Source organism: Pimephales promelas, chromosome 14 (genome assembly GCF_988280905.1).
Source record: "Pimephales promelas chromosome 14, fPimPro1.hap1.1, whole genome shotgun sequence".
Lineage (NCBI taxonomy): Eukaryota > Metazoa > Chordata > Actinopteri > Cypriniformes > Leuciscidae > Pimephales > Pimephales promelas.
In genome coordinates, this window is record NC_142782.1 from 2,350,730 (window position 1) to 2,422,818 (window position 72,089).

At 38.0% G+C, this 72,089-nt stretch overlaps 1 protein-coding gene across 2 annotated transcripts; it reads left to right on the forward strand.

Moving 5' to 3' along the window:
* The first annotated feature begins 2,328 nt into the window (after positions 1-2,328).
* fkbp15b (FKBP prolyl isomerase family member 15b) lies at positions 2,329-39,895 on the forward strand. 2 transcript variants are annotated; one of them, XM_039674639.2, is made up of 30 exons: positions 2,329-2,538; positions 5,879-5,985; positions 6,425-6,503; positions 9,423-9,492; positions 9,577-9,651; positions 9,727-9,825; positions 10,286-10,435; positions 11,997-12,065; positions 12,137-12,280; positions 13,867-13,988; positions 14,645-14,693; positions 15,431-15,556; positions 17,860-17,950; positions 18,038-18,114; positions 20,150-20,192; positions 20,319-20,428; positions 20,509-20,607; positions 20,705-20,799; positions 21,867-21,969; positions 23,642-23,674; positions 25,152-25,323; positions 27,865-28,001; positions 28,089-28,244; positions 30,841-30,993; positions 31,086-31,181; positions 32,921-33,016; positions 35,523-35,630; positions 35,717-36,306; positions 37,471-37,576; positions 39,370-39,895. In XM_039674639.2, exons 1-30 carry the CDS (start codon positions 2,489-2,491, stop codon positions 39,448-39,450), a joined length of 3,486 nt encoding a protein of 1,161 aa, XP_039530573.2. In that variant the 5' UTR covers positions 2,329-2,488; the 3' UTR covers positions 39,451-39,895. The 2 variants fall into 2 exon arrangements, with proteins under 2 accessions (XP_039530573.2, XP_088975390.1); XM_089119264.1 differs by lacking the exon at positions 23,642-23,674 and having other exon boundaries at positions 2,330-2,538.
* Positions 39,896-72,089: the final 32,194 nt, after the last annotated feature.

Sequence of the window (72,089 nt, forward strand, 5' to 3'; positions counted from 1 at the left end):
GGAGGTTTTATATAAGTTTTCTATATGCATTTTATGAATTTTCATGTATTTAAGAATATTATATATTTCTCGATGAGTTTTAGTCTATAAATATTAAATATTATATTTTATATAATATGATATTTCTATATTTGTTTTCAAAGAACTGCATCCAATCTGATCGGATCTGAGAGAGTTTTTGAATATGCATTTTCATGTATTTTATATAATATTATATATTTCTTAATGAGTTTTAGGTTATAAATATTATATTTTATATAATAGAATACAAGATTATATTATATATTTTCTGAGTGTTCAAAGATTTTTAGCATATATTAACTATTCTTCTATAGCCAATAAAATATTAAATTTACATTTATTCATTTAGCAGACACTTTTATCCAAAGCGTCTCAACGGTGTTCGCCAACAGCGTCTCCGTCATAGTGAAACTGTAAGTTTTCCACACACACTTATCCAAACCAAGGTGAGAACCACGGTCAGCCAACCAGAATCAAGTATTCAACTGCCCCATAGTATAATATTACATAATGTCAAATATTTCTAAGTGAGTTTTAGCCAATACATATTAAATAGTATATTTTATATAATAGAATACAAGATTAGCCTATTATATATTTTCTGTGAGTGTTCAAACTATTTCTAGCCAATAAAATATTACACTTTAAAAATGAGGGGATGTTTCAACCCATGTTTGGGTCAAATATGGACAAACCCAACCGTAAAAATTGTATTAAAAAAATTAAACAATTTGGTTGGGTTACTCCATTTTTGACCCAAACATGGGTTGAAACAACTCATCATTTAAAGAATGTATTAACTTAGTTGGCCTGAGATATATCCAAAATGACCCCACCGCAGGCTTTTATTAATTTAGTTAGGCTACTGAATAAAATGAAAATGTGATGATTATTAAACAAAACCATAATCCCACAACTCTCTATGTTTAGTTTATTTGTTTTCTTTTTAAATGGATTTGTAAAGCAGAAACTGAATTGGACTGATATTGAATTTAATTCGTTCTTGTTATTTGTTCCAATTCAAAGCAGGCACTACGCACAAACAATGCTCTTTTAAACACTTACCTCATTTGCTAAAAAAATAATAATAATAATAATAAAAAAAAATCACAGTTCATACTCGCAGTCGTTTACGGACGTGTGTTATGTCTCTCTGGTCTCTCTCTGCTTGTGCAAAGTTTGGTTGCCTAGCAGCAGCAGGTCACGGGGCTACTTTCACTTTCCGCGCTCTAATGCAAATCGGATTGCATTAACTATTTAAATAATTTAGTTATTTAAATTACTTAAATATACTATGGTATTTGATATGAAAACCAAACTTAATACAAGCTGTAATACAAATTAAGAAGATTCGCTCAGGTTCATCCATTATGACGTACGCAGATTTCCGCCAATCAAACATGGTAATTTCTCATGAAAATATAAATAATAAGATAAAATATTACAACATAAATGATAATTAAAGTACAATTATTACAAATAGGCCTACATGGATATTATACAAACATAAATCATAAAATTGTTTATATATTATAATTTTATTATAAATTATAATATTATAGCCTATTAGCCTATTCACTGATTATTTTAGATTTTCCAAATTAGCTTTTTTTGCGCTGTTTTTTAATTCGAGTTTTTAACATTTAACGGGTATATAAAGATATATTTTTTTAGAGAAAAAAAATACAAAAAACACACAATCCAATAAATAAAATAAAAACTTTTTTGTAATGCTTGAAGAAGAAAAACAAACAAACAAACAAACAAACATTAACAACAATTATCATCATTATCATAACATAATACAACAATACTCCATAGTCGCTCGGTATTTCAGTCCAGATTAATTCTATTATATTTATTTATTTATATTTATTTATTTATATTTTTTTCACTTCAGAGTTCCTTTGTGTGTGTGTGTGTGTGTGTGTGTGTGTGTGTGTGTGTGTGTGTGTGTGTGTGTGTGTGTGTGTGTGTGTGTGTGTGTGTGTAACTATTTTAACAAACGTAAAACACACAAAAAAAACATGTAAACTTTCAGACAATAAACATGTTATGGTTCAAAAGTTACCAAGAAAAATAATATAAAGAAACCTTATTTATCTATTGAAATTAATTGTCAGTCCAGATTAACAAAAAACAACAACTTTGATTTTTTTTAAATTTTTTTTATTATTTTTTTTTTATTGCAAATGAAAACAACAGTATACAAAGTATACAAAGCATACAACATTAATATTACCCTTGCCAGGGGGTTACAACAACTTTGATTTGAGTAAGTAGAAGTGCTGAGTGACGTAAGCGCGCGTGATCATGTGGCGGGTCAGCTGACATCAGCAGAACCAGGAAGCGACTTGGAAAGGATTTTTATATGTTAATATTTACTCACCGCATGCAGGCGATCATTACTTCATATCTGTAACATAAGTAGCGTTAGCGACGCGCGGTGTGAAGATCAGCCACAGGCATGTTTGCAACAGACGACGAGGACGGAGACTTTCTGTCTCCCACTGGAGGGTGAGTGAATTCCTGACGGACAAAGACACAATCATGCAGGCGAAAGTCTCCAGGGAAACACAAGTCACCTTATTTATCTAAATAAAGCTTATTTAGATGTTTAGACCGGACAACGGGAAACAACGGTGCAATAGAAACCGAAAGTGAAGTGTCACTCATTGGCTATTAATATAGCAAATATATTGCAGCTTTCTTATGGATGACAGGAACTTTTTGGGCGACTAAAGTACATTAACAGACTAGTGAACCGTTAGTTGTGTTAATAAAACAACGAGCAACTACTTAAACATTCATCACTTGAATGTTACTTTGTTCTGGCATGAGTTCCTTGATCACATGATGTCTGATCTGATCTGTTAACTGTCATGCTGAAGGTAGGCTAACTCTCGGTTTGGGAAGTTCAGCTTCACTAAAATCATCTCAGCTTATGAAGTTATATAGGTTATATTGTGAACCCCCAAATCTCACAGCCCACTGAAGGACCACTAGTGGACCCAAAAACATCACTAAACACCATAAAGCATTAAACCACCCTTATTGTTTCAGTGGGATTGCATTATACAGCAAAATATCAGAACATTTGCATTTGCACATCTGCTAGTTTTCTCAGAAGTAACTTTGGTTTATTTAATGCTAGACATTCAGAGTGTTGCTTTAAATCAGGGTTTTAATATGACGCTTCCCATGTGAGGGGATTTAAATGGCACCTATATGTGGTCTTGTATAGCCTAAAGACAGTTTATACTGTGGAAATGTCAAAATATTTTTAATATTTATAATATCTTCTTTCAAGCTACATAAAAAATCTCCTCATTAAACTACTGTACAGTTAGATGTATAATGTATTTAATCATTTGTTTGTTTCAATAAGTTTGTATAGTTTATATTTTTACTTTTTAATTTTAGTCTTTTTTATTATTTATACATTTCCCCACAGCGCTCATGACCCCCTTTCAGTTTCAAACCTTTTAAGTGTCTTAATAAATATTAGATTTAAAGGTGCCCTAGAATGTGAAATTGAATTAATTTTGGCATGGTTAAATAACAAGAGTTCAGTACATGGACATGACATACAGTGAGTCTCAAACACCATTGTTTTGCCCTTCTTACTTAAATCTCGTTTTTGAAAAACAGGCGATTCTCCACATAACACAGACTGAATTAGAGAGTGCAGAAACTGCGTTGCAATGATAAGATCTCAATCCTTGCGATCGACAGACTGTCCTCTGACTGCTGTTATGTGATGGGAATAGATCTAAATACTTCAAAAACATCTCCCGATTTGTTAATTTCGATAGCTGTAATAGTAAAAACGTTTATTTAAGAGAGTTTCACATGTAATACATAGCTCAGTGTTGTAGTCGAGACCACCTCACTCGAGTCCGAGTCGACACTGAGACCAGAGAGAGTCGAGTCCGAGTCGAGACCAGTGAGGGTTGATTACCTAATTTACTTTTATTTACTTAGAGAAATCCTTTTTTTTTTTTTTTTTTACTGAATTTACTTAGAGTTTAAAAAATATGATCAGTTTAGGGTAAAAAGGCCACATAGTAGATGGTGTTAAAAGTAATTTTATTACAATTTGTCATGCGCAGTTGCGCACTAGAAAATCACCAATCACTGGGCGTGTAAATCAATTTAAAGAAATATTTTATTAACATACATTAATAATCATGATAAATATTTTTAATTGAACTCGAGTGGACTCGGGAATAAGTCCGAGTCCTAAAAAAAAAAATGTTCGAGTACGAGTCAATTCCGAGTCCAAATGCACACGAGTCCATGACAAGACCAAGACCATTAAAATATGGTCTCGAGACCGAGTCCGTGACGAGTCCGAGTCTCGAGTACTACAACACTGACATAGCTATTTCATATGCAAGCATGTCAGCCAATCACAGCAGAGGCCGGCTAGCAGACACGCCCCTTCAAACAGAGCGTTCAAAGCAGAGGCTAAAATCAGGCTAGGAAAAATGCCTTTTATATAGAAATTATGACTATTTTTGATCTAAAAAACATACTAACATTATAAGGGCAACCCAGGAAACATTATAAAATAATAAAAAAAAAAACATTCTAGGACAACATTAATAATTTTTTTAAATACAATTTTACAATTTTTATTCTGAGATAACACACACACACCTGAAGGGGTTTATTCTGAGATGACAGCCGTCTGGATGTACATTATCCGTTTATTACACGGATATGGCCACATAAGTAAATAATTAGACACAAAATATTGATGCGAGTTGAAAAATATTATTTTATCAGCTCTTTAAACGCAAAGCTTCCGCAGAGAGAGCAGTTTCAGCGGCGAGTTCAAACTAGACGAACATTTAATAGATACGCTACACAGTCATAACACTTATTACACAGCATTTCTCCACATGAATAATTATGGAGAAAAGAGATATTGATTTCAGATATAGGTTTGGATCTCATAATCCAATTCAATTCAATTCAATATAGCTTTGTTAGCATGACTGTGTAACACAATGTTGCTAAAGCATCAACATATTATATATATATAAATAATAGAACAAACACACAGAACATATATGTATAGATCATGTCATATGTAGCATGGTAAATAAATCCAACAGTGTACAAAACAATAGTCACACGATGGCAGCAGAGCGCTTGTGTGTGAAAGTCCGCGATACTGGATGACATCATTAAAAAAAACTACTCATAATATTGATTCGACTGAGTTTTAATATTTTAGGAGCTCACCAAACGCAAAACTTCCACGATTCCTAGTAGCAAGCGTATAGCGTCGCTGACCTTGATTAGCCTGTGTTTCTGTTATGTTAATAACACACCACTGGATGGCGCCATTGACCAATCAGAGTGAAGTATTCCACTGGAGAATATGAAGCAGTTAGGAGGATTGTGGAGAGTAAAGTCAGAGAGTTAATGCCGCTCACATGCCGTCCCGGATCGGAACGGGCCGCCACAGTCACGAGGAGCTCCTGTGTGGTTGTTGAATGAAAGAGATCTCCTATTACATGCGACTGGAAAAGTGTCTCGAAGCTCACACGCACATGTGAGGAAATTATCACAATTGGTGGCCTAGCTGAGCATGGCACGACAGCAGGACAATGACTACAAGTGGAGAGAGATCCATGGGTCTGTGTGTGTGTGTGTGTGTGTGTGTTACCGTACTGATGATATCAAGCAGGTGTTCATTGATGTTAAAGTTGAATCAAAAACCATTCAAAAGCAAAATTAGATCAGGTTTATTTAGAGAATTGAGCATCGTTCGGAGACTCATGTGATCTCGCACAAGTGGAGAAGTGTAATAGTGGATTTACTTGCTGCTTTTTTGTGATTTCAGAGCAAAGTTAGCGTCTCTCTTTGGACTGGATCAGACTGCAAGCAAGGGAAATGAGTCTTTCCAGTACACGGCTCCCAAACAGCCCCGCAAGAGCTCGGCCAACTCCGGTAAGACTGCAGGAACCGAGTCGTATCATGAGGGATCAAATGTTTATTGTTTTTTTGGGGGGGAGAACTGATATTCTTAATTCAATATTGGCACAATGATGTTCTTAATTCTTAATTCAATATTAATGAACCGCAAACTCTTTTTAGACTAGACTACATTCATTTAATGCCAGGATTCATTTGGTGATGATGACGCTGGGCTTTTTTATGAATAAAGCACAATTTACAACGAGCCTAATTTACATAGGAGCGGTGAATGTAACTGACTTAAACACAATTTCAGTCCTGTGCCCGTTAAACTGGATTTGTTAAGACAATGATGTTTGCGCTGTGCAAAAGTGGCAAAAACGTGTTTAATTTCCCCATAATTGGACTGTATGAGGGGAAAAAAGTATGATGCTATTGCTTTAATGCAGATTTTTCTGACATGTTTTTACAGGACCCCCAAACCAAAAGTCAGCCCCTTCCCAGAATCCTCCTGCTGTTCTCTTTGCAACTGCAGTACATGCCTACAGATAGTAAGTTGAACAATTATTTTGTATATATATATATATATATATGAAGAGTTCAGATGCAAAAGCCTCTAAGTGCCATTTGAAATTTTCTTCTATAATGATAATTTTTATCAAGCTTGTATATTTAAGTTCAGTGATTTCACTTAAATGGCAATGATAATTACCTATTAATTGTTATTTAAGTGAAATTACTGAACTTAAATATACAAGTTTGATAAAAATCATCATTAAAGAAGAAAATTTCAAATGGCATTTAGAGGCTTTTGCATCTGAACTCTTCATATATACATATATTATGTATATTTGTTATTTAGCCTGTTAAGTGTTAGTTAACTGTCAATGCTTTTTTATTGCCCTTTTATACCTAAATAAGATACCTAAATAAACACTCAAAATGCATCCTCTGCAAACCGTTTTGAAATTGCATGAAAACAGTACTTTAAAACGTTATAGCGGGTTTATTTTTTGTCATTTCAACATATCAAATTTGGAACCCAACTCGGTTCGATTTAGTGGGTATTTTAGAGGCTAAATCATTTTGTATAAAATTAAAACATTTACTTGACAGTAATCTTTTAATACTTTTTAACTTTTTTAGGTGCTTTCACTTTTGCAACAATGAATGTTTTTAAAAGAGACCTTGAATTACATCCATTTAAAGGGATAGTTCTCTCAAAAATGAACTCTGCAATCATTTACTCCCCCACACGTCGTTCCAAACCCGTAAGGTTTTCGTTCGTCTTTGAAACGCAAATGAAGACCTTTGAATGAAATCTGAAAGTTTTCTGTCCCTCCATTGACAGCTACGCAACTACAACTTTTGACTCTTTAAAAAGTGAGTAAAGATGTTGTATCCATATTAATCGAGCCATGTTTTTTTGAAGAGACGGGGATCGCTTTATGTTATGAACAAATTTAATTTAGGCTTTTATTCACACATTCATTAAGTCACACATCAGTTCTGGTCAACAGAAGTGCATTTGAGCTTCAGCACGAGGTTTGTTCTCGTGCATTAAGTGGGCTGTTTATGTTTGCTGATCAATGTTTACATGTGAATAAAAGCTCAGGAAATGTGGACTAAACCGCTCTATCTACGGATTAGTTTTACAATCTCTTTACTAACTTTTTGAAGTGTCAAAGTGGTAGTTGCGTGTTCTGTCAATCTCTTAGATTTCACTTATATCTTCATTGGAAAGTGTGAGTTTTACGGTTTGGAATGACATGAGGATGAGTTAATGATGACAAAATTTTCATTTTTAGGTGAACTATTGGTGCGTGATATGGTAATTATGGTAAATACCAAAAGCTGACGTGGAAATGCACATGAACACCCCCTCATGTGGTATTTTCCACTGGGAAGCTCGTCGAATATTTTGATGCGCGAGTTGCCGAGATGATGAGATGACCTTTGACCTTTTCAAAATGGCGGAGAGCAACGCGACAGTCGCGAATGGTAAAAATATGTACTATTGATTGATTGATTATAGTTTATTTAGATAGGGACAGATACAGATAACATAGATACACTTTGACAGTGATCTGATGTATGTATCAATGTTTTTAGCCAAAGCTAATTTACAACATTAGTCCCTAGAAGGGCTTTTTTAGTAAAATGCAATACATGCAATACAATACACGAGCAATACAAAACAATAAGGGCTTTTTGATAAAATGCATGATCTAGAAAATATACAGCATATTATTTACCGTTTGAGTTTTGATAAATCATCTTCTAGCTGTAGCAGATGACTTAAAGGAGTAGTTCACTTTTAAAAAAAACTTTTGCTGATACCCCCATGTCATCCAAGATGTTCATGTCTTTCTTTCTGCAGTGGAAAAGAAATTAAGGTTTTTGATGAAAACATTCCAGCATTTTTCTCCATATAATGGACTTCAATGGGGACCAAACGGTTCAAGGTCCAAATGAGAGTTTCAGTGCAAACTGCAAACTGTTCAAAGGGCTTTAAACGTTTCCAGACGATGAATAAGGCTCTTATCAAGCGAAACGATCACTCATTTAAAAAATAAATAACAAAGTTTAAATTTTATAAGCTCAAATGCTCGCCTTGCTCTGTTCTGTGATGCGCGTTCGTGACTCTCCTGTTCGAACTCGTTCTTTAAAATTAAGAGTGAATCCGTTCGTTTCGTTCGTTGAATGAACCAAATGACTCGGAAAAAGATTCGTTCACGAGTTCAAACAGGAGAGTCACGAACGCGCATCACAGAACAGAGCAAATAAAACTTAAAACATTTGAGCTTATAAAACTTCAACTTTGTTATTCATTTATTAAATGAACGCTCATTTCGCTTGATAAGACCCTTATTCATCGTCTGGAATCGTTTAAAGCCCTTTGAACAGTTTGCAGTTTGCACTGAAACTCTCATTTGGACCTTGAACCGTTTGGACCCCATTGAAGTCCATTATATGGAGAAAATCCTGGAATGTTTTCATCAAAAACCTTAATTTCTTTTCGACTGAAGAAAGAAAGACATGGACATCTTGGATGACATGGGGGTGAGTAAATTATCAGCAAAAGTTTTTTTTAAAAGTGAACTACTTCTTTAAGCAATCTAAAATAGTTTTAGCTAAATAACAGGTCTGGATCTCCATCTTTTTACCACATTACGACAACAAAAGCACTTGGATGCAACACACTGGCAAATACCAGTTCACAAGTGGAAATAGCACATGAATGCACCATAGTCTTTAACTTCAGATCTCAGAAAGGGGAGGTGATATCCTAGTTAACAGATTAATTTTAAGTGTAAAGAGTAGGGGATGAAACAGATATATATACAGATCTGTAAACCAGATATCCAAAGCAAAGTACATGCTAGAATTTACATATAAAGAGTGCTGATTGTCTGGGATTTAGTTTGCAGACTGATGTAATGCAGGGATCACTGTTTTTGTGTGTTTAGTGTTAACGGCCAGTATGTGAAGCAAGGCAAGCTGGGAGCTGCGGTCCTCGGAAATCACACAACTAAAGAGGTTCGAATGATCACTTTTTTTGCACTGAGTCTTAAATGAGGACGTTTATACGTAACGCACACAAACGTCTGAACTCTTCTTTAGTACAAGATCCTGCTGTACGTCAGTCAACAGAAACCGGTGACGGCCGCCAGGATCCACAGAGGCTTCATCCTCACTGTGAGCTCTTATTCACGTCATTAACAACATGTTTGCTTCCCGGACGTTGTTTGTAATGATCTCCTTCACTTTCAGGTCCAGCCCAGTAACTACTGCACGTTTTATGATGACCAGAGACAGAACTGGTCACTGATGTTTGAATCGGAGAAAGCAGCCACAGACTTTTCTAAAGAGGTTTGTGTTTTATGGGTTCGGCTTGATGGATTGTAATAAGGCATTTCTAAGTGAGGCTATTTTTTAAATGTGGCTTTATTAAAGGTGGAAATTTTCTAAAAAAAAAACAAAAAACCTTTTCCCAAATTTGTTTAAACTGTCTATGTATTACCAATACATAATTCAGTCCAATGTTATATAACAAAGAGAAATTCAGAAATCATTCTAATATGACGATTTGAGGATTTCAACAAACATTTATGACCATTATCAATGTTGGAAACAGTTCATATCTGTGTGGAAACCTTCATGCATTGAATTTTTCTGGATTCTTTGATGAATAGAAAGTTCAAAAGAACAGCATTTATTTGAAATGGAATCTTGTGTTACATTATAAATGCCTTTAATTTTGTTTTTAGGTTTGTGTTTTATGGGTTCTTCGTCAACTGGTATTTTTTACAAAGCAATGTCATTGTTTCAGGTTTGTCTCGCTAAAGTGAACTGCGGCGGCCCGCTAGACTCTGTCCTGACCCAGGATCTTCTTCTCGGCGAGGGCCAGGCTGTGGAGAACGGAGACTCGTTGGAAGTGGCCTACACCGGCTGGCTGCTGCAAAACCACACCATCGGACAGGTAAAGCGGTGTTATTGAAGGAGTAGTTCACTTTTGAAAAAACGTTATTCTTTCTTCAGTCGAAAAAAAATTAAGGTTTTTGATGAAAACATTCCAGCATTTTTCTCCATATAATGGTCTTCAATGGGAACCAAACGGTTCAAGGTCCAAAAGACAGTTTCAGTACAAACTGCAAACTGTTCAAAGGGCTTTAAACGATTCCAGACGATGAATAAGGGTCTTATCAAGCGAAACGATCGCTCATTTGAAAAACAAAAAAACTAAGTTTAAGTTTTATAAGCTCAAATGTTCGCCTTGCTCTGTACGGTGATGCAGGTTCGTGACTCTCCTGTTCGAACTCGTTCATCAGAATGAACGAATCTTTTTCTGAGTCAATTCGTTCGTTTCGTTTGTTGAATGAACCAAATGACTCGGAAAATGATTCGATCATTTTGATGAACGAGTTCGAACAAGAGAGTCACGAACATGCATCACAGAACAGAGCAAGGCGAGCATTTGAGCTTATAAAACTTAAACTTTGTTTTTTATTTATTAAATAAGCGATCGTTAAGACCCTTATTCTTCGTCTGGAATCGTTTAAAGCCCTTTGAACAGTTTACAGTTTGCACTGAAAGTGTCATTTGGACCTTGAACCGTTTGGTTCCCATTGAAGTCCATTATATGGAGAAAATCCTGGAATGTTTTTATCAAAAACCTTAATTTCTTTTCGACTGAAGAAAGAAAGACATGGACATCTTGGATGTCATGGGGGTGAGTAAATTATCAGCAAAAGTTTTTTGAAAAGTGAACCACTCCTTTAAAGGAGTAGTTCACTTTAAAAAAAACTTTTGCGGATAATTTCGCTCTTCATTTGCATAAAGTTAAACCGATCTCAACTTTGTCGTGTCGCCAGACATCGTCGATTTCCGTCGCCGGAAATCGCCCGCTCCCCATTGAAATGAATGGTATCGTGTCGCTTTGTCGTCTGTAGTGTGAACACCGCTTACATAAGTGTACTACATTCGAAACATAATTGTAATATGACCTAAATATGATTAATATTTTGGTTAATGTAAACATGGTTTGAATGAGAATTAGAGGAAAACTAGCTTAAGTTTGGTACGGGGTACATAAAAAAAAGAGGCTTGTATGCTTGCAAAGGTTTTATTTGTTTGATCAAAAATACAGTAAAATTATGAAATATTATTACAATATTTAAAATAATAATTTTGTTTGAATATGTAATTTATTCCTGTGATATAGCTGAATTTTCAGCATCATTACTCCAGCCTTCAGTGTCATATGATCCCTCAGAAATCATTTCTGATTATGAATATTTCTGATTATTATCATTGTAAACACCATTAATTATTTCATGATTTTTTTTTTATGAATAGAAAGTAAAAAAAAGCATAACTTTGAAAGAGAAATATTTTACATGATGAATTGCTGTCACTTCTGATCAATGTAATGTGTCCTTGCAAAATAATACTATTCATTTCTTTAAAAAAAATAATACTTTATCCGTTGATCATTTTTTTTTGTCACCCAAATTCTTTCTGCATATTTTCCTCTCCTCCAGATGTTTGACTCAAATCTGAATAAAGACAAACTGCTGCGACTGAAGCTCGGGGCTGGGAAGGTGGTTAAGGTGAGAGGGACGTTGTCTCTAACGTGTGATTGTCACTCATACGGCAGTCTGAAGCGGTTCTCTCGTCTCAGGGTTGGGAGGAGGGCATGTTGAGCATGCGGAAAGGTGGAAGGCGACTGATGGTGATTCCTCCCGGTCTCGCGTACGGATCACAGGGCGTTGCCAACCGCGTGCCACCGGATAGCACGCTAGTCTTCGAAGCGGAGATCCGTCGGGTACGCCATTCTCACACTTACTTTATCATGTTTGATTAACCCTCAGGTGCTCTTCGGTCATTTCTGACCGAAAAAATTTCTGTTTTGAATTTTTAAAAATCACAGCTTCATCAGAATGTTACGAAACTTGGTGACTTCTATGGCATTATGTATGTGAACACACAAAAAAAATGAGATCATGATCTGAGCATGCTAAGTGGTCTTAAAAAAATAGTCACACTTGTGGTCTTTGGTCAAAAATGACCCCCATAGGAAATGAATGGGAAATTGACAAAAACACAAAAATTCACAAATTTTTATTTATTGTTTTCATTTTTTTAATAAAAAATCGTTTTTGAGATTGTTTCAACTATATATGCAAATCCACCAAAAAAAAAAAAAAATGTGTTCATAAACATCTGGGGAATTCACATGCTTCTCCATAGAGAGCTGTACATGCCATCTAGTGGTTACACCATGATTCTACGCTTTTTCTCTATACTGTAACCAGATGGTGCTAATTTTCTTCAAATAATATTTTTTTTTCTGAAGGTCTAGACTCTATATTAAACTAAAATACTGCATTAATAATTTTTTGAAAAAATAATAATATATATTTATAGAAAAAAATATATATTTTTCCATGGCAAAAATAGACCATAAATATTGCATAAATATTAATAAATTCAATCAAATTGTCTCAAAATACTAAATTACAAAGAATAAATATTATAGAACAAAAATAAATTGCATTGGTTTTACTGGGATGGAGGAAATTAAATTTTTAGGTGTCCGGTCACTTTTGACCGGGAAGATAACAAGTGTGACTCCGAAACGAAGAGCACCTGAGGGTTAAGTTATTTTTAAGATGATTCAGGTTTGTATGATGTGTCCCAATGTCTTAAAGAGGACCTATTCTGCCACTTTTCAAAGATTTTTGATTGTTTTGGGACTCTACTAGAACATGTTTTCATGCTTGATTGTTCAAAAACCACATTAATCTCCATTGTTACAGCACCTCTCTTCCCAGTCTGTCAGTAACTCAGCTCAGGACTGTGTTTCTCGTACAACGACGTAACTCGCTGCTTAAAGGGATATAGATCACTTTGAAATTAATTTTTGGTATGTTTTATCTTACCTCAAGGGCATCCAAGATGTAGGTGTCTTTGTTTCGACAGCATTTTCAATTTTGACATTTTTAGGTCAAACCGTTCTTGTCTGTCAGTCATATAATGGAGGTCTATGGTCACCACCTCAAAGAGCATGCACAGAGAAGTCCAAATTAAACATGATTTAATGACTCGTAAATGTAAGTACACATTGATGGCCTAAGACACGAAACGAGCGTATTTATATCGTTTTACCTCTTGTAACCACCAGTTTAACACACTACTGACTAACTCAACCAGGCCCCGCCCCTTTATTCTGCGCATGAATTATTATAATGAGGAATATTGTGATGTGTTCGTTCCCGGAAGAAACTCAAGATACAATGGAGGCGTTTAGGGAGTTCATAAACACTGAAATAGAGAACAGACTTTGCAGCATTGTAGAAATATGCAAAGGCCTGCTCTCTTCATACATGTTCTCTCTTGATGCGTGTCCAGGTTAAGTTTGCAAAGGATGGAAACTCGAGAGATTCGGCGTCTCCTGCTCCCAGTGTTGAGAGTCTGGGCTCCTCTGAGCCGAACCAGTCCCTCGGTCCTGCTCCACAAACCAGCAAACCGAGGTGAGAAGAACCCACATCTCAGACTGGCTCCTTCTTTAGGGTATTTTAAACGAAACCTCAAATTACATGTACTTAATTGACAAGAGGCTCTAAATAGATCAGTTATTGTGTGTTGCTTTTTGTTAATGTAATTTTCATTATGTGATTGTGCAGCATTACTACATCAGTTCATGTCAAATGCAATATTTACAGATTCTTCTCGCCTTTTAATAAAATGGCAAAAGACAAAAAAAAAAACGTGTAGATATCAATCAAGTCAATATTGGACATCATTGGACACAATTTTGGACATGTACTGTATTTTTAATTGTTCAAGCTGATTTTTCCTATTTTTATATTTTTGACCATCTATCATTAGACACTATTGTTCAAAAGTTTTGGTTATTTTTTATTTTTTTACAGAGGAAATACTTTTATTGAGCAAGCATGCATTAATTTGTTTTAAAAAATCATATTTCAAATAAAATGGTCAACATTACGTTTTTTTTTTTTTTTTGGCTGTATAAATAAATTAATGAAATATTTATAATATTTAATGTTTATAATATTTAATACTATTTATTATATTTAATATAATGAAAATATATTTAATATTTAATATTGAATAATATTTTATAATATTTAATTTTCAATCTGTGTTTCTTCTTTGTTTTCAGTGAACCGCCTCTTCGAGCAAAATCAAACTCCCTCAGTGAACAGCTGAGTGTAAGTTTGCTTCCTGTCAGGTGTATCACAGATTTAGTTTAGCATAGCTGGAGCTGGGGTTTAGTGGTTAGTGCACAAGACACATTGAGCTTGAAGTCTTCATATGGGAATTTCAAGTTCTTATCAAGCGTACAACAAGCGTACAATCTCCCCCCTTTCAATAAAATAGCAAAATATATAATATATAGGTATGCACAATATAAAACAAGTCAATATTGGATACATACTTTATCCAATTATTAATACTTGAATAAAATTAGAATGATTTCTGAATGATCATGTGATGTAACGATGCTGAAAATTCAGCTTTGATCACGGGAATAAATGACATGTTACTATATATTCACATAGAAAACAGCTATTTTAATTTAATATTTCACAATATTGCTCTTGTACTCTATTTTGGATCAAATAAATGCAATCTTTGTGCACATAAGAGACTAAAAAACATTTTAAAATATTACCAACCCTAAATTTTGGAGTTGTAGTGTAAGTTAATTTTTAATATTACACTTATCATTTATTAACACTGTTAAATATATAATTTAGCAAATCTCCGAATGAATATCCATAGTTCATAGTTGTCAGTTTTGTTGTTTAGGTTGAAATTAATTTGTATAGACTTTTTTTTTATAGGTAATCAGAAAAGAATTGTCGAGTAGAATTTGAATATTAATGCATCTCTAATAATAAACCTATCTTTGTGTGTTTTCTGACGTGTTTTGTAATGTCTTCAGAATCCTGATGCCACTAAAGCTAAACTGATCTCACGCATGGCCAAAATGGGCCAGCCGATGCTGCCCTTCATCGCGGGCTCATCTTCCTCTCCCTCACAGCCGGACTCCAGCGACTCCGAACTCGAGGCAAGACTGAGCGTTTCATTATAATGCTTTTACACCGTCTTCTATTCAGACACAGTGGCAAACGAAAAATATCTTAACCTTCATCCTTCCCTCACGCTCTGTAACAAAATCCTTCCCTCGCGGGTCAAAATGACCCGAAGCCCTAAAATTATATATTTTTTGTCCATGAAGCTTATTTTATTTAATTTTTTTTCGATTTTTTTTCTATTTTATAATGCATTTTTTAAATTTAATTTAGCTTTAAATGAATAGATAAATAATAAATAAATAGTAATTTAAGCATATTCCTCACATTCTTTCAACCTTAATTGAAAATTTCATGCATAACCCTTTTAATTCAGCTCAAAATATCTTACTTTGGGTGTCTTTGCTATGGATGCTTGTTTCCGCCTCTGAATAAAAATAAATAAATAAATAATTGCGACTTTTTATCTCACAATTGCGAGATATGAAGTCAGAATTGTGATACAGTCACAATTCTGAGAAATAAAGTCGCAATTGTGAGAAAAAAAAAGACAGAATTCTGACTTTTCTTCTCAAAATTGTGAGTTTACATCTCACAATTCTGACTTTAAAACACAATTGCGACTTTATATCTCGAAATTCTGACATCTTTTCTCAGAATTGTAAGGTATAAACTCGCAATTGCGAGTCATCAGGCCAATTCTAAGGGGAAAAAAAAGACTAACTTTTTTCCCCCTCAGAATAGTTTATATCTCGCAATTGCGACTTTACAACACGCATTTTCAACTTAATATCATGCATTTCTGACTTTATAACACGCAATTGCGACTTTATATCTTGCAATTCTGACTTTACAACTCGCAATTTCAACTTAATATCATGCTTTTCTGACTTTATGACACGCAATTGCGACTTTATATCTCACAATTCTGACTTTATATCTCACAATTCTGACTTTACATCTCACAATTCTGACTTTATATCTCACAATTCTGACTTTAAATCTCGCAATTCTGAATTTATATCTCGCAATTCTGACTTTATATCTCACAATTCTGACTTTATATCTCTCAATTCTGAATTTATATCTCGCAATTCTGAATTTATATCTCGCAATTCTGAATTTATATCTCGCAATTCTGACTTTATATCTCTCAATTCTGACTTTAAATCTCGCAGTTCTGACTTTATATCTCGCAATTCTGACTTTATATCACACAATTCTGACTATATCTCGCAATTCTGACTTTATATCTCACAATTCTGACTTTATATCTCAATTCTGACTTTATATCTCAATTCTGACTTTAAATCTCGCAATTCTGAATTTATATCTCGCAATTCTGACTTTATATCACACAATTCTGACTTTATATCTCAATTCTGACTTTAAATCTCTCAATTCTGACTTTATATCTCTCAATTCTGACTTTATATCTCTCAATTCTGACTTTATATCTCAATTCTGACTTTAAATCTCTCAATTCTGACTTTATATCACACAATTCTGACTTTATATCTCAATTCTGACTTTAAATCTCTCAATTCTGACTTTATATCTCTCAATTCTGACTATATCTCAATTCTGACTTTAAATCTCGCAATTCTGACTTTATATCTCGTAATTCTGACTTTATATCTCTCAATTCTGACTTTATATCTCGCAATTCTGACTTTATATCACACAATTCTGACTTTATATCTCGTAATTCTAAAAAATAAAGTCAAGAGTTGTGAGATGTAAACTGTGAGATAAAAAGTCGCAATTATCTTTTTTATTTTTCAGTGGCAGAAACAAGCTTCCAAACTTTGCCGACCTCTTGTGGAAAAAAAATAAATAAATAACTTGATATTTCATGACTCTTGCCACTCGATAGGTTTATAGCTCTATATGGAGGAACGAGGTGTTTCCGCTGGGTCCTAAAGTCAGTTCGTCAGCGTTCAGATACACACGTAGACATTATGAAATAATGTTTTGGTTTAGGTTTAGCATTTTTAGTTTGAATTTTAAGCATTTTTATTTGTGTATTGAACCATTCCACACATTCATTCCTAAGGGGGTCAAATTGATTTAGTTTGTGATTTCTTTTTTTTTTTTTCAATTTCAATCACAAAACTCCACGAATCCATTAACTTAGTTTTTGTGTATTCGTGGTTCAAGTGCGACAAAAGTCCTGGGGTCTAGGAGCCCTCCGATGAACACTCAATTTTTGAAACAAAATATTTTCCGGGTGCGATGAGCTCCAAAGCGCTCCGAGGGAAGGATGAAGGTTAATAACGATATATAAATGTGAGAGAACATATGCAAAGGTTTACAGATGATCCTGTTCCTGCTGTAGGACCCGAGTGTGTCGAGACGCAGGGATCGCAACAGTGCTCCGTCACCACAGCCCGTGCACCTCACCTCCGCCCCCCCGCCGTCAGTGCAGGGTAACACGTCATACTCTTATGAAGACCAGTGGTTAGTGCCCACAGTTATGTGCTGTTACACTGTCTTATGTGCTCTTTCCGTTCCAGCCTCGGCCCTTTTACCCGTTACGATGGCGACAGCCAATCCTCAGCCCATGATGCCGGGAGTCGTGCACGCCTTTCAGGTCGGGAATTCACTAATGCTGTGTAACTTCATCAGTCAGTCCCACCAGGGCTTTACCGGAGTTTATTTTTTTATTTTTGAGAACGCATACAGAATATTTCTACTATTGCCCCTCGAACCTTCCCGCTTCCCACACCCACCCCATTGCACTATGGGACTTTGATAGATACATTAATAAAATGGGATAAAATACAACAAATACTGAGAAAAATAAAATAAATACATAACAGTAGTATAAACAACCGAAATAGTAGCTGCAGTTTAAGTATCCAACATTTCCTTGACTATTATTAATGCTAGGGCTGTGAAACGATTAATCGCGATTAATCGCATCCAAAATAAAAGTTTGTGTTTACATAATATATGTGTGTGTGAACTGTCTATAATTATTTTGTATTTATAAACACACACACACATGTATATATATATTTTAGAAAGATGTGTTATTTATATATAAAATATTTCTGTATAGAAAAAATTATATATATATATATACAAGCAAATATTTCCTAAATATATATATGCGTGTGTGTATTTATATATATACAAAATAATTATACACAGTTCACACACATGTATAATGTAAACACAAACTTTTATTTTGGATGCGATTAATCGCGATTAATCGTTTGACAGCCCTAATCAATGCTATTTAAAATTACTGAATTTGCTGCAGATTTTTTCCGAAATATTACAGTGACGTTTGCTGCTCTTTTTTGTGTTGCTTGGCATTGAAAACCCAGCAATAATCCCAATGTCCTGTAATTAGCATTAGTGACAGTAAGAGTACAATTTAATAAATACTCACAATTCTGCTTTGTTGAAAATGCAAAAAAGAGGCCGTTTACACGATACCGTTTTCAGCTAAACCTACTGTCTATTGTTGTAATGTTGTAGTAATATATAATAGTATTTTCATTTAAAGCTGTGAATTTAATTTGCGTTCAAAATTGGAATATCGCATGAAGCATTTGTGAATAATGCAGCGTTTCCGTCTCATGTGTTCAAGAGAACAAAATCGTCACTTCCTGGGGAATTGGCATAAAATATCTGGCGGTTGGAAACATTAAACCAACATTTGAGATGCTGCGATGTGATTGGTCCGCTGGTTAGTCCAGTTATCCAATCACAGCCTCTGCTAAGGCAAAGTCACATGAGGTTTATGTTGCTCAGTAAATGTGTTTTTACAAACACGTTTCTTGCTGTTTCCATCCAGCATTTTTTTTTTTATAGCAATATCCCACAATTCACATAAAAAACATGTGGATGGAAACATAGCTATTGATTACACGCACACACGAAATATTGAAAAAGTCTCTATCTAGTAAAATGTATTAAATCTAATGGTGATTAAGGCATTATGAGGACTAATATACATTAGTATATTACCATTAGTAGTTTATTATTTCTCTGTGTTCCTCCTCATTTCTGCTTGGAGGTCTTGATTGCGGCATTTCTTTGTTGTTTAGAATCCAGTATTTCTCTAATTCTTTTATAAATTTAATCAAGAACTGTCTCGTATTCTCACACAGCGTCTTGTGTAAGTCATGTGACTTTAAATGCACAAAACCTGTTTATTTTTCAACAAAAACGAAATATTCTTTTTTCGAATCGCCTGTAAAACCACCTCATGCGAGCATAAAAACTTTTTCGCAATAAACGGGAGTTTTCGTGAAATTGACGTGTTTCCATTGTGCGTATTTTCAATTCGCAATTTGAAGGGTAGCGGAAACGCGTCTACTGGAGTTCACTGCAATACCACGGCTCTGAATTATGGACTTTTATTAACCCATATTGCTTTTTCCTCTCTCAGGTTAATGTTTTTTGCTGAAAATTACATTTTAGAAATATGACAAAAAATGCAGTCTGCCTTGATTGTACTCTAAATTCTACGATCGCGGAGGGACTGATCAGTAAGAACTTCAATAACAAGATTGATAACATAAATTGTTATTATTGTTGGTGTTTTCTAAGAATATTATTGCTCATATATTTAGTTATGATCCATATATTAAATCTGTTAATACTCTCTGCAGCCTGTGAGCCAGATGTACCCCACGCAGACCGTGCCTTACCAAGGTAAAGATCACTACAGAAACCTACCTGTACAACACTTACACACAAAACATTGCATTTATTTGTAGTTTATCAGCTTCGGATGTCAATACTAAGGTTGGGATTTTAAATGACGCCTGTCTCTTTAAGGAACTAGTGATGTCACATCCTTCTTGATGACAGAGGCTCGACAACACAACACTGAAATCCGATTGGCTGTTGGAAAAGTGGCAGACAAAATGGACCACTTGTCCTCAAAGGTTGGTTCATAATTAGCAGAAATTTAAGTAACGAAAATTTGACGCTTGAACAAGCTTTCGAGAACGCTCTACTTTTTCAGATCGATGACCTACAAAAGCAAGGCAGCGTTTCGTTGGGCTTATCGAACGTGTCGATGGAAACGGCCATGATCATGCACAACATTCAGAGAATCATACAGGTAACTTGCAGTGATTGGTCAATCGTTTTGGGTTCACGAAAACGAACCCAATCAATGGGTTCGTTTTACTCTCTGAACCCATCTCTCATTCCTCCAGGAGAACGAGTGTCTGAAGAAAGAGGTGTTTGAGAAAAGCTCACGCATAGAGGAACAGAACCGCAAGATCAGCGAGCTCATCAATCAGAACCAGAGGTCAGTCTCACGTTATATTCGGCATCTTCCCTTTTTGTCTTATATATTTAATATCTTCCATTCTTCATTAAAGCAATGTTCCTACGCTATCTCACGACCAATTCGTACGAGTGATTCAAAAGTGGCTAATTTGTACTAATTCATACGACCTCAGTCGTACGAATTTGTACGATTTGTCTAAACCCACGGGACGGTTATGTTTAGGGGCGGGGTCAGGGGTAGGTCATTCGTACGAATTCATACGAATTGGCTAATTCGTAAAATATGTACGATTTAGCACAAAAAAAACGTGTACGATATGTGTACGAAAATGTACGAAATGTACGTGTACGAAAAATATGTACGATTTAGCAAAAAAAAAACATGTACGATATGTGTACGAAAATGTACGAAATGTACGTGTATGAAAAATATGTACGATTTAGCAAAAAAAAAACTTTGTTTTTTAAACTTTTGTCTGCTTGTGTTTTTAAAAAAAACTATATAGGCTTCAAAATGTATAAATTTTGGATTATCTTATAAAGATTATCTTGATAAACAATACGTGTAAGGGTCGCAACTCTTTGTTGAACACAGATCTTATTTTTTTTTAGCTTTTTTATCGAGGGAACCCATGCGCCGCTAGCTTCCGAGTCGTCCTACAAAGTGATGTCATCACTTCAGCACTATATATATAAAATGTTGAATATAATGTATAATAATGCAATGGGGTAATATTAGTGGGTATATTCATGATAATCATGAATATGTTTATTCTGGTGTCTCTATTGTCCTGTGCTTTGGGTTTCAGCACAAAGTCCAAGTCTATTTACACACACGATTAAATTTATCATTATAATCAACAGTGCATTTTTTTGTTTTCTTTTTATCATGTGTTTTGGGTTATCGCAATAATATCGTATCGTTAGTTCAGTATCGTGATATGTATCGATTTAAATTTATCCGTGCATTATCATCGTGGTAATGTGACATGAGGGTATCGTTATAACCCTACTGTCAATGGAAATGGATAAAATGTCACAGTAACACAGTGTGCTTTGACTCAAGGGGAGTGTGTGTTTGTGTAGATATGTGGAGCAGAGTAACCTGATGATGGAGCAGAGAACCGACTCTCTGAAGAACAGCAGTGAACAGAATCAGACCAGAATACTGCAGGCAGAACAAGACAAGGTAACACTATTAACCTATCACACACACACACACACACACACACACACACACACACACACACCATGACACCAGAACAGCCCTGTTCCAAATTCATGCCATAAGTGACAGATCGGAAACCTAACCGGAAGTGCTCTTCATAGGCAGCAACTTCACATGGCATTCCATAGCGCTAATGATGGGAAACTCTAAAATGCTTCAAACCTTCTTTCTTTCTTTCTTTCTTTCTTTCTTTCTTTCTTTCTTTCTTTCTTTCTTTCTTTCTTTCTTTCTTTCTTTCTTTCTTTCTTTCTTTCTTTCTTTCTTTCTTTCTTTCTTTCTTTCTTTCTTTCTTTCTTTCTCTCTCTTTTTCTTTCTTTCTTTCTTTTTCTTTTCCTGTTCTTTTTTTCTCTTTCTTTCTTTCTCTTTCTTTCTTTTTCTTTTCCTTTTTTTCCTTTTTTCTCTTTCTTTCTTTCTTTCTCTCTTTTTCTTTTCCTTTTTTCTTTTTTTCTCTCTTTCTTTCTTTTCCTTTTTTTCTCTTTCTTTCTCTCTTTTTCTTTTCCTTTTTTTCTTTTTTTCTCTTTCTTTCTTTCTCTCTTTTTCTTTTCCTTTTTTTCTTTTTTATCTTTCTTTCTTTCTCTCTTTCTTTTTCTTTTTCTTTTTTCTCTTTTGTTCTTTCTTACTTACTTTCTTTCTCTCTTTTTATTTCTTTGTTTCTTTCTTTCTTTTTCTTTTTTTCTCTCTCTCTCTTTTTCTTTCTTTCTTTCTTTTCCTTTTTTTCTTTTTTCTCTTTCTTTCTTTCTTTCTTTCTTTCTTTCTTTCTTTCTTTCTTTCTTTCTTTCTTTCTTTCTCTTTTCCTTTTTTTCTTTCTTTCTCTTTTCCTTTTTTTCTTTTTTTCTCTTTCTTTCTTTCTTTCTCTCTTTTTCTTTTCCTTTTTTTCTCTTTCTTTCTTTCTTTCTTTCTTTCTCTTTCTTTCTTTCTTTCTTTCTTTCTTTCTCTTTTCCTTTTTTTCTTTCTTTTTCTTTCTTTCTCTTTTCCTTTTTTTCTTTTTTTCTCTTTCTTTCTTTCTCTCTTTTTCTTTTCCTTTTTTTCTCTTTCTTTCTTTCTTTCTTTCTCTCTTTTTCTTTTCCTTTTTTTCTCTTTCTTTCTTTCTTTCTTTCTTTCTTTCTTTCTTTCTTTCTTTCTTTCTTTCTTTCTTTCTTTCTTTCTTTCTTTCTTTCTTTTCCTTTTCCTTTTTTCTTTTTTCCTCTTTCTTTCTTTCTTTCTTTCTTTCTATCTACGTGATGCTTGAAGCTTGATGTCTAGTAGTTGCTGATCGTGGCCTACAGAGAGATCTGATTTAGAATGAGCAGAAATCTGGGAGAAATTTAACAACCCAAAGACAAAAAATCTGATAAAGATAAGCTGTTCTAGAAGCAAAAGTCTAGTGAGCAGTGCTGTGTCATATGACGTGCTCAGCTCGAGGTTCAGGCTTGTTTGTTCATTAATGAGGTCATCAGCGACTCGTCGACTCGAGTTTAATCACATAAATGCTGACTAACAATATGAAATCTAATACAATAGGCAATGACAACTCTTAAATATCTCTACTGTCAACACTATTTCCTTCTAAGCCATGTATCTCTGCTCTGATTGGTTAATTAACACTACTCTGATTGGCTGAGGGCCTTTAGCGGTGACTGCTCTCTTTTCCCAGCATGCACTGCCACTGGAATTGAGTTGGGATCAGGTGAGCAAAAGCGCTGTCCTGCTTTTCATCCATTTCTTCATAGTCCTCACACACTCTTTCACATCTTTTATGTTAAACGAAGCATTTCCCATTTCTCATTTCACTCTTTGTTAGAACAGGCACCACTCACTCACTAACCAATCAGCATTCAGCTCTCAGCAGGGGTAGACGGTCCTACCACCCTTGCTTTCATTTCCTTGTATTGTTTATTTGTCTTTCCATTATAGTCCATTCATCATTTCATCTGCTGTTGATCAGTGTTTAAAGGGATAGTTCACCAAAAAATAAAAATTACCCCATGATTTACTCACCCTCAAGTCATCCTAGGTGTATGAGTCTCTTCTTTCAGATGAATACAATCAGAGTTATATTAAAAAATGTCCTGTCTCTTCCAAGCTTTATAATGGCAGTGAATGTGTATTTAAGCACATACATCTATGATAAAAGTGCATCCATCCATGATAAAAGTTCATCCATCCATGATAAAAGTGCATCTATCCATGATAAAAGCACATCCATCCATGATAAAAGTGCATCTATACATGATAAAAGTGCATCTATACATGATAAAAGTGCATCTATCCATCAAAAAAGTGCATCTATCCATGAAAAAAGTGCATCTATCCATGATAAAAGTGCATCCATCCATGATAAAAGTGCATCTATCCATGATAAAAGCACATCCATCCATGATAAAAGTGCATCTTTACATGATAAAAGTGCATCTATACATGATAAAAGTGCATCTATACATGATAAAAGTGCATCTATCCATCAAAAAAGTGCATCTATCCATGATAAAAGTGCATCCATCTGTGATAAAAGTGCATCTATCCATAATAAAAGTACATCTATACATGATAAAAGTGCATTTATACATGATAAAAGTGCATCTATCCATGATAAAAGTGCATCTCTCCATCATAAAAGTGCATCTATCCATGATAAAAGTGCATCTATCCATCATAAAAGTGCATCCATCCGTGATAAAAGTGCATCTATACATGATAAAAGTGCATCTATCCATGATAAAAGTGCATCTCTCCATCATAAAAGTGTATCTATCCATGATAAAAGTGCATCTCTCCATCATAAAAGTGCATCTATCCATGATAAAAGTGCATCTCTCCATTATAAAAGTGCATCTATCAGTGATAAAAGTGCATCTATCCATGATAAAAGTGCATCTATCCATCATAAAAGTGCATCCATCCGTGATAAAAGTGCATCTATCCATGATAAAAGTGTCCATCTGTCCATGCACTTTTATCATGGATGTATGTGCTTATATACACATTCCCTGCCATTATAAATCTTGGAAGAGCCAGGACATTTTTTAATATAACTCGGATTGTATTTGCCTGAAAGAATAAACTCATATACACCTAGAATGATTTCAGGGTGAGTAAATCATGGGCTAATTTTCGTGTTTTGGTGAACTAACCCTTTGAGCTGTTTCATGTCGTCTCTCTGGAAGGCGCGCTTGAGCGAGGAGTTGGCGTCCTCCACGGCGCGCGTGTCTGAGCTTCAGCTGGACTTGAGCTCGCAGCAGCAGAAGATCACGGCTCTGCAGACCAAACTCAGCGCCGCCCTGCTGGACGCTCAGCAGCACAACACACACATCGCAACGCTGGAGGCTCAGATGCTGGGTGAGCAGCTCGTCTCATAACCAGCACTGAAACACACGGCTAAAGTTTCCTGTAGTGATGAGAAGTCTGATTATTTTCCGTCAACTGGTTCTTTTAGACAATTTGTTGTAGTAAAACCGTATGTTTCAGTTTAGTTTGTGCCAACACTGGGTTTTTGTCTTGTTTCCAGTCCAAATATCTAAAACTTCTTAAATCAAGACTCATTTACTAATAAGTAAAATGCCATAAAATATTATATCTTGTTTTCTCGGGTGAAAAGAATTAAAATGAATGAACTGAGCTTTTTCCTTAAAACAAGGAAAATTATCTATCAATTGGATAATAAGATTAATTTGAGCTGCAGTGTGTAAATTAAATGTAGATTAATCCTTATTATATATATAATATATATATATTGTTATTATAAATACAAAAGTTATTCAGTCAAAAGCAGTAAATGATTTTCTCTTTGTCTTTTGTTCTTTGATTAAGATTAATGACAGACAGCTGCATTAATTGTATTGAATATTTTGAATGCGTTAAACTGGAAAAATTAATAGCATGCATTAACACTCTAAAAATATTTAATGCAATTAATGCAGCTGTCTGTCATAATAGTTAATCATGAACAAAAGACTGAGCGAAAAACACGCACTGCTCTTGACAGATTAATCCTTATTAAAGCTACAAAAGTTCTTCAGTTTAATTTATGCAGTGAAAACTGAAGTATTTAAAAACTGTATTCTATTTCTGTATGTTCCCTATCTGTCAAAAAAATTTTGATTAATTAGTTTTATTTTTTTTAATCGATTGAAGGCACTAATAAATATATAAATATAATAAGTAATACAACTAAGCTTTAGCATTAATAGCACATAGATTTTTACTTTGTGACATTTTCAATTAAGCATGTTGTCATTGATATAATAAATGGAAATGTTTTAGTGAGTTAAGTTTTTTGCAATTCTCATTCTCAAATGTAATTCTTCTTATTATTATGCTGTATTTTTCAACTGCATTTCTGTAAAATTGCAGTGATTTAAAAAAAAAAAATTTACAAACAAAGGCAGTAACACCAATATTATCATTATGTATACATTGTTTCCTATGTAAATAGCATATAATTGTGTTTGTGAGATTAAAGCTGCAGTGCGTAACTTTTTTAGCTTAAAAATGATCAAAAATAAAATCGAGCAAGTACATATTCACCCGTTGTAAAATGTTCATTCGTCTTCGTTCAGACTTCGGAGTGACGACAGCAATCGGCCAATGTGAAAACAAGGATAATATCGGAAGAGTATTAACTGTTGTCACGCAATGCCGATGTGGTTAAGTTCATTAACAATTTGAGAACAAAGTATAATTTGCGACAGTTTGACGTGATATGATAAGCGATCGTTAGATTTAATCAGCGCGATTTACTGCGATGCTTTTTTTTCCTTTAGTTGGTCAGAAGAAAAGTGGATGTTAGTTACTTGTTCAGACATTTTCCAGTGAAAATTATTATGTTGGTCATACTTCCAAAAAGAATAATCTGGGATTCTGAATGCCAGGATCCACACCGGCGGCGACTGACAGCGGCACGTTCTCCTCATAACATTGGATTAATCCGTGCTGTGCCGAAGATCAACCCACGTAAAGTAATAACGCGAATAACTGCAATTGCAGATTTCGGACAGAGATGGCGACAAAGAGGAAAAACTATGGACTGCAGCTTTAAATATTGTCGCTTAATTTCATAAAAATGTCACACAGTGGCAAATATTGTCTTGTTTAGGCATATATATGAAGAGTTCAGATGCAAAAGCCTCTAAATGCCATTTGAAATGTTCTTCTTTAATGATGATTTTTATCAAACTTGTATATTTAAGTTCAGTAATTTCACTTAAATAACAATTAATAGGCAATCATCATTGCCATTTAAGTGAAATCACTGAACTTAAATATACAAGTTTGATAAAAATGATAATTCTAGAAGAAAATTTCAAATGCAAGAGGCTTTTGCATCTGAACTCTTCATATATATATATATATATATATATATATATATATATTAGGGATGCACGATATATCGGGCAGGATATCGGTATCGGCCGATATATGTTCATTTTTAATGTTATCGTTATCGGCCTGGTAAGAAAATTTGGCCGATATATTAAAGCCGATAAATAATGTATTATTCCCTTCAGCTGAGACGCTTGTTGACACTGTTTATGTTTTTGAATTTCTTGAAATATGATTGAAATCTCTTCAAAAAATTAATATCTGGTTCGGGACAACATGTGCAACGCAAATCTGTCATATCGGCTATACAACCCTATAATGAGAACATCATTAAAATCGTGTGCATGAATTTAATTGTGAGACTTTTGTATTTGTAATCAGGCTCTCAAAATTAGATAAAAAATTTGGATTTAAGTTCATCGGCCGATATATCAGTTATCGGCTTTCAAATATAAAGAATTATCGGTTATCGGTATCGGCCAAAATTTTCATATCGGTGCATCCCTAATATATATATTATTATTTTTATTTTTATTTTTTTATGTGTGTGTGTTTCAGAGCTGAGGGAGACGGCAGACAGAGTGCAGGGTCAATACAAGATGGAGAAGCAGAAACGTAAGGAGCTGGAGCTCAAACTCAACAACACAGAGGAAGAGCTGCAGGACATGAAGACGGAGAAGGACAGTCTGGAACGAGTGAGTTATTGACTCTTCTGTCTGTGCCTGAATCCTCATCTGGATAATCTTGAATGCGTTGACCTGTGTGTGTGTGTGTGTGCTCAGACGCTGTCAGAGAGGAAGCGTAAGTGGCAGGCCGAGAGACAGCGCTGTGATGAAGAGCTGGAAGAGGTGAGGAGGACGAGCCAGCAGGAGATGGACAGTCTCCGGAGCCAGTTACGCAAAGCCAGGACGAGCACTGACCACGCAGCAGCAGAACAGGTAGGTGTGTGTGTGTGTGTGTGTGTGTGTGTGTGTGTGCACATGCATAATGATAAGAAGAGATCCTTGCTGCCAATCAGAATCAGAGGCTTCGCACCGGGTAGTTCTAGGATTGATCCACCAGGTGTTTCCCGAGAACTAATGGTTCCCTTAGGAACGTTTTCCTGGTTGCATTCGCACCGTAAGCAGTAGGGCTGGGTATTGACACAAATTTCACAATTCGATTTGATTTCGATTCACAAGCTTGCAATTCGATTCGATTTCGATTCAATATTGATTATTTTGGATATCAGTTACAATAAATGGCAAATTTTCTCAAGGAAATCAAATCTCTTAACTAATGCTGTAAACTATGGGAGTCTAGTTGTAGCCTGTAGGCTTCATTAGCCTAATATGAAGGTAATAATTAACTGTTTTGTAGCTATACAAACACTTAAATTACACTTATATTTATTTTTATAATAAGAAGATCATATGAAATATAAGCATTTAAATGGTGGTTGTCATAAACTTGCCAGATTTACTCAAATATGCATTCAATATTGAAGAACGTTAAGATTATAATGCATATGTAATATGGTGTATATATTTAGCAAAATGCTCTTCTCTAGAGTTATTTTTTCTAGCTGACTAACGAGTTTATGTGGGTTTTTTGAGGTAAATATATAACGATACATTGATTACAAGCTGTTTAACTGACGTCTTTCCACGATTGAAACGCTGATTGAGCGATACGGATTTCGAGAAGTTGTACTCTATCTTTTAACACACTTTCAGATGCTCATTCATGTTTATTTCGCGCTGTGACTGGTATTATTAAGCCAGAAGAGAGATCAGCGCTGCTTCTGAATTTCTAAAGAAAATGGACGTAATTTGAAAATTGAGACTTTGTTTCATATCAATAGTAACAAAGGACAAAGATTATTGCGATTTTTTTGGATGCGTGCAGCCGCAATACAATGTCCCATTCATTCAAATGAAACAGGATGACTAATCGATTCTTGAGATTTAAGAATTGATATCGGTCCTTAAAAATGAGAATCGATTAATATCGAGAAATGGATATTTATTACCCAGCCCTAGTAAGCAGGAACTCTGATGTGACGCAAGACACGCTTGTTGTTGGGACTTTTATTTTGACGGTGCTGAGAACGCCAGAGCTCAAAGTGCTCTCCATGTTCATTAGTTTGTGATCTATCTTAGACGTTATTATATAGATCTGTTATACACTACCGGTCAAAAGTTTTAGATCGGTAAGATTTTTTATGTTTTTAAAAGAAGTCTCTTTCTACTCAACAAGGCTGCATTTATTTGATAAAAAATACAGTAAAAACAGTAATATTGTGAAATATTATTACAATTTAAAACAGCGGTTTTCTATGTGAATATATAGTGAGGTGTAATATATTCCTGTGATCAAAGCTGAATTTACATCCTACAGAATATGATCCTACAGAAATTATTATGATGCTCAAGAAACATTTATGATTATTATCCATGTTGAAAACAGTTTTTTACATTTTTATTTCAGGATTCTTTGATGAATAGAATTGATCTGAAACGGACAGCTTTTGTAACATTAATCACTACCATTCAAAAGTTTGGGGTCAGTAAGAATTTATTTTTTATTTTTGGGGGAAAGAAATGAGAAAATACTTTTATTCATCAAGGGTGAGTTAAATTGATCAAAAGTTACAGTAAAGACATTTATAATGTTAGAAAAGATTATATTTTAAACAAATGCTGTTCTTTTGAAGTTTCTATTCATCATAGAATTTTGGGGGGGAAATGCTACATGACTGTTTTCAACATCGAAAATAATAATTTATGTTTTTTGAGCATAAAATCAGCATATTAGAATGATTTCTGAAGGATTATGTGATGTGTAATCAGCAACAGTAATGATGTTGAAAATTCAGCTTTCAAATTACATTTTAAAAATATATTAAAATAGAAAACAGTCATTTTAAATTGTCATAATATTACTGTTTGTCATTTATTTTTTTTTCATCAAATAACGCAGCCTTGGTGAGCAGTAGAGACTTAATTTAAAACATAAAAAATCTTACTGATCTAAAACTTTTGACCGGTAGTGTTTATAGGAAGTAGACAGTAATGAAACTTATTAGCGTATGCCGTGTGGTTGATGTTCAGTGTTGCTGAGCAGAAATACATAATCGTGTTTCTCTTGATCTCCTCAATGTGTCGTTGGTTTTTCTCCTCAGCGTAAAGGTTAAAAGGCTCATCTATCACTGCTTTACATGTTAGTAGAGTTAGTTTGTGGACTAAATATATAGAATATAATGTGTGTGTTTACACAGCGGTTTTTAAAATGGCGGGTGCCAGTGTTTCACATGCGTTCGGCCAATCAGCGAACACTAACGTCACGGATAGTTCCTATAGCGCTGGTTTAGACGACTCTGAAGTCTCAGTCGTCTCTGTCCTCTGTGCAACCAGGAAAACGTTCGGAAACACCTGGTGGCTCAATCCTAGAACTACCCGGTGCGAAAGCCCCTATTCTCAACAGTACCTGGGTGTGTGATTGAGAGTTTTTGACACTCAGTATATTGTATTGTGACTGTGTGTGTGTGTGCAGCTGTCTCAGTTGCAGGCGGATCTGGAGCAGGAGTGGCAGGTGAAGTGTGATCAGACTCTGGCAGCGGCACGAGAACAGCACAGGAGAGAGACCACTGAACTCACTGAACACAGAGACACACTGCAGCTCAAACTCACACAGCTGCAGGAGAAGGTACACACACACACACACACATGTCTGATAATAATATTTAAACTCTGCAGTATATTTGACAATCACTGAACTCATCCAACTCCTCTGTGTAGTTCAACACACTCCGGCAGTCGCGTGACTCCGAGGAGCAGCGTTCGCTACAGCAGGACCGCGACCAGGGAGACGAGCTGCAGGCCTGGAGACAGAAGGTCCGACACTGACCCGTTCACGCACTCATTTCACTTCCTCTTCCTCTGCGCTGTCTAAATGATTGTGTTGTGGGCTCTATCATACACGCGACGCAAGTGTGTTTTGCTAGTTTCAGCCTGACACTGTTATCATTTTCACGTCCTGCGCCTCGTTATTTAAATAGGAAATGCATTAGCGCCCAAAACGAGGTGTGTGTTTAGGCGCATTGTTGTTGCTATATATAACTGAAGCCTGCTCTAAAGTCCATGGCACAGTATTTTCTTTATTAACCCTCAGGTGCTTTTCGGTCATCTTTTTGAATTTCTAAAAATCACAGCTTCATCTGAATGTTACGAAACTTGGTGACTTTTATGGCCTTATGTATGTGAACACACAAAAAAATTGAGGTCATGATCCGAGCATGCTAAGTGGTCGTAAAAAAAATAGTCACACTTGTGGTCTTTGGTCAAAAATGACCGACCCATAGAAAATGAATGGGAAATTGACAAAAAAAAAAAATTCTCTGAATTTTTGTACGTGCAATCTACAAATCGGCCACAATTCTAAAAAAAAAAAGTAAACCTCAGGAAAGGGGTGACGCTCTACAACATCTAGAGTGCAAAACAGACAAACCCACACACACACACACATACAAACACACTTTTATACACATACACACCAATACATTTTGATTACAAAAAGTATGTTTTGAATTTTTAAAAATCACAGCTTCATCTGAATGTTACGAAACTTGGTGACTTTTATGGCCTTATGTATGTGAACACACAAAAAAAATGAGGTCATGATCTGAGCATGCTAAGTGGTCGTAAAAAAAATAGTCATACTTGTGGTCTTTGGTCAAAAATGACCCCCATAGGAAATGAATGGGAAATTGACAAAAACACAAAAATTCACAAATTTTTGTTTATTATTTTTTAATTTTTTTAATAAAAAAATCGTTTTTGAGATTGTTTCAATTATATATTCAAATCCACCCAAAAAAAAAATGTGTTCATAAACATCTGAGGAATTCACATGCCTCTCCATAGAGAGCTGTACATGCCATCTAGTGGTTACACCATGATTCTAGATTTTTCTGAAGGCCTAGACCATATATTAAACTAAAATACTGCATTAATAATTTTTTGAAAAAATAATATATTTATATATAGAAATATATATATATTTTTCCATGGCAAAATAGACCAAAAATATTGCATAAATATTAATAAATTCAATCAAATTGTCTCAAAATACTAAATTACAAAGAATAAATATTATAGAACAAAAATAAATTGCATTGGTTTTACTGGGATGGAGGAAATTTCATTTTTAGGTGTCCGGTCACTTTTGACCGGGAAGATAACAAGTGTGACTCCGAAACGAAGAGCACCTGAGGGTTAATTAAGGAGTGCGGTAGTAATATGTGCCACTAGGCGTGTCCACTGTTTATTACATGCACACAAATTGTGAATCTGCCACGGCACGAACACAACTGCCTTTTAAAGGGATTGGGTGAAGAGACTCTGATTGGTTCGTTGCACGTTACGCCCAACACACCCATTACTCATTAAGAGAATAGAGACGACCCTTTTAGACCAGCGCCAGGAGCGCCGACCATTTGTCCCCTTGTTAAACTTGCCAAAGTGGATTTGGACACACCCTAAGTGCACTTGCGCCGTAGACCATGTCCTTAGATGGTTAAAATAGGGTCGAGTGTTCCTCGTATCCTGTAGTGAAGTGTCTGCTTGTGTGTCAGTGCTGCGCGCTGGAGGAGAGAGTGGCGCTGATGATGAAGATGCAGGAGGAGACGCGCGACTCGGAGATGGAGAAGAAGACCGACACTGCAGGAGAGGTCAGCTTTATCCTCTACATCATACCGACACTGTTCATTGTTTATGTTAGTTCACAGTGCATTAACGTTACGTATTAATGTTAACGCGTTAAATATTTTAATAAAGCATCAATTAATGAACCTTATTATAAACTGTTACCTTTTTGGTTTAAAAAATTACTTATATAATTATAATTATATAATTTTTATGTAAACATTTGTTTACTTGGACATTTTTGAACTATTGACCTAACCTCTATTTTTATTAATTTACATATACACACACACATATATATATATATATATATATATATATATATGAAGAGTTCAGATGCAAAAGCCTCTAAATGCCATTTGAAATTTTCTTCTTTAATGATGATTTATGTCAAGCTTATATATTTAAGTTTAGTGATTTCACTTAAATGGCAATGAAGATTACCTATTAATTCTAATTTAAGTGAAATTACTGAACTTGAATATACAAGTTTGACAAAAATCATCATTAAAGAAGAAAATTTCTAATGGCATTTAGAGGCTTTTGCATCTGAACTCTTCATATATCTTAGTACTTTTCCAAATTTTAGGGTTGGTAAGATTTTTGAAAGAAATTAATACTTTGATTCAACAATGATATGTTTAGGTAATCAAAAGTGAAAGTAACGACATTCATAATGTTACAAAATATTAATCTTTCAAATAAATGCTGTTCTTTTAAATCCTGAAAATTCTGGAAAAAAAAGATATTGCGTTTCCACACAAATATGAAGCAGCACAACTGTTTTCAACATTGATAATAATCATAAATGTTTGTTGAGCATCAAATCCTCATATTAGAGTGATTTCTGAAGGATCACGTGACACTGAAGACTGGAGTAATGATGCTGGAAATACAGCTTTGATCACAGGAATAAATTACACTTCACTATATTTAAACAGCTATTCTAAATTGTAATAATATTTCACAATTTTACTGTTTTTTAATAAAAAAAATGCAGCAAAAACATTTAAAAAAAACTGAATTATTCTAGACTTTTGAATGGTGAACGTTGACTTCCTCAATATTCAGCTTTGATCAATGGAGTAAATTACATTGTAAAATATATGCTCATAGAAAATAGCTGTTTTACATTATAATAATATTTCACAATATTACCATTTTTACTATATTTTTGATCAAATAAATTCACCCTTGGTGAGCAGAAGAGACCATTAAAAAATCTGACGAAATTATTTTATTTTAAATAAGTAATTGAGCGATTATATTGGGTATCATAATTGTAAATTATAATAATATATTACTGATGTAAAATTAGTCCTCTGGGGTGGTTCGGCCCAAATGGACCCGAAGAATTTAAATAAATTTTTTTTTTTAAATCACAGCTTCCTCGGAATGGTCCGAAAGTTGGTGACTTTGTTGGTATTTGGTATTTGAACACCCAAAAAAATTGGGGACAGGATGTGAATAGTCTAAGTGGTTGTAAAAAAAATAGTCACACTTGGGGTGTTCAGGTTCAAATGGACCCACATGGAAAATGAATGGGAAATTGGCAAAATGTGAGTTTTTTTTGTGTGTACAATCTACAAATCAGCCACGATCTTGAAAAAAAGCACACAGCAGTGAAGGGGTGAATCTATAAAACATCAAGAGTGCAAAACAGACGCAACCAGATACACACACAAACACACTTTTATATGTGCTCATTTTTATATCCAAACACACCAAAAAATTCAGATTATACATGTGTTTTGCATTTTTAAAATGCTCAGTTTGTCCACCACATGGCATCCATCTCATTTCAAAAATTGCTTTTATGAGGCCTAGGCCTGACTCTAAAATGAAATGCAGCTTTAAAAAAAAAAAAAATATATATATATATATTTTTTTTTTTTTTAATATTTTTTCTATTATGTTCAATGGGGGGAAATTTTGTCATAATTATTGCATTAATACTAATTGTATTTTTTTTTGTAATTTTCTCAAAACACCAAAAAAGAAAAGAAAAAATATTATAAAAAACGAGTAAAAAAAAAATCATGATTTTTTTTTTTTTAAATATGAATCCCGCCCTTTGGGTCCATTTCCGAGTGTGACTCTGAAACGAACAACCCCGGGAGGTTAACATTAAATACATTTACATTTAATTTAATATTCAACAACATTATTGATCTCCTGCATTGACACTATTATACAAGAACTGATCTGAGCTGGACGATGACATCATGGCTTACTCCAGAGCGGCTGTATATATATTTGAACTAATAACTTTTTTGCAACAAAAATGAAACATCACAGAACTGGACTATGCTTAAGCATACACTATTTTCTTCTGGAAACAAACTTTGTCGCATTATTTTCCTGTTATCTCTGTAAAGCTGCTTTGAAACACTGTATTGTTGCTGTAATGAATAGATGCACTGAATAAGATAATCAAATCTTGTTTTTTAATATTTAAATAAAGCATTTATTTTGGTTTGCATCATAGAGTCATCACAGACTCTTCCTAAGCTCAGGTGTGTGTATGTCCAGGTGAAGCGCGTGATGAACGGAGTGTTTCAGTCTCTGCGAGGGGAGTTTGACCTGAACGAGACGTACGAAGGAAGTGCTGTTCTCCGAGTGCTGGTCAACACCATCAAGGTCAGGCTCTCGGTGCACATCTCACTCGTTTCTGCTCAAAAACTGCGGAGAGAAATGTCACACAGTGCTTTTTCCTCCAATGACAGAGTGTCACACTGCAGCTCCTCACGAAGACCGAGAGATCGACACCTGAACACAGTGAGGAGGAGGAGGAGGAGGAGAGAGAGAGCGATGCGCGGCACATGAACGGGCGGAGAGAGGAAGATAAACAGACGGGCGGAGATCCTGAGGAGGAAGGAAAGGAAAGAAAAGAAAAGAAACAGGTTTCAACAACAGAAGAGAGGGAGGAAGACGAAGCGGCGGAAATCGAAAGTGAACAGGAAGTTGTCCAAGAAAGGAATGAAGAGGAAGTTAATCTCAGAAACGCAGAACGCAATGTGCAAGATCAGGACGGGGAAACCACACACGGAGAAGAGGCTGAACGTGAAGCCACACCCACACAGGAAGTGAGAACACAGCTGCCTGATGACATCACTCCACAGGAAGTGACCACAGAGCTGCCTGATGACATCACTCCACAGGAAGTGACCACAGAGCTGCCTGATGACATCACTCCACAAGAACAGGAAGTTAAGGTAGTTGATGAGAGCGTTCCAGGACTGACGCTCGGCGGGCCGCCCAAGAACCCGCCGCCGCCCCCTGGTGGTCACGTCGCTCCTCCTGCACACGTCACCAGGTGAGAACATCGAGAAGGTTTTCTCGCCTTTATGCCATTCTAGTCCATAGTGTTATTTTAGTATCGTTGAGAGACTGTTCCAGTTTTTATGAATATGTATATAATCGGTTAAGAGTTGGTTGATCGTGATTTCACTTTTCTAACTTTAGTTAGTGTGTAATGTTGCTGTTTGATTATAAACAACATCTGCAAAGTTACACCGCTCAAAGTTCAAAGCAAAGGGAGATATTTGCTTTTACAGAAATCGTTTTTAGGACTACAACAAACTGCTGGTAGGGACTACACAAGCTTCCTCCCGAGTTAGTGACATCACTAACCCTAAAAGTTACACAAGCCCCGCCCCCGGAACGCACAAGTGTTGAGAAGAGGAAGAGTTGTTGTAGTAAAGCACATTTGTGAGTTCAAGCTCAAGCTGTCGCATCCGTCTAAAAGCTTTTGCAAAGGATGAACAGGTTTTTTAAGCATTAAACTGAAAAAATGAATAGCATGCTTTAATATTTACAGCCTAATTATATTAATGTATAAAAATGTTTTTTTATGGTATTAGTTTTAGTTTTGTATAATAACTCTGGACTGTATATCCACATAACAAAAGGAAATGACAAAACCTGGTGACACTTTACAATAAGGTCTCATTGTTTAAGGTGTCATGACAGATATTATTTTAAAATGTTCCTTGAGATATACTTATAATTTTAATCAAAATGAAGTATATATATATATATGAGGAAAACGATCATCGTTCTCTGTCTGGAAGTATCCCTTTTTTACGGCACGGCTCCTTTAAGGCTTGTCACTAAACGACCACTGTTATGATTGGCAGTGGGCGGGGCCTATGGTGCGATGATGTATAACTATTCCTGGAGGCGGGAATATGCAAATGTCTTTGCCCTTGTGACGTCACTGATTCCGCAGTATCCATACAAGTTGTTTTTAGATTTCTAAAATGTGTGTAATAGATTAATCCCAACATTACAGTTCATCTAATTAAATCAGTTTTATGAATGGATAATAATGTAGACTGTAATAACACAGTCTGTAAATGAACACAACGCTCTCTTGTGTAACCGTCTCCATAAGCATGTGCCCAAATAATATTTTTGTCCTCTGTCCCGTTTCTTTCCGTCTCTCTTCTCTTCTGTGCTCATCCTGCTGTTCTCTCAGTCCGTCCGAGAGGGTAGAAGAGGAAAACGAAGAGGAACCGTTGTTCCAAAGTCCCGTCACACACACATCCACACCGGCAGCGGCCGATGAAGAGGAGGAGGAGCTGGTGAGCACACACACACACACACACACACTCTCACCGAAAAGCGTTTGTTTAAAACCGGTGATTAGCAGCTCCATGTTAACTCAATGTCATAGATTACACACTAGATGTCACATTGGCTACGGCAGTTCATTGGAACGAATGCGTCAATAGAGCCGCCATCATGGAACAGGGAACTTTAACCCTCAAATGGACCCGAAGAATTTAAATAAATTTTTTTAAAAATCACAGCTTCCTCGGAATGGTCTGAAAGTTGGTGACTGTGTTGGTATTTGGTATTTGAACACCCAAAAAAAATTGGGGACAGGATGTGAGAAGTAGTGGTTGTAAAAAAAAAATAGTCACACTTGGGGTGTTCGGGTTCAAATGGACCCGCATGGAAAATGAATGGGAAATTGGCAAAAATGTGAAAATACTGATTGTGCGTACAATCTACAAATCAGCCACGATCTTGAAAAAAAAGCACACAACAGTGAAGGGGTGAATCTATAAAACATCAAGAGTGCAAAACAGACACAACCAGACACACACACACACACAAACACACTTTTATACACAAAACAAACCAAAAAATTCAGATTATACATGTGTTTTGCATTTTTAAAATGCTCAGTTTGTCCACCAGATGGCATCCATCTCATTTTAAAAATTGCTTTTATGAGGCCTAGGCTTGACTGTAAAATGAAATACAGCTTTAAAAAAAATAAAAAATAAAATATTTTTTTAAATATTTTTTCTATTATGTTCAATGGGGGAAAATTTTGTCATAATTATTGCATTAATACTAATTATAAAAAAATATATATTTTTGAAATTTTCTCAAAACGAGTAAAAAAAAAATCATGATTTAAAAAAAAAAAAATGAATCCCGCCCTTTGGGTCCATTTGGACCCGAACACCCCGAGTGTGACTCTGAAACGAACAACCCCAGAGGGTTAATGCATAAGCGTCAATGTAGGCAAAGGTCTAGCGGAAATAAAATCACCATAAATCGTTATGAATGCGATTTTCTAGTTTTTTTTGTTGTTTTTTTGGTTTGTTCCAATGGAGTCCAGAGGGAAAATCAATGTCATGTATCGTCATATTTACCTCAGAAAACCCACATAAACTCGTTAGTCAGCAAGAAAAAAATAATTCTAGAGAGGAGCATTTTGCTAAATATATACACCATATTACATATGCATTACAATCTTAACGCTCTTCAATATTTAATGCATATTTGAATAAATCTGGCAAGTTTTTATGACAGCCACCATTTAAATGTGTATATTTCATATAATCTTCTTCTTATAAAAATAAATAAGTGTAATTTAAGTGTTTTTGCATAGCTACAAAACAGTTCATTATTACTTTCATATTAGGATAATGAAGCCTATAGGCTACAACTCCCATAGTTTACAGCATTAGTTAAGAGATTTGATTTCCTTGAGAAAATTTGCCATTTATTGTAACTGATATCCAAAATAATCAATATTGAATCGAATCAAACTGCAAGCTTGTGAATCGAAATCGAATCGAATTGTGAAATTTGTGTCAATACCCTATTAAACAACTTGAACACTCCTGATTTCAATGAAAGTCATGTAGTGTGAACCGCACAGTTCAGCCCGACGTTTTAAAACCATGTAGTGTGAACAAGGCTTAAGCTCTGCCACTCTCACACCAAAAGTTGTCTTTACGGTCATGACGAGACACAGACCAATGATCGGTGGAGGTTATTAGTCACTAAATGCATACATTCAAACAATGTGTTTGTTCAGTAATTAATATGCGAACTGATTGTTGTCTGTGAACAGAGTTTGAAAGGACGCCCCCCTCCCGCGCCTCTGTTCGGTGATGAAAGTGAGGATGATGATGACCTGGACTGGCTGGGCTGATGGGACTTCTCTGAACACCAGTGTGTGAAGTCAGATGAGGTCCAGCAAAGAGGACAAACGGACCCTGTGTGTGTGTGTGTGTGTGCCGAATCGCTGGGGACTTTAATTTGTGGGTTTGGATGCTTCTAGAAGGATTTTGTGATCAAAGAACAGAGTAACTTCCTGTCCAAAAGCATTTGAATGAAGATCTTAATGGCGGTATGAACCGAGGGCTGCTTACAAACTGATTTACTGCACATACAGCAAAAAGAAAATCATTGTTAAATCTACAAATACTGTAAATCATAATTGTTTTTTTTTTATCTTAATTTATGATCGTTTCCATCTTTAAAACAGAGCTTTCATGGTTATTTCTGATGACGTTATCTTGCTGTCTCTGTTCTTAATGTTTATACATTGTACTAACAGCAACCAACTCCATATTAATAAAGAAAAGAGACTTTCACTGTTTCTTTAGCGTTTCACTGATTCGTTCATCAGTTCATACTTTAAGCCATATATAATAATGAACAACGGGAATCAGAAATTTGCCTGTCCATATTCATTAACTGACAGACATATGGAGGACACGTGTTAAAGTAATGACAGTCCGTTGAAAAATTCAATTAAAGGAGTAGTTCACTTTTGCTGATAATTTACTCAGCCCCATGTCATCAAGATGTCCACGTCTTTCTTTCTTCAGTCGAAAAGAAATTAAGGTTTTTGATGAAAACATTCCAGGATTTTTCTCCATATAATGGACTTCAATGGGGTCCTAACGGTTCAAGGACCAAATGAGAGTTTCAGTGCAAACTGTTCAAAGGGCTTTAAACGACACCAGGCGATGAATAAGGGTCTTATCAAGCGAAACGATCGCTCATTAAAAAAAAAAACAAAGTTTAAGTTTTATAAGCACAAATGGTTGCCTTGCTCTGTTCTGTGATGTGCGTTCGTGACTCTCTTGTTCGAACTCGTTTATCAAACCCCAACAATTATTCCTTCATTTCCTGTTATGAAACTGTAAAGCTGTTTGCAAATAAAACAAACATGGATGTAAAAGTTAATCAAACCCTTATAGGAGTAGTTCACTTTAAAAAAAACTTTTGCTGATAATTGACTCACCACCATCTCATCCAAGATGTCCATGTCTTTCTTTCTTCAGTCAAAAAGAAATTAAGGTTTTTGAAGAAAACATTCCAGGATTTTCTCCATATAATGGACTTCAATGGGAACCAAACGGTTCAAGGTCCAAATGAGAGTTTCAGTACAAACTGCAAACTGTTCAAAGGGCTTTAAACGATACCAGACGATGAATAAGGGTCTTATCAAGTGAAACGATGCCATGTAGCATTTATGCCATTATACATTTCTCAATATCTCAGCTCTGGAAGGGTCTAGAACCTCCATTTTTGCACTCAGGTCTAAGTCCCATGGCCCTCTATCAGAATCCAGAGTTTCAAGAGGATTGGAGAAACTTATTTTTTCGTACAAAAACAAAAAACGAAATTTTGAGTTTCTCTGATCTTCTCGAAACTCTGGATTCTGATAGAGGGCCATGGGACTTAGACCTGAGTGCGAAAATGGAGGCTCTAGACCCTTCCAGAGCTGAGATACCGAAACTCAAAATTTCGAGCCGGAAAAAAAACGACAGTGTTACCCCTTACGTTTTTTTTTTTGGGCGAAAAATTAAGTATCCCCAATCTTCTCAAAACTCTGGATTCTGATAGAGGGCCATGAGACTTAGACCTGAGTGCAAAAATGGAGGCTTTAGACCCTTCCAGAGCTGAGATATCGAAACTCAAAATTTCGACCAGAAAAAAAAACGACAGTGTTACCCCTTACGTTTTTTTTTTTTGGGCCAAAAATTAAGTATCCCCAATCTTCTCGAAACTCTGGATTCTGATAGAGGGCCATGTGACTTAAACCTGAGTGCAAAAATGGAGGCTCTAGACCCTTCCAGAGCTGAGATATCGAAACTCAAAATTTCGACCTGAAAAAAAAAACGACAGTGTTACCCCTTACATTTTTTTTTTTTGGGCGAAAAATTAAGTATCCCCAATCTTCTCGAAACTCTGGATTCTGATAGAGGGCACTGAGACTTACACCTGAGTGCAAAAATGGAGGCTCTAGACCCTTCCAGAGCTGAGATATCGAAACTCAAAATTTCGACCCGAAAAAAAAACGACAGTGTTACCCCTTACGTTTTTTTTTTTGGGCGAAAAATTTAGTATCCCCAATCTTCTCGAAACTCTGGATTCTGATAGAGGGCACTGAGACTTACACCTGAGTGCAAAAATGGAGGCTCTAGACCCTTCCAGAGCTGAGATATCGAAACTCAAAATTTCGACCCGAAAAAAAAACGACAGTGTTACCCCTTACGTTTTTTTTTTTTGGGCGAAAAATTTAGTATCCCCAATCTTCTCGAAACTCTGGATTCTGATAGAGGGCACTGAGACTTACACCTGAGTGCAAAAATGGAGGCTCTAGACCCTTCCAGAGCTGAGATATCGAAACTCAAAATTTCGACCCGAAAAAAAAACGACAGTGTTACCCCTTACGTTTTTTTTTTTTGGGCGAAAAATTTAGTATCCCCAATCTTCTTGAAACTCTGGATTCTGATAGAGGGCACTGAGACTTACACCTGAGTGCAAAAATGGAGGCTCTAGACCCTTCCAGAGCTGAGATATCGAAACTCAAAATTTCGACCCGAAAAAAAAACGACAGTGTTACCCCTTACGCTTTTTTTTTTGGGCGAAAAATTAAGTTTCCCCAATCTTCTCGAAACTCTGGATTCTGATAGAGGGCACTGAGACTTACACCTGAGTGCAAAAATGTAGGCTCTAGACCCTTCCAGAGCTGAGATATCGAAACTCAAAATTTCGACCCGAAAAAAAAACGACAGTGTTACCCCTTACGTTTTTTTTTTGGGGGGCGAAAAATTAAGTATCCCCAATCCTCTCGAAACTCTGGATTCTGATAGAGGGCACTGAGACTTACACCTGAGTGCAAAAATGGAGGCTCTAGACCCTTCCAGAGCTGAGATATCGAAACTCAAAATTTCGACCCGAAAAAAAAACGACAGTGCTTATGTTTTTTTTTTTGGGCGAAAAATTAAGTTTCCCCAATCTTCTCGAAACTCTGGATTCTGATAGAGGGCACTGAGACTTACACCTGAGTGCAAAAATTGAGGCTCTAGACCCTTCCAGAGCTGAGATATCGAAACTCAAAATTTCGACCCGAAAAAAAAACGACAGTGTTACCCCTTACGATTTTTTTTTTGGGCGAAAAATTAAGTATCCCCAATCCTCTCGAAACTCTGGATTCTGATAGGGTGCACTGAGACTTACACCTGAGTGCAAAAATGGAGGCTCTAGACCCTTCCAGAGCTGAGATATCGAAACTCAAAATTTCGACCCGAAAAAAAAACGACAGTGTTACCCCTTACGTTTTTTTGGGGGGGGCGAAAAATTAAGTATCCCCAATCTTCTCGAAACTCTGGATTCTGATAGAGGGCACTGAGACTTACACCTGAGTGCAAAAATGGAGGCTCTAGACCCTTCCAGAGCTGAGATATCGAAACTCAAAATTTCGACCCGAAAAAAAAACGAGAGTGTTACCCCTTACGTTTTTTTTTTTTGGGGCAAAAATTAAGTATCCCCAATCTTCTCGAAACTCTGGATTCTGATAGAGGGCCATGAGACTTAAACCTGAGTGCAAAAATGGAGGCTCTAGACCCTTCCAGAGCTGAGATATCGAAACTCAAAATTTCGACCCGAAAAAAAAACGACAGTGTTACCCCTTACATTTTTTTTTTTGGGCGAAAAATTAAGTATCCCCAATCTTCTCGAAACTCTGGATTCTGATAGAGGGCACTGAGACTTACACCTGAGTGCAAAAATGGAGGCTCTAGACCCTTCCAGAGCTGAGATATCGAAACTCAAAATTTCGACCCGAAAAAAAAACGACAGTGTTACCCCTTACGTTTTTTTTTTTGGGCGAAAAATTTAGTATCCCCAATCTTCTCGAAACTCTGGATTCTGATAGAGGGCACTGAGACTTACACCTGAGTGCAAAAATGGAGGCTCTAGACCCTTCCAGAGCTGAGATATCGAAACTCAAAATTTCGACCCGAAAAAAAAACGACAGTGTTACCCCTTACGTTTTTTTTTTTTGGGCGAAAAATTAAGTATCCCCAATCTTCTCGAAACTCTGGATTCTGATAGAGGGCACTGAGACTTACACCTGAGTGCAAAAATGGAGGCTCTAGACCCTTCCAGAGCTGAGATATCGAAACTCAAAATTTCGACCCGAAAAAAAAAACGACAGTGTTACCCCTTACGCTTTTTTTTTTGGGCGAAAAATTAAGTTTCCCCAATCTTCTCGAAACTCTGGATTCTGATAGAGGGCACTGAGACTTACACCTGAGTGCAAAAATGTAGGCTCTAGACCCTTCCAGAGCTGAGATATCGAAACTCAAAATTTCGACCCGAAAAAAAAACGACTGTGTTACCCCTTACGTTTTTTTTTTTTGGGGCGAAAAATTAAGTATCCCCAATCCTCTCGAAACTCTGGATTCTGATAGAGGGCACTGAGACTTACACCTGAGTGCAAAAATGGAGGCTCTAGACCCTTCCAGAGCTGAGATATCGAAACTCAAAATTTCGACCCGAAAAAAAAACGACAGTGTTACCCCTTACGTTTTTTTTTTTTGGGCGAAAAATTAAGTTTCCCCAATCTTCTCGAAACTCTGGATTCTGATAGAGGGCACTGAGACTTACACCTGAGTGCAAAAATTGAGGCTCTAGACCCTTCCAGAGCTGAGATATCGAAACTCAAAATTTCGACCCGAAAAAAAAAACGACAGTGTTACCCCTTACGTTTTTTTTTTTTGGGCCAAAAATTAAGTATCCCCAATCTTCTCTAAACTCTGGATTCTGATAGAGGGCCATGAGACTTAGACCTGAGTGCAAAAATGGAGGCTCTAGACCCTTCCAGAGCTGAGATATCGAAACTCAAAATTTCGACCAGAAAAAAAAACGACAGTGTTACCCCTTACGTTTTTTTTTTTGGGCGAAAAATTTAGTATCCCCAATCTTCTCGAAACTCTGGATTCTGATAGAGGGCACTGAGACTTACACCTGAGTGCAAAAATGGAGGCTCTAGACCCTTCCAGAGCTGAGATATCGAAACTCAAAATTTCGACCCGAAAAAAAAACGACAGTGTTACCCCTTACGTTTTTTTTTTTTGGGCGAAAAATTTAGTATCCCCAATCTTCTCGAAACTCTGGATTCTGATAGAGGGCACTGAGACTTACACCTGAGTGCAAAAATGGAGGCTCTAGACCCTTCCAGAGCTGAGATATCGAAACTCAAAATTTCAACCCGAAAAAAAAAACGACAGTGTTACCCCTTACGTTTTTTTGGGGGGGGCGAAAAATTAAGTATCCCCAATCTTCTCGAAACTCTGGATTCTGAAAGAGGGCACTGAGACTTACACCTGAGTGCAAAAATGGAGGCTCTAGACCCTTCCAGAGCTGAGATATCGAAACTCAAAATTTCGACCCGAAAAAAAACGACAGTGTTACCCCTTACGTTTTTTTTGGGGGGGGGCGAAAAATTAAGTATCCCCAATCTTCTCGAAACTCTGGATTCTGATAGAGGGCACTGAGACTTACACCTGAGTGCAAAAATGGAGGCTCTAGACCCTTCCAGAGCTGAGATATCGAAACTCAAAATTTCGACCCGAAAAAAAAAACGACAGTGTTACCCCTTACGTTTTTTTTTTTGGGCGAAAAATTAAGTATCCCCAATCTTCTCGAAACTCTGGATTCTGATAGAGGGCACTGAGACTTACACCTGAGTGCAAAAATGGAGGCTCTAGACCCTTCCAGAGCTGAGATATCGAAACTCAAAATTTCGACCTGAAAAAAAAACGACAGTGTTACCCCTTACGTTTTTTTTTTTTGGGCGAAAAATTAAGTTTCCCCAATCTTCTCGAAACTCTGGATTCTGTTAGAGGGCACTGAGACTTACACCTGAGTGCAAAAATGGAGGCTCTAGACCCTTCCAGAGCTGAGATATCGAAACTCAAAATTTCAACCCGAAAAAAAAACGACAGTGTTACCCCTTACGTTTTTTTTGGGGGGGCGAAAAATTAAGTATCCCCAATCTTCTCGAAACTCTGGATTCTGATAGAGGGCACTGAGACTTACACCTGAGTGCAAAAATGGAGGCTCTCGACCCTTCCAGAGCTGAGATATCGAAACTCAAAATTTCGACCCGAAAAAAAACCGACAGTGTTACCCCTTACGTTTTTTTGGGGGGGGGGCGAAAAATTAAGTATCCCCAATCTTCTCGAAACTCTGGATTCTGATAGAGGGCACTGAGACTTACACCTGAGTGCAAAAATGGAGGCTCTAGACCCTTCCAGAGCTGAGATATCGAAACTCAAAATTTCGACCCGAAAAAAAAACGACAGTGTTACCCCTTACGTTTTTTTTGGGGGGGGCGAAAAATTAAGTATCCCCAATCTTCTCGAAACTCTGGATTCTGATAGAGGGCACTGAGACTTACACCTGAGTGCAAAAATGGAGGCTCTAGACCCTTCCAGAGCTGAGATATCGAAACTCAAAATTTCGACCCGAAAAAAAAAACGACAGTGTTACCCCTTACGTTTTTTTTTTTTGGGCGAAAAATTAAGTATCCCCAATCTTCTCGAACCTCTGGATTCTGATAGAGGGCACTGAGACTTACACCTGAGTGCAAAAATGGAGGCTCTAGACCCTTCCAGAGCTGAGATATCGAAACCCAAAATTTCGACCCGAAAAAAAACCGACAGTGTTACCCCTTACGTTTTTTTTTTTTGGGCGAAAAATTAAGTTTCCCCAATCTTCTCGAAACTCTGGATTCTGATAGAGGGCACTGAGACTTACACCTGAGTGCAAAAATGGAGGCTCTAGACCCTTCCAGAGCTGAGATATCGAAACTCAAAATTTCGACCCGAAAAAAAAACGACAGTGTTACCCCTTACGTTTTTTTTTTGGGCGAAAAATTTAGTATCCCCAATCTTCTCGAAACTCTGGATTCTGATAGAGGGCACTGAGACTTACACCTGAGTGCAAAAATGGAGGCTCTAGACCCTTCCAGAGCTGAGATATCGAAACTCAAAATTTCGACCCGAAAAAAAAACGACAGTGTTACCCCTTACGTTTTTTTTTTTTGGGCGAAAAATTTAGTATCCCCAATCTTCTTGAAACTCTGGATTCTGATAGAGGGCACTGAGACTTACACCTGAGTGCAAAAATGGAGGCTCTAGACCCTTCCAGAGCTGAGATATCGAAACTCAAAATTTCGACCCGAAAAAAAAACGACAGTGTTACCCCTTACGCTTTTTTTTTTTGGGCGAAAAATTAAGTTTCCCCAATCTTCTCGAAACTCTGGATTCTGATAGAGGGCACTGAGACTTACACCTGAGTGCAAAAATGTAGGCTCTAGACCCTTCCAGAGCTGAGATATCGAAACTCAAAATTTCGACCCGAAAAAAAAACGACAGTGTTACCCCTTACGTTTTTTTTTTGGGGGGCGAAAAATTAAGTATCCCCAATCCTCTCGAAACTCTGGATTCTGATAGAGGGCACTGAGACTTACACCTGAGTGCAAAAATGGAGGCTCTAGACCCTTCCAGAGCTGAGATATCGAAACTCAAAATTTCGACCCGAAAAAAAAACGACAGTGTTACCCCTTACGTTTTTTTTTTTTGGGCGAAAAATTAAGTTTCCCCAATCTTCTCGAAACTCTGGATTCTGATAGAGGGCACTGAGACTTACACCTGAGTGCAAAAATTGAGGCTCTAGACCCTTCCAGAGCTGAGATATCGAAACTCAAAATTTCGACCCGAAAAAAAAACGACAGTGTTACCCCTTACGTTTTTTTTTTTTTGGGCCAAAAATTAAGTATCCCCAATCTTCTCTAAACTCTGGATTCTGATAGAGGGCCATGAGACTTAGACCTGAGTGCAAAAATGGAGGCTCTAGACCCTTCCAGAGCTGAGATATCGAAACTCAAAATTTCGACCCGAAAAAAAAACGACAGTGTTACCCCTTACGATTTTTTTTTTGGGCGAAAAATTAAGTATCCCCAATCCTCTCGAAACTCTGGATTCTGATAGGGTGCACTGAGACTTACACCTGAGTGCAAAAATGGAGGCTCTAGACCCTTCCAGAGCTGAGATATCGAAACTCAAAATTTCGACCCGAAAAAAAAAACGACAGTGTTACCCCTTACGTTTTTTTGGGGGGGGCGAAAAATTAAGTATCCCCAATCTTCTCGAAACTCTGGATTCTGATAGAGGGCACTGAGACTTACACCTGAGTGCAAAAATGGAGGCTCTAGACCCTTCCAGAGCTGAGATATCGAAACTCAAAATTTCGACCCGAAAAAAAAACGAGAGTGTTACCCCTTACGTTTTTTTTTTTTTGGGGCAAAAATTAAGTATCCCCAATCTTCTCGAAACTCTGGATTCTGATAGAGGGCCATGAGACTTAAACCTGAGTGCAAAAATGGAGGCTCTAGACCCTTCCAGAGCTGAGATATCGAAACTCAAAATTTCGACCCGAAAAAAAAAACGACAGTGTTACCCCTTACATTTTTTTTTTTGGGCGAAAAATTAAGTATCCCCAATCTTCTCGAAACTCTGGATTCTGATAGAGGGCACTGAGACTTACACCTGAGTGCAAAAATGGAGGCTCTAGACCCTTCCAGAGCTGAGATATCGAAACTCAAAATTTCGACCCGAAAAAAAAACGACAGTGTTACCCCTTACGTTTTTTTTTTTGGGCGAAAAATTTAGTATCCCCAATCTTCTCGAAACTCTGGATTCTGATAGAGGGCACTGAGACTTACACCTGAGTGCAAAAATGGAGGCTCTAGACCCTTCCAGAGCTGAGATATCGAAACTCAAAATTTCGACCCGAAAAAAAAACGACAGTGTTACCCCTTACGTTTTTTTTTTTTTGGGCGAAAAATTTAGTATCCCCAATCTTCTTGAAACTCTGGATTCTGATAGAGGGCACTGAGACTTACACCTGAGTGCAAAAATGGAGGCTCTAGACCCTTCCAGAGCTGAGATATCGAAACTCAAAATTTCGACCCGAAAAAAAAACGACAGTGTTACCCCTTACGTTTTTTTTTTTTGGGCGAAAAATTAAGTATCCCCAATCTTCTCGAAACTCTGGATTCTGATAGAGGGCACTGAGACTTACACCTGAGTGCAAAAATGGAGGCTCTAGACCCTTCCAGAGCTGAGATATCGAAACTCAAAATTTCGACCCGAAAAAAAAAACGACAGTGTTACCCCTTACGCTTTTTTTTTGGGCGAAAAATTAAGTTTCCCCAATCTTCTCGAAACTCTGGATTCTGATAGAGGGCACTGAGACTTACACCTGAGTGCAAAAATGTAGGCTCTAGACCCTTCCAGAGCTGAGATATCGAAACTCAAAATTTCGACCCGAAAAAAAAACGACTGTGTTACCCCTTACGTTTTTTTTTTTTGGGGCGAAAAATTAAGTATCCCCAATCCTCTCGAAACTCTGGATTCTGATAGAGGGCACTGAGACTTATACCTGAGTGCAAAAATGGAGGCTCTAGACCCTTCCAGAGCTGAGATATCGAAACTCAAAATTTCGACCCGAAAAAAAAACGACAGTGTTACCCCTTACGTTTTTTTTTTTGGGCGAAAAATTAAGTTTCCCCAATCTTCTCGAAACTCTGGATTCTGATAGAGGGCACTGAGACTTACACCTGAGTGCAAAAATTGAGGCTCTAGACCCTTCCAGAGCTGAGATATCGAAACTCAAAATTTCGACCCGAAAAAAAAACGACAGTGTTACCCCTTACGTTTTTTTTTTTTGGGCGAAAAATTAAGTTTCCCCAATCTTCTCGAAACTCTGGATTCTGATAGAGGGCACTGAGACTTACACCTGAGTGCAAAAATTGAGGCTCTAGACCCTTCCAGAGCTGAGATATCGAAACTCAAAATTTCGACCCGAAAAAAAAAATGACAGTGTTACCCCTTACGTTTTTTTTTTTTGGGCCAAAAATTAAGTATCCCCAATCTTCTCTAAACTCTGGATTCTGATAGAGGGCCATGAGACTTAGACCTGAGTGCAAAAATGGAGGCTCTAGACCCTTCCAGAGCTGAGATATCGAAACTCAAAATTTCGACCCGAAAAAAAAACGACAGTGTTACCCCTTACATTTTTTTTTTCGGCGAAAAATTAAGTATCCCCAATCTTCTCGAAACTCTGGATTCTGATAGAGGGCACTGAGACTTACACCTGAGTGCAAAAATGGAGGCTCTAGACCCTTCCAGAGCTGAGATATCGAAACTCAAAATTTCGACCCGAAAAAAAAACGACAGTGTTACCCCTTACATTTTTTTTTTCGGCGAAAAATTAAGTATCCCCAATCTTCTCGAAACTCTGGATTCTGATAGAGGGCACTGAGACTTACACCTGAGTGCAAAAATGGAGGCTCTAGACCCTTCCAGAGCTGAGATATCGAAACTCAAAATTTCGACCAGAAAAAAAAACGACAGTGTTACCCCTTACGTTTTTTTTTTTGGGCGAAAAATTTAGTATCCCCAATCTTCTCGAAACTCTGGATTCTGATAGAGGGCACTGAGACTTACACCTGAGTTTCTTAAATGGAGGCTCTAGACCCTTCCAGAGCTGAGATATCGAAACTCAAAATTTCGACCCGAAAAAAAAACGACAGTGTTACCCCTTACGTTTTTTTTTTTTGGGCGAAAAATTTAGTATCCCCAATCTTCTCGAAACTCTGGATTCTGATAGAGGGCACTGAGACTTACACCTGAGTGCAAAAATGGAGGCTCTAGACCCTTCCAGAGCTGAGATATCGAAACTCAAAATTTCAACCCGAAAAAAAAAACGACAGTGTTACCCCTTACGTTTTTTTGGGGGGGGCGAAAAATTAAGTATCCCCAATCTTCTCGAAACTCTGGATTCTGAAAGAGGGCACTGAGACTTACACCTGAGTGCAAAAATGGAGGCTCTAGACCCTTCCAGAGCTGAGATATCGAAACTCAAAATTTCGACCCGAAAAAAAACGACAGTGTTACCCCTTACATTTTTTTGGGGGGGGGGCGAAAAATTAAGTATCCCCAATCTTCTCGAAACTCTGGATTCTGATAGAGGGCACTGAGACTTACACCTGAGTGCAAAAATGGAGGCTCTAGACCCTTCCAGAGCTGAGATATCGAAACTCAAAATTTCGACCCGAAAAAAAAAACGACAGTGTTACCCCTTACGTTTTTTTTTTTTGGGCGAAAAATTAAGTATCCCCAATCTTCTCGAAACTCTGGATTCTGATAGAGGGCACTGAGACTTACACCTGAGTGCAAAAATGGAGGCTCTAGACCCTTCCAGAGCTGAGATATCGAAACTCAAAATTTCGACCTGAAAAAAAAACGACAGTGTTACCCCTTACGTTTTTTTTTTTTGGGCGAAAAATTAAGTTTCCCCAATCTTCTCGAAACTCTGGATTCTGTTAGAGGGCACTGAGACTTACACCTGAGTGCAAAAATGGAGGCTCTAGACCCTTCCAGAGCTGAGATATCGAAACTCAAAATTTCAACCCGAAAAAAAAACGACAGTGTTACCCCTTACGTTTTTTTTTGGGGGGCGAAAAATTAAGTATCCCCAATCTTCTCGAAACTCTGGATTCTGATAGAGGGCACTGAGACTTACACCTGAGTGCAAAAATGGAGGCTCTAGACCCTTCCAGAGCTGAGATATCGAAACTCAAAATTTCGACCCGAAAAAAAAACGACAGTGTTACCCCTTACGTTTTTTTTTTTGGGCGAAAAATTTAGTATCCCCAATCTTCTCGAAACTCTGGATTCTGATAGAGGGCACTGAGACTTACACCTGAGTGCAAAAATGGAGGCTCTAGACCCTTCCAGAGCTGAGATATCGAAACTCAAAATTTCAACCCGAAAAAAAAAACGACAGTGTTACCCCTTACGTTTTTTTGGGGGGGGCGAAAAATTAAGTATCCCCAATCTTCTCGAAACTCTGGATTCTGAAAGAGGGCACTGAGACTTACACCTGAGTGCAAAAATGGAGGCTCTAGACCCTTCCAGAGCTGAGATATCGAAACTCAAAATTTCGACCCGAAAAAAAACGACAGTGTTACCCCTTACATTTTTTTGGGGGGGGGCGAAAAATTAAGTATCCCCAATCTTCTCGAAACTCTGGATTCTGATAGAGGGCACTGAGACTTACACCTGAGTGCAAAAATGGAGGCTCTAGACCCTTCCAGAGCTGAGATATCGAAACTCAAAATTTCGACCCGAAAAAAAAAACGACAGTGTTACCCCTTACGTTTTTTTTTTTTGGGCGAAAAATTAAGTATCCCCAATCTTCTCGAAACTCTGGATTCTGATAGAGGGCACTGAGACTTACACCTGAGTGCAAAAATGGAGGCTCTAGACCCTTCCAGAGCTGAGATATCGAAACTCAAAATTTCGACCTGAAAAAAAAACGACAGTGTTACCCCTTACGTTTTTTTTTTTTGGGCGAAAAATTAAGTTTCCCCAATCTTCTCGAAACTCTGGATTCTGTTAGAGGGCACTGAGACTTACACCTGAGTGCAAAAATGGAGGCTCTAGACCCTTCCAGAGCTGAGATATCGAAACTCAAAATTTCAACCCGAAAAAAAAACGACAGTGTTACCCCTTACGTTTTTTTTTGGGGGGCGAAAAATTAAGTATCCCCAATCTTCTCGAAACTCTGGATTCTGATAGAGGGCACTGAGACTTACACCTGAGTGCAAAAATGGAGGCTCTCGACCCTTCCAGAGCTGAGATATCGAAACTCAAAATTTCGACCCGAAAAAAAACCGACAGTGTTACCCCTTACGTTTTTTTGGGGGGGGGGCGAAAAATTAAGTATCCCCAATCTTCTCGAAACTCTGGATTCTGATAGAGGGCACTGAGACTTACACCTGAGTGCAAAAATGGAGGCTCTAGACCCTTCCAGAGCTGAGATATCGAAACTCAAAATTTCGACCCGAAAAAAAAACGACAGTGTTACCCCTTACGTTTTTTTTGGGGGGGGCGAAAAATTAAGTATCCCCAATCTTCTCGAAACTCTGGATTCTGATAGAGGGCACTGAGACTTACACCTGAGTGCAAAAATGGAGGCTCTAGACCCTTCCAGAGCTGAGATATCGAAACTCAAAATTTCGACCCGAAAAAAAAAACGACAGTGTTACCCCTTACGTTTTTTTTTTTTGGGCGAAAAATTAAGTATCCCCAATCTTCTCGAACCTCTGGATTCTGATAGAGGGCACTGAGACTTACACCTGAGTGCAAAAATGGAGGCTCTAGACCCTTCCAGAGCTGAGATATCGAAACCCAAAATTTCGACCCGAAAAAAAAACGACAGTGTTACCCCTTACGTTTTTTTTTTTTGGGCGAAAAATTAAGTTTCCCCAATCTTCTCGAAACTCTGGATTCTGATAGAGGGCACTGAGACTTACACCTGAGTGCAAAAATGGAGGCTCTAGACCCTTCCAGAGCTGAGATATCGAAACTCAAAATTTCGACCCGAAAAAAAAACGACAGTGTTACCCCTTACGTTTTTTTTTTTGGGCGAAAAATTTAGTATCCCCAATCTTCTCGAAACTCTGGATTCTGATAGAGGGCACTGAGACTTACACCTGAGTGCAAAAATGGAGGCTCTAGACCCTTCCAGAGCTGAGATATCGAAACTCAAAATTTCGACCCGAAAAAAAAAACGACAGTGTTACCCCTTACGTTTTTTTTTTTTGGGCGAAAAATTTAGTATCCCCAATCTTCTTGAAACTCTGGATTCTGATAGAGGGCACTGAGACTTACACCTGAGTGCAAAAATGGAGGCTCTAGACCCTTCCAGAGCTGAGATATCGAAACTCAAAATTTCGACCCGAAAAAAAAACGACAGTGTTACCCCTTACGCTTTTTTTTTTTGGGCGAAAAATTAAGTTTCCCCAATCTTCTCGAAACTCTGGATTCTGATAGAGGGCACTGAGACTTACACCTGAGTGCAAAAATGTAGGCTCTAGACCCTTCCAGAGCTGAGATATCGAAACTCAAAATTTCGACCCGAAAAAAAAACGACAGTGTTACCCCTTACGTTTTTTTTTTTGGGGGGCGAAAAATTAAGTATCCCCAATCCTCTCGAAACTCTGGATTCTGATAGAGGGCACTGAGACTTACACCTGAGTGCAAAAATGGAGGCTCTAGACCCTTCCAGAGCTGAGATATCGAAACTCAAAATTTCGACCCGAAAAAAAAACGACAGTGTTACCCCTTACGTTTTTTTTTTTGGGCGAAAAATTAAGTTTCCCCAATCTTCTCGAAACTCTGGATTCTGATAGAGGGCACTGAGACTTACACCTGAGTGCAAAAATTGAGGCTCTAGACCCTTCCAGAGCTGAGATATCGAAACTCAAAATTTCGACCCGAAAAAAAAACGACAGTGTTACCCCTTACGATTTTTTTTTTGGGCGAAAAATTAAGTATCCCCAATCCTCTCGAAACTCTGGATTCTGATAGGGTGCACTGAGACTTACACCTGAGTGCAAAAATGGAGGCTCTAGACCCTTCCAGAGCTGAGATATCGAAACTCAAAATTTCGACCCGAAAAAAAAACGACAGTGTTACCCCTTACGTTTTTTTGGGGGGGGCGAAAAATTAAGTATCCCCAATCTTCTCGAAACTCTGGATTCTGATAGAGGGCACTGAGACTTACACCTGAGTGCAAAAATGGAGGCTCTAGACCCTTCCAGAGCTGAGATATCGAAACTCAAAATTTCGACCCGAAAAAAAAACGAGAGTGTTACCCCTTACGTTTTTTTTTTTTGGGGCAAAAATTAAGTATCCCCAATCTTCTCGAAACTCTGGATTCTGATAGAGGGCCATGAGACTTAAACCTGAGTGCAAAAATGGAGGCTCTAGACCCTTCCAGAGCTGAGATATCGAAACTCAAAATTTCGACCCGAAAAAAAAAACGACAGTGTTACCCCTTACATTTTTTTTTTTGGGCGAAAAATTAAGTATCCCCAATCTTCTCGAAACTCTGGATTCTGATAGAGGGCACTGAGACTTACACCTGAGTGCAAAAATGGAGGCTCTAGACCCTTCCAGAGCTGAGATATCGAAACTCAAAATTTCGACCCGAAAAAAAAAACGACAGTGTTACCCCTTACGTTTTTTTTTTTTTGGGCGAAAAATTTAGTATCCCCAATCTTCTTGAAACTCTGGATTCTGATAGAGGGCACTGAGACTTACACCTGAGTGCAAAAATGGAGGCTCTAGACCCTTCCAGAGCTGAGATATCGAAACTCAAAATTTCGACCCGAAAAAAAAACGACAGTGTTACCCCTTACGTTTTTTTTTTTTGGGCGAAAAATTAAGTATCCCCAATCTTCTCGAAACTCTGGATTCTGATAGAGGGCACTGAGACTTACACCTGAGTGCAAAAATGGAGGCTCTAGACCCTTCCAGAGCTGAGATATCGAAACTCAAAATTTCGACCCGAAAAAAAAAACGACAGTGTTACCCCTTACATTTTTTTTTTTGGGCGAAAAATTAAGTATCCCCAATCTTCTCGAAACTCTGGATTCTGATAGAGGGCACTGAGACTTACACCTGAGTGCAAAAATGGAGGCTCTAGACCCTTCCAGAGCTGAGATATCGAAACTCAAAATTTCGACCCGAAAAAAAAACGACAGTGTTACCCCTTACGTTTTTTTTTTTTGGGCGAAAAATTTAGTATCCCCAATCTTCTTGAAACTCTGGATTCTGATAGAGGGCACTGAGACTTACACCTGAGTGCAAAAATGGAGGCTCTAGACCCTTCCAGAGCTGAGATATCGAAACTCAAAATTTCGACCCGAAAAAAAAACGACAGTGTTACCCCTTACGTTTTTTTTTTTTGGGCGAAAAATTAAGTATCCCCAATCTTCTCGAAACTCTGGATTCTGATAGAGGGCACTGAGACTTACACCTGAGTGCAAAAATGGAGGCTCTAGACCCTTCCAGAGCTGAGATATCGAAACTCAAAATTTCGACCCGAAAAAAAAAACGACAGTGTTACCCCTTACGCTTTTTTTTTTTGGGCGAAAAATTAAGTTTCCCCAATCTTCTCGAAACTCTGGATTCTGATAGAGGGCACTGAGACTTACACCTGAGTGCAAAAATGGAGGCTCTAGACCCTTCCAGAGCTGAGATATCGAAACTCAAAATTTCGACCCGAAAAAAAAACGACAGTGTTACCCCTTACGTTTTTTTTTTTTGGGCGAAAAATTTAGTATCCCCAATCTTCTTGAAACTCTGGATTCTGATAGAGGGCACTGAGACTTACACCTGAGTGCAAAAATGGAGGCTCTAGACCCTTCCAGAGCTGAGATATCGAAACTCAAAATTTCGACCCGAAAAAAAAACGACAGTGTTACCCCTTACGCTTTTTTTTTTGGGCGAAAAATTAAGTTTCCCCAATCTTCTCGAAACTCTGGATTCTGATAGAGGGCACTGAGACTTACACCTGAGTGCAAAAATGTAGGCTCTAGACCCTTCCAGAGCTGAGATATCGAAACTCAAAATTTCGACCCGAAAAAAAAACGACAGTGTTACCCCTTACGTTTTTTTTTTTGGGGGGCGAAAAATTAAGTATCCCCAATCCTCTCGAAACTCTGGATTCTGATAGAGGGCACTGAGACTTACACCTGAGTGCAAAAATGGAGGCTCTAGACCCTTCCAGAGCTGAGATATCGAAACTCAAAATTTCGACCCGAAAAAAAAACGACAGTGTTACCCCTTACGTTTTTTTTTTTTGGGCGAAAAATTAAGTTTCCCCAATCTTCTCGAAACTCTGGATTCTGATAGAGGGCACTGAGACTTACACCTGAGTGCAAAAATTGAGGCTCTAGACCCTTCCAGAGCTGAGATATCGAAACTCAAAATTTCGACCCGAAAAAAAAACGACAGTGTTACCCCTTACGATTTTTTTTTTGGGCGAAAAATTAAGTATCCCCAATCCTCTCGAAACTCTGGATTCTGATAGGGTGCACTGAGACTTACACCTGAGTGCAAAAATGGAGGCTCTAGACCCTTCCAGAGCTGAGATATCGAAACTCAAAATTTCGACCCGAAAAAAAAACGACAGTGTTACCCCTTACGTTTTTTTGGGGGGGGCGAAAAATTAAGTATCCCCAATCTTCTCGAAACTCTGGATTCTGATAGAGGGCACTGAGACTTACACCTGAGTGCAAAAATGGAGGCTCTAGACCCTTCCAGAGCTGAGATATCGAAACTCAAAATTTCGACCCGAAAAAAAAACGAGAGTGTTACCCCTTACGTTTTTTTTTTTTGGGGCAAAAATTAAGTATCCCCAATCTTCTCGAAACTCTGGATTCTGATAGAGGGCCATGAGACTTAAACCTGAGTGCAAAAATGGAGGCTCTAGACCCTTCCAGAGCTGAGATATCGAAACTCAAAATTTCGACCCGAAAAAAAAAACGACAGTGTTACCCCTTACATTTTTTTTTTTGGGCGAAAAATTAAGTATCCCCAATCTTCTCGAAACTCTGGATTCTGATAGAGGGCACTGAGACTTACACCTGAGTGCAAAAATGGAGGCTCTAGACCCTTCCAGAGCTGAGATATCGAAACTCAAAATTTCGACCCGAAAAAAAAAACGACAGTGTTACCCCTTACGTTTTTTTTTTTTTGGGCGAAAAATTTAGTATCCCCAATCTTCTTGAAACTCTGGATTCTGATAGAGGGCACTGAGACTTACACCTGAGTGCAAAAATGGAGGCTCTAGACCCTTCCAGAGCTGAGATATCGAAACTCAAAATTTCGACCCGAAAAAAAAACGACAGTGTTACCCCTTACGTTTTTTTTTTTTGGGCGAAAAATTAAGTATCCCCAATCTTCTCGAAACTCTGGATTCTGATAGAGGGCACTGAGACTTACACCTGAGTGCAAAAATGGAGGCTCTAGACCCTTCCAGAGCTGAGATATCGAAACTCAAAATTTCGACCCGAAAAAAAAAAACGACAGTGTTACCCCTTACATTTTTTTTTTTTGGGCGAAAAATTAAGTATCCCCAATCTTCTCGAAACTCTGGATTCTGATAGAGGGCACTGAGACTTACACCTGAGTGCAAAAATGGAGGCTCTAGACCCTTCCAGAGCTGAGATATCGAAACTCAAAATTTCGACCCGAAAAAAAAACGACAGTGTTACCCCTTACGTTTTTTTTTTTTGGGCGAAAAATTTAGTATCCCCAATCTTCTTGAAACTCTGGATTCTGATAGAGGGCACTGAGACTTACACCTGAGTGCAAAAATGGAGGCTCTAGACCCTTCCAGAGCTGAGATATCGAAACTCAAAATTTCGACCCGAAAAAAAAACGACAGTGTTACCCCTTACGTTTTTTTTTTTTGGGCGAAAAATTAAGTATCCCCAATCTTCTCGAAACTCTGGATTCTGATAGAGGGCACTGAGACTTACACCTGAGTGCAAAAATGGAGGCTCTAGACCCTTCCAGAGCTGAGATATCGAAACTCAAAATTTCGACCCGAAAAAAAAAACGACAGTGTTACCCCTTACGCTTTTTTTTTTTGGGCGAAAAATTAAGTTTCCCCAATCTTCTCGAAACTCTGGATTCTGATAGAGGGCACTGAGACTTACACCTGAGTGCAAAAATGTAGGCTCTAGACCCTTCCAGAGCTGAGATATCGAAACTCAAAATTTCGACCCGAAAAAAAAACGACTGTGTTACCCCTTACGTTTTTTTTTTTTGGGGCGAAAAATTAAGTATCCCCAATCCTCTCGAAACTCTGGATTCTGATAGAGGGCACTGAGACTTACACCTGAGTGCAAAAATGGAGGCTCTAGACCCTTCCAGAGCTGAGATATCGAAACTCAAAATTTCGACCCGAAAAAAAAACGACAGTGTTACCCCTTACGTTTTTTTTTTTTGGGCGAAAAATTAAGTTTCCCCAATCTTCTCGAAACTCTGGATTCTGATAGAGGGCACTGAGACTTACACCTGAGTGCAAAAATTGAGGCTCTAGACCCTTCCAGAGCTGAGATATCGAAACTCAAAATTTCGACCCGAAAAAAAAAACGACAGTGTTACCCCTTACGTTTTTTTTTTTTGGGCCAAAAATTAAGTATCCCCAATCTTCTCTAAACTCTGGATTCTGATAGAGGGCCATGAGACTTAGACCTGAGTGCAAAAATGGAGGCTCTAGACCCTTCCAGAGCTGAGATATCGAAACTCAAAATTTCGACCCGAAAAAAAAACGACAGTGTTACCCCTTACATTTTTTTTTTTCGGCGAAAAATTAAGTATCCCCAATCTTCTCGAAACTCTGGATTCTGATAGAGGGCACTGAGACTTACACCTGAGTGCAAAAATGGAGGCTCTAGACCCTTCCAGAGCTGAGATATCGAAACTCAAAATTTCGACCAGAAAAAAAAACGACAGTGTTACCCCTTACGTTTTTTTTTTTTGGGCGAAAAATTTAGTATCCCCAATCTTCTCGAAACTCTGGATTCTGATAGAGGGCACTGAGACTTACACCTGAGTGCAAAAATGGAGGCTCTAGACCCTTCCAGAGCTGAGATATCGAAACTCAAAATTTCGACCCGAAAAAAAAACGACAGTGTTACCCCTTACGTTTTTTTTTTTTGGGCGAAAAATTTAGTATCCCCAATCTTCTCGAAACTCTGGATTCTGATAGAGGGCACTGAGACTTACACCTGAGTGCAAAAATGGAGGCTCTAGACCCTTCCAGAGCTGAGATATCGAAACTCAAAATTTCAACCCGAAAAAAAAAACGACAGTGTTACCCCTTACGTTTTTTGGGGGGGGCGAAAAATTAAGTATCCCCAATCTTCTCGAAACTCTGGATTCTGAAAGAGGGCACTGAGACTTACACCTGAGTGCAAAAATGGAGGCTCTAGACCCTTCCAGAGCTGAGATATCGAAACTCAAAATTTCGACCCGAAAAAAAACGACAGTGTTACCCCTTACGTTTTTTTGGGGGGGGGCGAAAAATTAAGTATCCCCAATCTTCTCGAAACTCTGGATTCTGATAGAGGGCACTGAGACTTACACCTGAGTGCAAAAATGGAGGCTCTAGACCCTTCCAGAGCTGAGATATCGAAACTCAAAATTTCGACCCGAAAAAAAAAACGACAGTGTTACCCCTTACGTTTTTTTTTTTTGGGCGAAAAATTAAGTATCCCCAATCTTCTCGAAACTCTGGATTCTGATAGAGGGCACTGAGACTTACACCTGAGTGCAAAAATGGAGGCTCTAGACCCTTCCAGAGCTGAGATATCGAAACTCAAAATTTCGACCTGAAAAAAAAACGACAGTGTTACCCCTTACGTTTTTTTTTTTTGGGCGAAAAATTAAGTTTCCCCAATCTTCTCGAAACTCTGGATTCTGTTAGAGGGCACTGAGACTTACACCTGAGTGCAAAAATGGAGGCTCTAGACCCTTCCAGAGCTGAGATATCGAAACTCAAAATTTCAACCCGAAAAAAAAACGACAGTGTTACCCCTTACGTTTTTTTTTGGGGGGCGAAAAATTAAGTATCCCCAATCTTCTCGAAACTCTGGATTCTGATAGAGGGCACTGAGACTTACACCTGAGTGCAAAAATGGAGGCTCTCGACCCTTCCAGAGCTGAGATATCGAAACTCAAAATTTCGACCCGAAAAAAAACCGACAGTGTTACCCCTTACGTTTTTTTGGGGGGGGGGCGAAAAATTAAGTATCCCCAATCTTCTCGAAACTCTGGATTCTGATAGAGGGCACTGAGACTTACACCTGAGTGCAAAAATGGAGGCTCTAGACCCTTCCAGAGCTGAGATATCGAAACTCAAAATTTCGACCCGAAAAAAAAACGACAGTGTTACCCCTTACGTTTTTTTTGGGGGGGGCGAAAAATTAAGTATCCCCAATCTTCTCGAAACTCTGGATTCTGATAGAGGGCACTGAGACTTACACCTGAGTGCAAAAATGGAGGCTCTAGACCCTTCCAGAGCTGAGATATCGAAACTCAAAATTTCGACCCGAAAAAAAAAACGACAGTGTTACCCCTTACGTTTTTTTTTTTTGGGCGAAAAATTAAGTATCCCCAATCTTCTCGAACCTCTGGATTCTGATAGAGGGCACTGAGACTTACACCTGAGTGCAAAAATGGAGGCTCTAGACCCTTCCAGAGCTGAGATATCGAAACCCAAAATTTCGACCCGAAAAAAAAACGACAGTGTTACCCCTTACGTTTTTTTTTTTTGGGCGAAAAATTAAGTTTCCCCAATCTTCTCGAAACTCTGGATTCTGTTAGAGGGCACTGAGACTTACACCTGAGTGCAAAAATGGAGGCTCTAGACCCTTCCAGAGCTGAGATATCGAAACTCAAAATTTCAACCCGAAAAAAAAACGACAGTGTTACCCCTTACGTTTTTTTTTGGGGGGCGAAAAATTAAGTATCCCCAATCTTCTCGAAACTCTGGATTCTGATAGAGGGCACTGAGACTTACACCTGAGTGCAAAAATGGAGGCTCTCGACCCTTCCAGAGCTGAGATATCGAAACTCAAAATTTCGACCCGAAAAAAAAATGACAGTGTTACCCCTTACGTTTTTTTTTTTTGGGCGAAAAATTTAGTTTCCCCAATCTTCTCGAAACTCTGGATTCTGATAGAGGGCACTGAGACTTACACCTGAGTGCAAAAATGTAGGCTCTAGACCCTTCCAGAGCTGAGATATCGAAACTCAAAATTTCGACCCGAAAAAAAAATGACAGTGTTACCCCTTACGCTTTTTTTTTTGGGCGAAAAATTTAGTTTCCCCAATCTTCTCGAAACTCTGGATTCTGATAGAGGGCACTGAGACTTACACCTGAGTGCAAAAATGTAGGCTCTAGACCCTTCCAGAGCTGAGATATCGAAACTCAAAATTTCGACCCGAAAAAAAAACGACAGTGTTACCCCTTACGTTTTTTTTTTTGGGGGGCGAAAAATTAAGTATCCCCAATCCTCTCGAAACTCTGGATTCTGATAGAGGGCACTGAGACTTACACCTGAGTGCAAAAATGGAGGCTCTAGACCCTTCCAGAGCTGAGATATCGAAACTCAAAATTTCGACCCGAAAAAAAAACGACAGTGTTACCCCTTACGTTTTTTTTTTTTGGGCGAAAAATTAAGTTTCCCCAATCTTCTCGAAACTCTGGATTCTGATAGAGGGCACTGAGACTTACACCTGAGTGCAAAAATTGAGGCTCTAGACCCTTCCAGAGCTGAGATATCGAAACTCAAAATTTCGACCCGAAAAAAAAACGACAGTGTTACCCCTTACGATTTTTTTTTTGGGCGAAAAATTAAGTATCCCCAATCCTCTCGAAACTCTGGATTCTGATAGGGTGCACTGAGACTTACACCTGAGTGCAAAAATGGAGGCTCTAGACCCTTCCAGAGCTGAGATATCGAAACTCAAAATTTCGACCCGAAAAAAAAACGACAGTGTTACCCCTTACGTTTTTTTGGGGGGGGCGAAAAATTAAGTATCCCCAATCTTCTCGAAACTCTGGATTCTGATAGAGGGCACTGAGACTTACACCTGAGTGCAAAAATGGAGGCTCTAGACCCTTCCAGAGCTGAGATATCGAAACTCAAAATTTCGACCCGAAAAAAAAACGAGAGTGTTACCACTTACGTTTTTTTTTTTTGGGGCAAAAATTAAGTATCCCCAATCTTCTCGAAACTCTGGATTCTGATAGAGGGCCATGAGACTTAAACCTGAGTGCAAAAATGGAGGCTCTAGACCCTTCCAGAGCTGAGATATCGAAACTCAAAATTTCGACCCGAAAAAAAAAACGACAGTGTTACCCCTTACATTTTTTTTTTTGGGCGAAAAATTAAGTATCCCCAATCTTCTCGAAACTCTGGATTCTGATAGAGGGCACTGAGACTTACACCTGAGTGCAAAAATGGAGGCTCTAGACCCTTCCAGAGCTGAGATATCGAAACTCAAAATTTCGACCCGAAAAAAAAAACGACAGTGTTACCCCTTACGTTTTTTTTTTTTTGGGCGAAAAATTTAGTATCCCCAATCTTCTTGAAACTCTGGATTCTGATAGAGGGCACTGAGACTTACACCTGAGTGCAAAAATGGAGGCTCTAGACCCTTCCAGAGCTGAGATATCGAAACTCAAAATTTCGACCCGAAAAAAAAACGACAGTGTTACCCCTTACGTTTTTTTTTTTTGGGCGAAAAATTAAGTATCCCCAATCTTCTCGAAACTCTGGATTCTGATAGAGGGCACTGAGACTTACACCTGAGTGCAAAAATGGAGGCTCTAGACCCTTCCAGAGCTGAGATATCGAAACTCAAAATTTCGACCCGAAAAAAAAAAACGACAGTGTTACCCCTTACATTTTTTTTTTGGGCGAAAAATTAAGTATCCCCAATCTTCTCGAAACTCTGGATTCTGATAGAGGGCACTGAGACTTACACCTGAGTGCAAAAATGGAGGCTCTAGACCCTTCCAGAGCTGAGATATCGAAACTCAAAATTTCGACCCGAAAAAAAAACGACAGTGTTACCCCTTACGTTTTTTTTTTTTGGGCGAAAAATTTAGTATCCCCAATCTTCTTGAAACTCTGGATTCTGATAGAGGGCACTGAGACTTACACCTGAGTGCAAAAATGGAGGCTCTAGACCCTTCCAGAGCTGAGATATCGAAACTCAAAATTTCGACCCGAAAAAAAAACGACAGTGTTACCCCTTACGTTTTTTTTTTTTGGGCGAAAAATTAAGTATCCCCAATCTTCTCGAAACTCTGGATTCTGATAGAGGGCACTGAGACTTACACCTGAGTGCAAAAATGGAGGCTCTAGACCCTTCCAGAGCTGAGATATCGAAACTCAAAATTTCGACCCGAAAAAAAAAACGACAGTGTTACCCCTTACGCTTTTTTTTTTTGGGCGAAAAATTAAGTTTCCCCAATCTTCTCGAAACTCTGGATTCTGATAGAGGGCACTGAGACTTACACCTGAGTGCAAAAATATAGGCTCTAGACCCTTCCAGAGCTGAGATATCGAAACTCAAAATTTCGACCCGAAAAAAAAACGACTGTGTTACCCCTTACGTTTTTTTTTTTTGGGGCGAAAAATTAAGTATCCCCAATCCTCTCGAAACTCTGGATTCTGATAGAGGGCACTGAGACTTACACCTGAGTGCAAAAATGGAGGCTCTAGACCCTTCCAGAGCTGAGATATCGAAACTCAAAATTTCGACCCGAAAAAAAAACGACAGTGTTACCCCTTACGTTTTTTTTTTTTGGGCGAAAAATTAAGTTTCCCCAATCTTCTCGAAACTCTGGATTCTGATAGAGGGCACTGAGACTTACACCTGAGTGCAAAAATTGAGGCTCTAGACCCTTCCAGAGCTGAGATATCGAAACTCAAAATTTCGACCCGAAAAAAAAAACGACAGTGTTACCCCTTACGTTTTTTTTTTTTGGGCCAAAAATTAAGTATCCCCAATCTTCTCTAAACTCTGGATTCTGATAGAGGGCCATGAGACTTAGACCTGAGTGCAAAAATGGAGGCTCTAGACCCTTCCAGAGCTGAGATATCGAAACTCAAAATTTCGACCCGAAAAAAAAACGACAGTGTTACCCCTTACATTTTTTTTTTTCGGCGAAAAATTAAGTATCCCCAATCTTCTCGAAACTCTGGATTCTGATAGAGGGCACTGAGACTTACACCTGAGTGCAAAAATGGAGGCTCTAGACCCTTCCAGAGCTGAGATATCGAAACTCAAAATTTCGACCAGAAAAAAAAACGACAGTGTTACCCCTTACGTTTTTTTTTTTTGGGCGAAAAATTTAGTATCCCCAATCTTCTCGAAACTCTGGATTCTGATAGAGGGCACTGAGACTTACACCTGAGTGCAAAAATGGAGGCTCTAGACCCTTCCAGAGCTGAGATATCGAAACTCAAAATTTCGACCCGAAAAAAAAACGACAGTGTTACCCCTTACGTTTTTTTTTTTTGGGCGAAAAATTTAGTATCCCCAATCTTCTCGAAACTCTGGATTCTGATAGAGGGCACTGAGACTTACACCTGAGTGCAAAAATGGAGGCTCTAGACCCTTCCAGAGCTGAGATATCGAAACTCAAAATTTCAACCCGAAAAAAAAAACGACAGTGTTACCCCTTACGTTTTTTGGGGGGGGCGAAAAATTAAGTATCCCCAATCTTCTCGAAACTCTGGATTCTGAAAGAGGGCACTGAGACTTACACCTGAGTGCAAAAATGGAGGCTCTAGACCCTTCCAGAGCTGAGATATCGAAACTCAAAATTTCGACCCGAAAAAAAACGACAGTGTTACCCCTTACGTTTTTTTGGGGGGGGGCGAAAAATTAAGTATCCCCAATCTTCTCGAAACTCTGGATTCTGATAGAGGGCACTGAGACTTACACCTGAGTGCAAAAATGGAGGCTCTAGACCCTTCCAGAGCTGAGATATCGAAACTCAAAATTTCGACCCGAAAAAAAAAACGACAGTGTTACCCCTTACGCTTTTTTTTTTTGGGCGAAAAATTAAGTTTCCCCAATCTTCTCGAAACTCTGGATTCTGATAGAGGGCACTGAGACTTACACCTGAGTGCAAAAATATAGGCTCTAGACCCTTCCAGAGCTGAGATATCGAAACTCAAAATTTCGACCCGAAAAAAAAACGACTGTGTTACCCCTTACGTTTTTTTTTTTTGGGGCGAAAAATTAAGTATCCCCAATCCTCTCGAAACTCTGGATTCTGATAGAGGGCACTGAGACTTACACCTGAGTGCAAAAATGGAGGCTCTAGACCCTTCCAGAGCTGAGATATCGAAACTCAAAATTTCGACCCGAAAAAAAAACGACAGTGTTACCCCTTACGTTTTTTTTTTTTGGGCGAAAAATTAAGTTTCCCCAATCTTCTCGAAACTCTGGATTCTGATAGAGGGCACTGAGACTTACACCTGAGTGCAAAAATTGAGGCTCTAGACCCTTCCAGAGCTGAGATATCGAAACTCAAAATTTCGACCCGAAAAAAAAACGACAGTGTTACCCCTTACGTTTTTTTTTTTTTGGGCCAAAAATTAAGTATCCCCAATCTTCTCTAAACTCTGGATTCTGATAGAGGGCCATGAGACTTAGACCTGAGTGCAAAAATGGAGGCTCTAGACCCTTCCAGAGCTGAGATATCGAAACTCAAAATTTCGACCCGAAAAAAAAAACGACAGTGTTACCCCTTACATTTTTTTTTTTCGGCGAAAAATTAAGTATCCCCAATCTTCTCGAAACTCTGGATTCTGATAGAGGGCACTGAGACTTACACCTGAGTGCAAAAATGGAGGCTCTAGACCCTTCCAGAGCTGAGATATCGAAACTCAAAATTTCGACCAGAAAAAAAAACGACAGTGTTACCCCTTACGTTTTTTTTTTTTGGGCGAAAAATTTAGTATCCCCAATCTTCTCGAAACTCTGGATTCTGATAGAGGGCACTGAGACTTACACCTGAGTGCAAAAATGGAGGCTCTAGACCCTTCCAGAGCTGAGATATCGAAACTCAAAATTTCGACCCGAAAAAAAAACGACAGTGTTACCCCTTACGTTTTTTTTTTTTGGGCGAAAAATTTAGTATCCCCAATCTTCTCGAAACTCTGGATTCTGATAGAGGGCACTGAGACTTACACCTGAGTGCAAAAATGGAGGCTCTAGACCCTTCCAGAGCTGAGATATCGAAACTCAAAATTTCAACCCGAAAAAAAAAACGACAGTGTTACCCCTTACGTTTTTTGGGGGGGGCGAAAAATTAAGTATCCCCAATCTTCTCGAAACTCTGGATTCTGAAAGAGGGCACTGAGACTTACACCTGAGTGCAAAAATGGAGGCTCTAGACCCTTCCAGAGCTGAGATATCGAAACTCAAAATTTCGACCCGAAAAAAAACGACAGTGTTACCCCTTACGTTTTTTTGGGGGGGGGCGAAAAATTAAGTATCCCCAATCTTCTCGAAACTCTGGATTCTGATAGAGGGCACTGAGACTTACACCTGAGTGCAAAAATGGAGGCTCTAGACCCTTCCAGAGCTGAGATATCGAAACTCAAAATTTCGACCCGAAAAAAAAAACGACAGTGTTACCCCTTACGTTTTTTTTTTTTGGGCGAAAAATTAAGTATCCCCAATCTTCTCGAAACTCTGGATTCTGATAGAGGGCACTGAGACTTACACCTGAGTGCAAAAATGGAGGCTCTAGACCCTTCCAGAGCTGAGATATCGAAACTCAAAATTTCGACCTGAAAAAAAAACGACAGTGTTACCCCTTACGTTTTTTTTTTTTGGGCGAAAAATTAAGTTTCCCCAATCTTCTCGAAACTCTGGATTCTGTTAGAGGGCACTGAGACTTACACCTGAGTGCAAAAATGGAGGCTCTAGACCCTTCCAGAGCTGAGATATCGAAACTCAAAATTTCAACCCGAAAAAAAAACGACAGTGTTACCCCTTACGTTTTTTTTTTTTGGGCGAAAAATTAAGTATCCCCAATCTTCTCGAAACTCTGGATTCTGATAGAGGGCACTGAGACTTACACCTGAGTGCAAAAATGGAGGCTCTAGACCCTTCCAGAGCTGAGATATCGAAACTCAAAATTTCGACCTGAAAAAAAAACGACAGTGTTACCCCTTACGTTTTTTTTTTTTGGGCGAAAAATTAAGTTTCCCCAATCTTCTCGAAACTCTGGATTCTGTTAGAGGGCACTGAGACTTACACCTGAGTGCAAAAATGGAGGCTCTAGACCCTTCCAGAGCTGAGATATCGAAACTCAAAATTTCAACCCGAAAAAAAAACGACAGTGTTACCCCTTACGTTTTTTTTTGGGGGGCGAAAAATTAAGTATCCCCAATCTTCTCGAAACTCTGGATTCTGATAGAGGGCACTGAGACTTACACCTGAGTGCAAAAATGGAGGCTCTCGACCCTTCCAGAGCTGAGATATCGAAACTCAAAATTTCGACCCGAAAAAAAACCGACAGTGTTACCCCTTACGTTTTTTTGGGGGGGGGCGAAAAATTAAGTATCCCCAATCTTCTCGAAACTCTGGATTCTGATAGAGGGCACTGAGACTTACACCTGAGTGCAAAAATGGAGGCTCTAGACCCTTCCAGAGCTGAGATATCGAAACTCAAAATTTCGACCCGAAAAAAAAACGACAGTGTTACCCCTTACGTTTTTTTTGGGGGGGGCGAAAAATTAAGTATCCCCAATCTTCTCGAAACTCTGGATTCTGATAGAGGGCACTGAGACTTACACCTGAGTGCAAAAATGGAGGCTCTAGACCCTTCCAGAGCTGAGATATCGAAACTCAAAATTTCGACCCGAAAAAAAAAACGACAGTGTTACCCCTTACGTTTTTTTTTTTTGGGCGAAAAATTAAGTATCCCCAATCTTCTCGAACCTCTGGATTCTGATAGAGGGCACTGAGACTTACACCTGAGTGCAAAAATGGAGGCTCTAGACCCTTCCAGAGCTGAGATATCGAAACCCAAAATTTCGACCCGAAAAAAAAAACGACAGTGTTACCCCTTACGTTTTTTTTTTTTGGGCGAAAAATTAAGTTTCCCCAATCTTCTCGAAACTCTGGATTCTGTTAGAGGGCACTGAGACTTACACCTGAGTGCAAAAATGGAGGCTCTAGACCCTTCCAGAGCTGAGATATCGAAACTCAAAATTTCAACCCGAAAAAAAAACGACAGTGTTACCCCTTACGTTTTTTTTTGGGGGGCGAAAAATTAAGTATCCCCAATCTTCTCGAAACTCTGGATTCTGATAGAGGGCACTGAGACTTACACCTGAGTGCAAAAATGGAGGCTCTCGACCCTTCCAGAGCTGAGATATCGAAACTCAAAATTTCGACCCGAAAAAAAAATGACAGTGTTACCCCTTACGTTTTTTTTTTTTGGGCGAAAAATTTAGTTTCCCCAATCTTCTCGAAACTCTGGATTCTGATAGAGGGCACTGAGACTTACACCTGAGTGCAAAAATGTAGGCTCTAGACCCTTCCAGAGCTGAGATATCGAAACTCAAAATTTCGACCCGAAAAAAAAATGACAGTGTTACCCCTTACGTTTTTTTTTTTTGGGCGAAAAATTTAGTTTCCCCAATCTTCTCGAAACTCTGGATTCTGATAGAGGGCACTGAGACTTACACCTGAGTGCAAAAATGTAGGCTCTAGACCCTTCCAGAGCTGAGATATCGAAACTCAAAATTTCGACCCGAAAAAAAAACGACAGTGTTACCCCTTACGTTTTTTTTTTTTGGGCGAAAAATTAAGTATCCCCAATCCTCTCGAAACTGGATTCTGATAGAGGGCACTGAGACTTACACCTGAGTGCAAAAATGGAGGCTCTAGACCCTTCCAGAGCTGAGATATCGAAACTCAAAATTTCGACCCGAAAAAAAAACGACAGTGTTACCCCTTACGTTTTTTTTTTTTGGGCGAAAAATTTAGTATCCCCAATCTTCTCGAAACTCTGGATTCTGATAGAGGGCACTGAGACTTACACCTGAGTGCAAAAATGGAGGCTCTAGACCCTTCCAGAGCTGAGATATCGAAACTCAAAATTTCGACCCGAAAAAAAAAACGACAGTGTTACCCCTTACGTTTTTTTTTTTTTGGGCGAAAAATTTAGTATCCCCAATCTTCTCGAAACTCTGGATTCTGATAGAGGGCACTGAGACTTACACATGAGTGCAAAAATGGAGGCTCTAGACCCTTCCAGAGCTGAGATATCGAAACTCAAAATTTCGACCCGAAAAAAAAACGACAGTGTTACCCCTTACGTTTTTTTGTTTTTTGGGCGAAAAATTTAGTTTCCCCAATCTTCTTGAAACTCTGGATTCTGATAGAGGGCACTGAGACTTACACCTGAGTGCAAAAATGGAGGCTCTAGCCCCTTCCAGAGCTGAGATATCGAAAATCAAAAATTCGGCCCGAAAAAAAAAAACGACAGTGGTACCCCTTACGTTTTTTTTGGGGGGGGCGAAAAATTAAGTTTCTCCAATCTTCCCAAATTCAGATAGAGGGCCATGAGACTTAGACCTGAGTGCAAAAATGGAGGCTCTAGCCCCTTCCAGAGCTTAGATATCGAAACTCAAAAATTCGTCCCGAAAAAAAAACGACAGTGGTACCCCTTACGTTTTTTTTTGGGCGAAAAATTAAGTTTCTCCAATCTTCCCAAATTCTAATAGAGGGCCACGAGACTTAGACCTGAGTGCAAAAATGGAGGCTCTAGTCCCTTCCAGAGCTGAGATATCGAAACTCAAAAATTCAGCCCGAAAAAAAAAACGACAGTGGTACCCCTTACGTTTTTTTTTTTTCTTCCCAAATTCTGATAGAGGGCCATGAGACTTAGATCTGAGTGCAAAAATGGACGCTCTATCCCCTTCCAGAGCTGAGATATCGAAACTCAAAAATTCGGCCCGAAAAAAAAAACGACAGTGGTACCCCTTACGTTTTTTTTTTTTGGGGCGAAAAATTAAGTTTCTCCAATCTTCCCAAATTCTGATAGAAGGCCATGAGACTCAGACCTGAGTGCAAAAATGGAGGCTCTAGCCCCTTCCAGAGCTGAGATATCGAAACTCAAAAATTCGTCCCGAAAAAAAAACGACAGTGGTACCCCTTACGTTTTTTTTTGGGCGAAAAATTAAGTTTCTCCAATCTTCCCAAATTCTAATAGAGGGCCACGAGACTTAGACCTGAGTGCAAAAATGGAGGCTCTAGCCCCTTCCAGAGCTGAGATATCGAAACTCAAAAATTCGGCCCGAAAAAAAAACGACAGTGGTACCCCTTACGTTTTTTTTTGGGGGCGAAAAATTAAGTTTCTCCAATCTTCCCAAATTCTGATAGAGGGCCATGAGACTTAGACCTGAGTGCAAAAATGGAGGCTCTAGCCCCTTCCAGAGCTGAGATATCGAAACTCAAAAATTCAGCCCGAAAAAAAAAAACGACAGTGGTACCCCTTACGTTTTTTTTTTTTCTTCCCAAATTCTGATAGAGGGCCATGAGACTTAGATCTGAGTGCAAAAATGGACGCTCTATCCCCTTCCAGAGCTGAGATATCGAAACTCAAAAATTCGGCCCGAAAAAAAAAACGACAGTGGTACCCCTTACGTTTTTTTTTTTTTTGGGGCGAAAAATTAAGTTTCTCCAATCTTCCCAAATTCTGATAGAGGGCCATGAGACTTAGACCTGAGTGCAAAAATGGAGGCTCTAGCCCCTTCCAGAGCTGAGATATCGAAACTCAAAAATTCGGCCCGAAAAAAAAAACGACAGTGGTACCCCTTACGTTTTTTTTTTTGGGGCGAAAAATAAAGTTTCTCCAATCTTCCCAAATTCTGATAGAGGGCCATGAGACTTAGATCTGATTGCAAAAATGGACGCTCTAGCCCCTTCCAGAGCTGAGATATCGAAACTCAAAAATTCGGCCCGAAAAAAAAAACCACAGTGGTACCCCTTACGTTTTTTTTTTGGGCGAAAAATTAAGTTTCTCCAATCTTCCCAAATTCTGATAGAGGGCCATGAGACTTAGACCTGAGTGCAAAAATGGAGGCTCTAGCCCCTTCCAGAGCTTAGATATCGAAACTCAAAAATTCGGCCCGAAAAAAAAACGACAGTGGTACCCCTTACATTTTTTTTTTAGGCGAAAAATTACGTTTCTCCAATCTTCCCAAATTCTGATAGAGGGCCATGAGACTTAGACCTGAGTGCAAAAATGGAGGCTCTAGCCCCTTCCAGAGCTGAGATATCGAAACTCAAAAATTCGGCCCGAAAAAAAAACGACAGTGGTACCCCTTACGTTTTTTTTTTAGGCGAAAAATTACGTTTCTCCAATCTTCCCAAATTCTGATAGAGGGCCATGAGACTTAGACCTGAGTGCAAAAATGGAGGCTCTAGCCCCTTCCAGAGCTGAGATATCGAAACTCAAAAATTCGGCCCGAAAAAAAAACGACAGTGGTACCCCTTACGTTTTTTTTTTTTGGGGCGAAAAATTACGTTTCTCCAATCTTCCCAAATTCTGATAGATGGCCATGAGACTTAGACCTGAGTGCAAAAATGGAGGCTCTAGCCCCTTCCAGAGCTGAGATATCGAAACTCAAAAATTCGGCCCGAAAAAAAAACGACAGTGGTACCCCTTACGTTTTTTTTTTTTGGGCGAAAAATTAAGTTTCTCCAATCTTCCCAAATTCTGATAGAAGGCCATAAAACTTAGACCTGAGTGCAAAAATGGAGGCTCTAGCCCCTTCCAGAGCTGAGATATCGAAACTCAAAAATTCGGCCCGAAAAAAAAAACGACAGTGGTACCCCTTACGGGTTTTTTTTAGGCGAAAAATTACGTTTCTCCAATCTTCCCAAATTCTGATAGAGGGCCATGAGACTTACACCTGAGTGCAAAAATGGACGCTCTAGCCCCTTCCAGAGCTGAGATATCGAAACTCAAAAATTCGGCCCGAAAAAAAAACGACAGTGG

Coding starts and splice junctions, on each gene's coding strand:
- fkbp15b (XM_039674639.2), top strand. CDS start 2,489: ATGTTTGCAACAGACGACGAGGACGGAGACTTTCTGTCTCCCACTGGA. Junction 2,539..5,878: donor TTTCTGTCTCCCACTGGAGG/GTGAGTGAATTC, acceptor TTGTGATTTCAG/AGCAAAGTTAGCGTCTCTCT. Junction 5,986..6,424: donor CAAGAGCTCGGCCAACTCCG/GTAAGACTGCAG, acceptor ATGTTTTTACAG/GACCCCCAAACCAAAAGTCA.